The sequence below is a fragment of the Argiope bruennichi genome, chromosome 9, assembly GCF_947563725.1.
Source record: "Argiope bruennichi chromosome 9, qqArgBrue1.1, whole genome shotgun sequence".
Lineage (NCBI taxonomy): Eukaryota > Metazoa > Arthropoda > Arachnida > Araneae > Araneidae > Argiope > Argiope bruennichi.
In genome coordinates, this window is record NC_079159.1 from 113,321,610 (window position 1) to 113,393,698 (window position 72,089).

General features: G+C 29.8%; 2 protein-coding genes across 3 annotated transcripts; one reads left to right on the forward strand and one right to left on the reverse strand.

The window, feature by feature from the left end:
- Positions 1-4,823: 4,823 nt before the first annotated feature.
- Positions 4,824-22,611, forward strand: LOC129984528 (uncharacterized). 2 transcript variants are annotated; one of them, XM_056094429.1, is made up of 2 exons: positions 4,824-4,978; positions 21,378-22,611. In XM_056094429.1, exon 2 carries the CDS (start codon positions 21,533-21,535, stop codon positions 22,388-22,390), a length of 858 nt encoding a protein of 285 aa, XP_055950404.1. In that variant the 5' UTR covers positions 4,824-4,978; positions 21,378-21,532; the 3' UTR covers positions 22,391-22,611. The 2 variants fall into 2 exon arrangements, with proteins under 2 accessions (XP_055950404.1, XP_055950403.1); XM_056094428.1 differs by lacking the exon at positions 4,824-4,978 and adding an exon at positions 15,971-16,137.
- A 2,936-nt stretch (positions 22,612-25,547) lies between these two features.
- Positions 25,548-57,905, reverse strand: LOC129983846 (zinc finger protein ZPR1-like). Its single transcript, XM_056093506.1, has 13 exons — positions 57,664-57,905; positions 56,868-57,029; positions 55,877-55,967; positions 55,704-55,774; positions 53,853-53,939; positions 53,153-53,193; positions 46,327-46,408; positions 44,394-44,527; positions 42,555-42,714; positions 36,508-36,618; positions 36,194-36,283; positions 34,229-34,294; positions 25,548-25,813 (listed from the first exon to the last, which is right to left on the reverse strand). The coding sequence occupies exons 1-13, from the start codon at positions 57,760-57,762 to the stop codon at positions 25,697-25,699; spliced, it is 1,311 nt and encodes a 436-aa protein (XP_055949481.1). The 5' UTR covers positions 57,763-57,905; the 3' UTR covers positions 25,548-25,696.
- Between the last annotated feature and the right edge of the window lie 14,184 nt (positions 57,906-72,089).

Here is a 72,089-nt window from a genome sequence, read left to right on the forward strand (position 1 = left end):
ATCTTCTCGACTTAAAATAATAATAATCCAAATTGCATTTAAACATTAAAACAAATACGCAGCGACTTAGAAGAATGAGATTAAGGAGGACAGTAGTACCAAAACTTTAGATTTCCAAGCCATAAATCATGATGCGCGGGAATTATAAATTAAAGTGAGGTCTAGATATCGTGGTGAAAGCTTATAAGCCAGTTAACAGCTACGCTATACGGGCAGTTGCTTTTGTATCGTGGTCATATTACTGGGTTGCGAACCACAAGGGCCCGGGTTTTATCCTCGTCCATCCTAATTCGTCACAATATAATAGATATTAACAAATTTCATAAACATTCATGTTGAATTAAGCAATAATTGGAGACAAAAAGGCCTAAAATAAAGCAGTGGGGGAAGTCTCCCCAAAACTTTCTTGCACATTCTCTAATAAAGGTGAATTTGAATTTCAGGCGCATTTTTCACACTCGATTGAAATCAAAATTTGACAAAGAACTACAACAGATGTCACAAAAACACATACCAAATATGATATGTTTAAGATATTGTGTTTTTGATTTATCGCGTTTACATTTTTCCGAAATTACAGCCGGCAGATAATCAACCTCTTGTTGAATATAGCTAAAAGTTTGTTAGGAGCCTGCACTAAATATGTTAAATCTGGGCACCAAATTTTATCCATGTTATCCTCTTTAGTCGTAATAGTGTTTTCTTATAATCGAACTGCTAGATATGCAGACTTCCTCTGATTAAAGTTTGCTCAAAATTTGACAGAAAAGTAGAAATTTCGGGCAAAGATCAAATAAAAAGTTTCATTCGTCCAGTTCAAAGCGTTTTTGAGTTATCTATGTTACAATCAGACAGACAGGCGGCAAGAAGCGTAATGCCAAAAATGTGTTTTTCGTAAAAGGAAAGTCTAAAACGAGGTGATTCATCAAAATCTCGAGTTCGATCTTTTTTTTTAACTATTACTATATTTTTTTCTATACTTCGTATACGATAAAGTAAAATAGATATTTTTGTTCTAATATGAGCCTTTTTCTGTTTCATTCTGCTTTTTTTATGTTATGAAATGCCCGCCACCACAATTCAACGTTCTTATGGCCATACCTCCGAAACGATCCACGCATATATAATTTAACTGAACTTAACTGATGAGGGCCGATGAGTTCTTAATCTAAAATAAAACTAACTAGTTACTTCAAGAGGTTTGGAGTATGAAGCTAGTTAAGTAGTGAAAACTTCTGGCCGGATGCCCGACTTCTCAGACGTCGGCAAACGTTCCTTTTTTTACTTCGTCTGACATTTGTTTGTTCCACCTGTCTATATATACATAAAATTATGTCACTCATGATTTCTGTAGAATGCTTCATTGTGAAGAATTGATCAGACAGAAAAATAAAACCTCACTCAACCTATATAAGAAACATCCCATTTACTAATGTCTAAGTGGAACTTTGCATAATGTATGTCTAGTGTTGTCTTACATTTGTATGTCTAAGTGAAATTTTGCATAAATCCAAAAAACACAATATTTTCTGAAAATATGCTTTTTGTCCTTGATACCAAAAGTGAAAGTTATAAGAAAGAATTTAATCATTCATCCGAAAAAATTTTATTTAAAGTGCCTTACTTTTAAATTCTGTATCATAATAAACGGAAACTGGTGTCTCTGGTGTGGTCGCCGAGGCCACGTGCGAATATCACGAACACCAGCAACGTGCAGGCTGCCGGAACTTTCTCTTCCGTCTATCTTCTTTTGTCCTCTTGCTACTGACAGTGGCTCGTGCATTGTTGCCTTGAAGATGCTTCAATTTATTTTCATTGCACAGTTTAACATAACTTACATTTTACTTTTAATTTCGAAAAATCAAATTATTAATTAAATGTACAGTTTGAGCTAAAAATTTAATGCTAATTTTTAATTCATTTTTATCATGAATTAAGTTGAAAATGTATTTTTTTTTAATTCTTCAGTCATTACCCTTGTTTATAAAAGTTTAGGCAACAGCGATGAGCAAAATAAAACATGGAAGTATAAATTTGAAGTATATGTACATTCGGTATGTAATTTTTTTATTCATATAGGAGAATATTTTTAAATAGAGCAATTTTTTAATAAAATTTTATTTATCCTTAATTATTTTCCATTATTTTTTTATTTATATGCAAATTTTCGGCCAATGAAAAAATCAAAAAAAAAATTAAAATCTTCTCTAGCACTGCATTATCGATATCATCCTCTCTTCATTAAACGTGGGGTGGAAGAAAATAGGCTTTGTTACTGAGCATGCAAAGTAATTGGAAAAGAAAATCATTTTAAAAAGCAGCAGGAGTCTTCCGAAAATTTTCTGTCATATTCTGTAATGAAAATATTATGCTCCGCCTCCAACCAGCAGAAAATTGTAAGCCTTGAATACGGCAGAAAACGACTTGTCCGATTGGCGTACAATAGTTATGTAATATTAATCTTTGGCTTTAATTTATATTTTTACAGAATCTGTTGTGTGATCCTTAGCAAGTTTTTTTTTTTTTTTCAATTTTTTGGCGTTTTCCAGATTGATTGAAACCAAAATTTGACGAAGAGCTACAATTTTAGTCACAAAATCACATTACGCTTAGAGGTGATTAAACAGCAAAATACCTTTAATATTTCGACTAAAAATGGAATTTTTATAAATTTTGTGAACATTAAATTTGAAGAGTTGATTAAAATTAGAGAGAGAGAGTCATTAGAGAAGTAATAAAAATTAGAGGAAAGGCGATTAGAGAAATGTTTGACTGAAAATGCAATTTTTTAAATTATCTTTTCGGTAAATTTGAATGCAGATGATGTAAATATTATTTTTGTGCTATGATATATTCCGAAGTTATGACAGAGAAGCGTAAAATATCCCCCCCCCCTTTTCCCTTTCTTTGTATGGATTTAGAGTGTAGTAAAAATATGGAAAAATATTCTCAAAGTTGCACCTTGAAAACCATTGATTTAATAGTTTTATAAAGAGTCTTCTTAAACATAACGATTATAAGAGCTGTAGAGCTGGTTGTGTGTATTTAAGCCAAGGAAAGATGCCTTCTTGTCTCTTTTCTTATTTATTTTGCACACACACACATATAACAACACATGGACGATGACTTCACATATGTAAGGTAACACATAATACTATATACAATTAAAGTAGAGAATGCCGCTAACAAAGAGCGAACGTATAACCTTTTGCCGCTAACAAGAGAGCGAGCGGTGCCTACTTGCACCAGTTTCACACCAACTCTCAGTGCGCCTCCCCCACATTCCAAACATACATATGGGTTAGCGCATACTGCGCCATCTATGTTCAGTATTAATCTTTACTGTATGAATAAATATACAAAGAATAAAAAATACAAATAAAGTAATTAAATAAAAACAAAATATTATAAATAATAAAATCACATAAACAAGAGCTATATAAAAGATTAGTAGAAAACAATATATACAAAATGGAAATGAAATAATTGGTGTGTTTAGAAGTCTGCCTTAAACAAATACCTTCATGTATAGTTATCAAACAAGAAAGGCAGAATTTTTTTTAAAAAAAATTAATTATTTTTAATGTTTTTAATGCTTGTTACTTTCTCTTATATGTAGTATAGAAAAAATATAGTAATCGTCAAAAAATTCGAATTCGAGATTTTTGACGAATTTCCACATTTTAGAACTTCCTGAGTTCGAAAAACAAATTTGTGGAAAATATCCGGCTTTCTGTTCTGTGACAAACATAATTCAAAAACACTTTGCGTTAGACAATCGAAATTTGGTATAGGGTCCTTTTGAGTAAAATCTGTTCGGATATAAGTTAATACGATAATTACAAAACGAAGAGAACAAGATAGACATAATTCGGCACATAGATTAAACATCTATAACATAGACATTTGAAACATTTTGACCCAAATCCAACAACGGGTTGACAGCACGTCGGGCTCTACTTTCAGAAACAAGTAAAAGTGATTCAAAAACGCAGATATTAATATATGTATGGGGTTTTATGATTACAAGTGAAGTTTTGTGTCAAATTTTTGTTCTAATCGGTTGCGAAAAACGTATCTAAAATACAAATTCGACTTTTGGTACTATTAATGCATGTCAGGGATTAATTGCAAAATAACTCGCCAAGTATGACACAATAGATTCAGTAAAAAGGCTAAATTCAAGCCCAAAGTTAATATTTCGTAACTATTGTACACCAATACCATGTAAGGCATTCTCTGAAATGTTAGAGAGTATGCGAGAAAGTACACCCACTCGTTGATAGATGGCAATTTGTTGGGGGGGGGGGGGTATTATCAGATGAATGTGCATGGCATGATAATCAATAGTATATACAAAATTCATGTTCACGCTGTTGACCAAGTTTTAGCCTTTTCCAATTTCCATTTTAATAGCTTTTGAGTGTAACTGATAGTAGGCTTGAATGCAACATTATAAAATAAGCTGTCAGTTATGCCTTACTTAGATGGAATTGAATTGGTAACTATCTTTTATAAAATACCTTCGACGTGTTTTGACTTCTTTTCTGCACAAAAACAGTCCTGTCAACTTATTTTCACTTCATATTTGATATAAACATTTCCCAACTCATCCAGATGCAATACGCTCCAAAGCAAGATGCGTTGCATCCACTCGAACACCGTAAACACATCTGCGGTTGCCAAGCGCGACGCAAATAGCACCGCGCGGCAGGTGGGTTTTGTTTTGTTTAGAACGACGCTGAAGTGCCTTTTGACGCCGTGAATATGATTCGTTATTCATAAACAAATAAGTTGTTTGTAAAATGGGATTTGTTCCATCTAAATCTTGACCCCTTCTCCTGCTGAGTTGAACCCTGCTTTGTTCATTGTTTGCATAGTAACGCGAGAAAATTCTTTTGAGTTTGTTTAAGAACTGGGGTGAATGAAGGGTGCTTTCAGGATTTCGTGCAATGTCAGTGACTCATGGAATAGATGTGTAAGATTACTTTGATTTTTTTTTCGTTGTTTCCCTTTTTAAGTCAGTGTTCATTTATTATATATAATTTCGTTATATTAATAATGTGCTTACTGATTAACTCGGCTTGTTTAGGATGAAAAAATTCATGTACTTTATTTGTAAAAATTAACTATTTAATTAAATGGTAGGAAACTTTCACCCAAACCTTCTTTATACTTTAATATGTTTCTCTTAAGAAATTACTTCATATATGGGAATGAGTCGTCGGAATGCAACCGGGTTCTAGCTCCCTTGAGTTGTATAATAACAGTGCTATTATTTTGTTGACCACACGCTCATGGCAAGACGTATCTCCTACGGGAAGAATTGATGCATGGTCGATCCGATTTGGTTTATGCTAGCTGGATGTCTCTTTAATCGTTACATTTTACAATTTTCTTGCAGAATTGGAAGTATTTATAACAAATATTACAATGATCAAAAATCAAATAGATTGTTTGTGTTATGCAGTATAAGTGTCATATGGAAAATAGTAAAAAATGCATAGCATATTAACCTACGGCGCCATTCAAGTATTTTTTACGTATTACGTTTACGTTTTTACGGCGTAAGTACGGCGTAAGTATTTTTTTAAATTTACCTAATAATTCTATTGTAAAAAATTATTTTATGTAAAAAAATTATAACACTGAAAATTTTCTTCCCATTTACAACTTCGTTTATTTTTAAAATAATAATATCAGTTGTTCAACATAATTTTTAAATTTTGTAACTACTGGAAAAATAACAAACTACAATAATTATTTTACAACCATCGGAAGTTAAATTTTCCAGAAATTATTCATAATTTTTAAAAAATTTTATAAAATTTAATGGAATATATTTAGTAGCAAGTTGGTGACAAATAAATAAAAGGATTTAAAATAATTATAATATTTTATTCAATAGGAACTAGTGACAAATAACTATTGCGATAGTAAATAAATAAATAACTATCGTGATAATAATTCACTATCGCGAAATCTCCCTTGCGCTTTATAGTATTTATAGAAAAAATTATATTTTAAAAAAGCTTGTAAAACAAATTTATATTTTTACAGGATACAAATTGTCTATAAAGATTTCTCTTTTTTTTATATAAATAATAATGAAATGAAAAACTAAACGCAACATTGTTGGTTTTTTATTTAGAACTTCTTCTGTATACTGCATGGTTGCATATTTAATGATAGTTAAAATATAAATATTGGCCAAAACAGCAGACGATCCTGGCGGTTTTCGGTTAATAAGGTTTCATCAAGATTTCTTTTTCTTTAAAACCCTCGGAGGCGATATCCTAGGAAACCAGCGGGAATGGTCTTCATGAAACTTTCTCGCCTAACTCTTCAATAAATGTATTGCTGTATTATGAACAATATGTCATTAGCAAACAATAATTACAAAAGAGTTGGCGCAGTATGGCCAAAGATGGCTCTTGCGCCATAAAACAAAACAAAAGAGTTTATTAAAGAGCTCTATTAAACAATTAATCGCTGGGATTCAGGCAATACACAAGTACTGGAAAGCCGAATGTGTATTTTGAGCTCTTTTTTACCGGACAATTAAAATCAAAATGTGACCCTAGAATTAAAATTGTACTCACAAAAATCACATACCAAATTTCGAATATTTAAAATTCAAATATATATTCTTCCCATTTTTGAATTATCGCTTTTACATATTTGTGAAAATATAAACCGACAGACGATCAAAACCTTGATGGATATAATTCAATTTTGATATGTATCTGCCTTTTAGATGATTAACTAGTGTACTAAATTTTATCTATCTCTTCTACGTTTTATGGAGTTCACTTGCAATCAAACAACTGGACACATAGATTTCCTCTAAATGTATTTCGTTCAAAACTTGATAGAAATCTATAAATTTGATATAATGGCAAAATACCAAATTTCATCCTTCTCTCTGATAGCGTTTCTGAATTGTCGTGTTCACGTACAGACAGGCATAATTTTCAAAACTTATTTTTCGGTCTCTGGAAATTTTTGAATCTTAAAGATTCGCAAAATCGCTAGTCTAGATTTTCGAGCTTAGAAGATTACAATACTTTATCTTTGTATATTTGAAATAACAAAAACAAAACGGCGGGACTGGTCTCTCCCAACCTTTCTCTCAATGTTATCTCCCAGCCTCAGCTAAAAATTATGGACCTTGAGTAAGGCAGAAAGCAGGTAGCATGTCACTGATGCACAATATTTGCAAAATATTAACCGTTGGCGTGAATTTAGCATTTTTCTGAATCCATCGTGTTATCTTTGGCGAGTGTTTTGGCGATTAATCCCTGGCATAAAATTAATAGTATCCGAAAATCGAAAAACAATCAAACGATTAAAAGCAAAATTTTGATACAGATTGTAGTCACAAAATCATATACCAAATTTGATACATTTTAGCCATTATGTTTTTGAGTTATTGTTATTACATACTTCTGAAAGTACACACAGACAGACATTCAACCGTTCGTTGGATTTAGTTCAAGATCTGATGAGTGTCTACAATATAGATATTAAATCTGAGTGCCGAATTTTATTCATCTAACTCTCTTCATTTTGTAGTTATCGTGTTAACTAATATTCAATTAGATTATCTTGCTGTCTAATTATCGAATAATTAGAAAGCAAGATAGATAGATGTCTTCAACAGATTTTGCTCACATTCTCATAGAAATCTACAAATTTAGTGCAAAGACCATATGCCAAATTTCATCCGATTAGCTGAAAAAATGTCCTATCTTTGTCAAAGATATTCCAGAAATCCATTTTCCAGACCCTGGGAGGTCTGAAACGTGGAGATTCATCAAACTCTAGATTTCAAATTTTTTTAAGATTAGCTTAGAAGCTTACCTTCTCCATATTTAGTTACGAAAAGGCAAAAAGTCACAAATTCGTGAGTGAAGAGACTTACTGGCATTCAGACTTGATGATCCTTCATTCTAATTTTGTGAATAACGAGCCCTTATGATATCCTGTTGGCAAGATCTTGCATATTATCACAAAGTATTTCATGCACTGTCTGATCACGACTCAAATTAATCAGGTCCTTCTTCAATAGACCTCGTACAGCTGCAGAATTTGTTATTATTCCAACATATTGATCTGTCACTGAAAATAATTCTCTCTGTAATGAGATTTCATAAGGGTGGAGGTACTCCAAATTTTCGTTCAAAGCAAATAATTCCTCCAATGGCATCTTACAATTCAAGATATAAGGCGTTACTATTTATACCTTTATCGCACAGAATTGTAACTTTTGCTTTAAGCTCAAGCTCGGCATCGTTAGAAGTGCTACAAGTAAAATCAGTAGGAGTGGCATCGCTAAAACTTACTAACATACTATCTAATAAAGGTATCAACCCAGAGAAACCTTTTCGATGGCATTGGCGTGCAATAGTTACGAAAAATTAGTCTCTGGCTTGAATTTAGCATTTTTACTACATTTATCGTGGGATCCTTGGCAAGTTTTTTGGCGATTAAGTACTGGGATGTCAATAATACATATCTACCAAAACACCGAAAAAATATTTTGGATGCCTTTTGTACCAGCAATTGGAAATAAAATTTGTGACAGAATAACAAATACAGTCACAAAATTACATACTAAATTTGATATATTTAAGTCATCGCATTTTTTGAGCTGTCACGTTTGCTTGCATCTGAAAGTGTAAGTAGATAAATCCTCAATCCTTACTTGGATTTGGCTCAAAATGTGGTAGATGTCTGCACTATAGATGTTAAATCTATGTATCGAATTTATCCATCTAGATATCTTCGTTGTGTAGTTAACGTGTTAACGTATATTTCAATAGATTGACAGACAAGTTTCCTGCGAACAGATTTTGGTGAAAACTTGAAAGGAATCTGAAAATTTTATGTTAAAACCGTATACAAAATTTCATTCGTCTAGCTTAAAGCGTTTTTGCGTTATCTTTGTCACAGACAAACAAACATTTTCCAAGAATGTGTTTTTCGAATTCGGGTAGATCGAAAACGTGGAGATACGCTAAAAGCTAGCGCACGAATTTTTTGACGATTACAATACTTTCACTACACTTAAAATATGAGAATGTAAAAATGAGAAAAATTATACACTTATATAAGAAAAACTATAAAAAAACTATGGGTAGTCGAGGAATAAGAAAAAGAAAATTTAATTGTGATATCCTGTCAAACTGAAGCCCACATTTAGGAATAAAATGTTAACTGCTAGTTCAAAAACAATTCCTTTAGAGATGAACCTTTATTTAATAACAGGAAATAACCAATATCATTTCAAATTCCTCAACTATTACAGTTTCCGAATATAATTGCTTACTGAACTGTTTTCCAGTAGTTACTAGAGTTTCTGGTGCTAAAGGTCAGGAAGTTGCAGATTGTTAGGCAGGAACTGTTGCCAAAATTGGATACAATGACCAAAACTCTCTCATTTGCATAGCGCAACTCTTTTTGAGACCCCTGCAATTGCCTTGTAATTATTATGGTATAAATTATTATAATTCAAAAGTAATTTATTAAAAATAAATATTTTGCTTTTATTTTTAAAATGGTAATGTAATTAACGCTTGACAGAAATACACCATAAAATGAATTTTGATATTCTTGTGCAAATTTAACAGGCGTTTGAGAGCAGCTTTGGGTCCAAAAAGGTTCAAATAAGAAATTTATTTTAAGAATTAGATGCATGGATCACAGAACCTCTGGTAATGAAATAGAATATGTGACATAGTTTCTTCTGTGTAAACTTGAAGTACGCAATTTCAGAAATGTTGTGTATTGAATCTATGAAATCGCTCATTAATAGAAATCATATTATGTAGAAATGTATAGGAGGAAATCAGACAACGCTGTTAAAAATGACAGTAGAATGCAATGAGTAATTGAGTGTTTATTTCACTTTTTTTGTTATTATTTATTTTATTTATTTATTGCTTTCATTATTTTGGCATCATTTATAACCATGAATGCAAACAAAATATATAACTGTTGGTTTAGACAAATTTTAAAAAGCGAAGAGTATCACTAGGATAAATATATCTTAAATAAATAATTGGAAAAGCGACATTTAGGGCTCTTAGAAAAACAAACGGAACCACGCCATTTATCATGGATGATGCAACCGATTTCTAGGGGAGAAAGAAACAGGTCGTTGAGGGAGTGCATCCGGCTAGTTAATAAAAGGGTTAAATCAAATATCGTAGGCAGCAAAGTAAATATGTCCTTCTAATTTTATCGTTTTGACATTTCCGTCTCAAAACGTAAGCAACGTGTCACCCCTTTTGGCTGCGCAAAAGACGGATCTTCAACCCAGGTTTCGAGCAGCATACTATTGGACGGCGTCCAGCGTCGACGTGGCAATGGGGATAACGCAATTTCGAAGCGTCTGCTGGCACCAAGCCACGCTGCGGGGTGTTTCTCTTGGCAGCGCCCTCTCGCTGCCGTTGTGTAACCCTCTCTCTACCGTTTAATACCCTCCTTTGGGTTGATAGATAAGGGCAAAGAACTGTCGGATTGGACATCACCTTTTTTTTCACACAACTTCCCCGCGAACAGGGCGTTGATCCTGGCAACCCGCGCTGGGGGATAATCTTTACTGAGAACTGCAAAGATAAGAAACCTCTTTGCTAAAGCACTTTTTAATAGTTTGTCCTCTTTAGATGAAAACCACACTGAATTCCTAGGAAATACTTTCCAGGGCAGAGAATTGTGCAACAAAACAGTGATTTTTTTATTATTTTTATTGTATTAAATATTTTGGTTGTATTTTTATATTATTGATTATTTTGTTTTCGGTAGTTAAGCCATACATGTTGGTCTTGAATCATTCAGCCTCTTTCAGAGCTGGAAAAAGGAGGAACGAGTTAATACCGTAGCAATATTCTTTTATTTTAAATGAAAGAATATTTAGAACAGTAATCTTATCGAGAATGAGCACTTTTCTCTATTTTTCTTCTTCCAAAATTTCAGAAAGATGGATTGTCTGAGATTGCAGATCCGTGGTCCGCACGATTCCACGACATTAGCCACTTCTGTCTTGTTTTATAACATGGTTCATCAGAGATCGGGAGAATACAATAAAAGTCTGTTATATTAGTGACCTAAAACAAAGAATCCCTGTATTCCTTGTAGAATAACATTTAAAAAGCTCCTCAATATTCTGTTTTATTACTTTGCGTGTGATCAGTAGATTTCATATCAAAATTATATTCACCCAAAATCTTAGAGCCATGCTTAAATCTGGATTGCTTCTCCTGATATACTATTATCCTGAATTACATTCAATAATTTATGATAACTTTGAATTATTGTCTTATTTTGAAGTAACTAAAGGATTATTGAAAATGTTTAAAAAGATAAGAAATTTCGAATACATATGAACTGAATGTTTACGGAGAGGAAGTTTGCGTATATGGCATAAAAAATAAAAACTTAAATACATTTCAATCTAGGGTAGTATCAAAGTGTGCATATAATAATATATTTCACTTCTAGAAGTCAGTTCAGAAATATTTTATTTATTTAACCCTCTTCAACTTCATATAACTATCCAAAACATATAACAGTACAGAAAAATATTTAACTTTTTAAATCATGCAAAAATATAATAATGTAAGCAATACTCCGACCTAGCCAGAGGCCATGTGGGACACTTGAGGGGGATACCGAAAAGCAATTCCATCTAGCTGGAAGGTGCAAATGATATTTGATGATATTGGACACTTGCAAACAACAAAGGGCCCTCTAGAGAGACCACATATTGGTTCAGAAAAAAGAAAACATTTTTACATTACATATTAAATTATGTAACATTAAGAATGCCTTATATACATTAAATGTATGTTAACTTTTTACATTAGGAAAAGATTAAAGAGTTTTGTGAAATGTCCTTAATAGAAGAGTTCTCCGACGTCAAGAGACATCCAGTTTCTTGGCCATCATAGTCTGTGTTCTCGCCATAGTGCACATGCTTTGATTCGCGTTATTTATAAAGCCTTCTTCGGTGCCACACTGAAGTCGAACTTTTGTCAAAGAAGCGGCTTTGATATACAGAAAATACACCATGTCCAGTATATACTTGAAAAAAATAAAAATCGCCTTCAATTTGGTTAGCAGAAACATTTTTAAAATGATGATAGGTAGTTATACCCTTGATGAAATTATTCTCTCTCTCCTGCCAATCTTTAATAATTAATTCTTTAGTTCCATTTCTGAGTTGGACATGCAAAAATATATCAACTTTTTTTTATTAAATGCCTGTGATATTTATTTCAAAATTAAAAAGAAATGATGATTATTGCACATTAGAATTCAAATTTCAGTTGATATTAGGAGAGGATGACGGGATGTTGCTGTATTGAATTTTAATTCGAAAACCGGTTCTCACTATATAAAAAATGCAATGATGATCATAACAGTTTAAACATTTATCGTAATGCAGGACTTTTGTCTTCTGATAATTAATCTATTCTATAAAGAACCTTTTCTTATATTTGTGCTTTTATTAAACTAAACCATTATTAAGTCAAACCAAAAAACATTCTAGGTTATTCATATTTATTCATCCAGTGACTAGAACGAATTATTGGTGCATGTAGAGAGTACTTTTTCATTTTTATTTACACCGAATTTTTCCATTTTCTTTGTTACTTTTAAGCCAGATTCCTTCCCCCCCCCCCCGAAAGCGTTTTAGCGCGAAGAGTTTCACTTGTTTTGCTCTCCCCCCTTCATTACTTTTTACTCAGCACCCCTAAATAACTTGACAAGTAAACCCATTCCTGTTAATGGGAGCGCGTTCGTACGGTGGCGTAATCATATCTAGAAATCTCTTTGAACCTACCAACCGTACTTCCATGAAAATAAAATCTGGCATGTTTTTCAGATTCTTGAAGTGAAAATTCCACCTAAAAGTAAATACCACATAAAAGGATGTATTTGGCCCGTCATATGCAGCATATTATAGACACCTTAGGTTATTAATTACTGACCTAATATAATTAGGTTATAAATAGGTTAATAATGATAAAATAAATTAATAAATAATATAACTATATCAATATTAATACTACGCTCCTCTATACTATTGTCGGACATCAAAAATTAAAATAAATGAATTATACAAATTAAGAAAAATAATACTAAGCTAAGTATAGAAGTGCGCTTAGTAATGTCGACATTATATATGGAAGAACAATACTAATGTCGGAATTATAGTTTGAAACAACTATAACATTTCAAACCATAATTCCAACATTAGGAGTGATGAATGCTTTTCAGAAAAAAAAGCTACGTTTGAATGAGTGATTAGTGTTTTCGTTATATTTGGAAAATCAAAATGTATAGTTAGTGAAAAGTCAATAAGCTTTACATAAAATGGAAATAATTGATAAAACTCAAAAATTGTTGAAATATTATCGAAAATGGCTATCAATTATTTCCCTCAAGTATTCTTTAAGATGTAATTTTCCGTTTTTGTTATGATTTATGAAGTTTTTATTTTTGTTAGGAAAATATTGGGGTAGGCCGAAGGAAACTATATTCAGCTATTTCTTTCTTTTTATTTTTTGTCCAATTTATTTTAGTAAATTACTTAACAAAAACTTTAAGAAGAGAGATCTCTCACGTAAATTTAGATGTGAATTAAAATAAAATCGTAATTGGTTTAAACGTTGGCATGTTTGCGAAATGGGGAACAATTCGTTTATTGATATACTGCAGAGTTATTTTTATTGCATTTACTATTTCGAAATCTAAAATCTCTCATAAATATGTTTCTGAAATATATTAATAAATTCAAGTATAATAATTGTGAGCATGGTTCGCAATTATTTCACTTTATATAGTTACGATAAAAGTATAAGTGAAGATATTTCAGTCTTAACTTATTTCTAAATGAAAAAAAATGAAATATTTTACAGGTCTTTAAACTGAGCATTCAAATAAATAAGGATTCCACTCATTTATGAAACTAGAAAAGAATTTGAATAAGAATACTTAATGGTTTGCTCAAAAACTAAACTCTGCTACACTAACGCTAAATGTAAAAGTGCTCTTTTTTTTCAAAACCCTGATTGGGTTCCTTTAAATAAAATGAATTGAACTTAATGAGCGACACTCAAAAAACTTTTTCTTCTATGGGGCTAATCTCCAATAATAGTGATGAAAGCGGTTACGTCAGCGATTGACTAGGTTAAAAATAACTTTAGCTGTTAAAGGTTAAAGAAGTTCAAATACGTAAAAGATTCTTTTCGTTACTTCCGAATATTTTAGTGTTTTGTTCTTTTTATTTTTTTCTTTGGTTCCTGGATAACCAAGGAATTTTAAGAGCGTTAGATGGTGAAGGTACAATACGGCTTTCGAGCCAAAGACGCCTCATAGTGTGTTTCATATTGCCAAACAAAACTTCATAGCTTGTTCTTTATACTATAGTAAAAGTATACTATTTTTGATTTTCGGGCTGCTTTCTCTATTTCAAACAAATAAAGGTTTTTTGCATTTTTGATTATAGCATTCATATGTATAAACATACCAATAAATAATCAAACTTTGCAACTGATTTATTCCAAAACAGGATACATACATAGAATATTAATAATAAAGCTATGTGACAAACTGCATTCACATTTATAAACATAAGAATGGACATCTCTTAATTTGTTTTCTATAAAATTTAATTGAAATCTATGATTTTGATGGCAAGACAATGTATCACTTTTCATAAATATACCTATTTGTATTTTTGTGTTATCGTTTTCATTTTTAACATAATTTCGAAAATGTGTTTTTCGAACTCAGGAAAAAATTTTATGTAAATTTAATTTTTTTACAATTATAATTTTTTTTTTTTTTTTTTTTTTTTTTTTTTTTTGCTTATGAGAAAGTAAGTTTTTGGATGAGAAAGTAAAGATATGAAAAAGATTGAGAGTCGTAAGTGTCATCTTTTAAGTTTTGTTTCAGTTGATTGTTCGTATGTAACTTTATAAAATCATCATTTATCTCTTTGTTATTGCTTTCTCCATATGACGTGCGGAGTTCAATCGGAGCCGACGAAAGTCATTCAAATAATCTCACAATTTACTGAAATTGGTTCTTTCCTGTTCTGACGGCGTTTCATAAAACCTTTTTTAATGCAATCAATTCAAAACTAGAGAAAGATAAAATTGTATATTTTTGTGTTGTTGAGAGATTCAGAAATTTGCTTTTTTAATTATGAGTCCTGTCCCCCAAATGGGATCCTGAAAACAATGCATTTAGAAAATTCTTCGTTTTTGCAAATCTAAAAATGATTAAGAAACCTATTTTTTGATAGTCAGAAGTACTAGTTAATAAGCAATTATATTGTTAGGAATGTGCGATATTGCTTCCCTGTGCAGTAAGTGTCTTTACAAGGAAGACAGTTTTACGGATGTCGAATTTGATCCACTTTATTCTTGTTTGAGTTAATATGTTCACATATACAGGGGGATTTGATGATTTGATGAAATATTCTTTCAGATTCTGAGAAGTGGGGTTTCATCAAAATCAAGCCAATTTGTTAACGATTACGAAACTTTTTCTGAATATAAGTAATGATTCCAGAAAATTAGGATTTGGGTTGCCAGTCAGAGTAGTTCCATAAAATGTATGTCAGAATCGTAGATATCCCCTTTTGGTCCCTGAAATTATGCAGATTATATTTTTTGATCGTCGGAAAAGATAAAAACTCAATTGCCTGTGAAATTTTCTACCTACGCTTTATACAACTGACTTGGCTTAAATGGCAAGATGATTTGGAGTATATATTTTTGTTGTAGTGGGTGGCAAAGTCTAAATAAGTCTTCCTGGAAACGAATGGATCGTTTCAACTGTGTCTTTTCCATTGATGCTTTTTCCACGTGAATCGTGGTGACGTGGGCTCGTCGTTTATTTCGGGCGAGAGGGAAGGGTGTGTCGGGTCTGCCTAAAGTACAACACTCTCAGAAATAAACTACGTTTGACGAGTGACGCTTTCGTGTGGCTTGGCGTGGTGATGCAATCAGCCAAACTTAGGTGCGTAACTCGGGGGATTTTTCTCCAATTTCTAGACTTCCGTCGAAGTGAGTGGTAGCGAAAAACTTATGCTTCCTATTTGTGGATACGTCTTTGTTGGTAAGTCGCAGTTATTTTCACGCTGAATAAATATTGGTGACATTGCAGGAGGTTTCTAGCACATACTTGAAGATTCCTTTTCTATTATCCTGGCTTTCTTTATTTTCGAATTAATTTAATTGACTCTCCTTTTGTATAAGTTTTTTTTTAATAAATCACAATTATTCCCGAGCAAATAATGATGATCAAGTATAAAGTATTCATTCAATTAACCTTACATCAATTACTAAGGCACCATTTTTTCATTTCAGTTGTGAAAATAAATAAGATTTTCTGTAGCCAACATGTATTCGATTATTTGCATCCTGTTTAATCGTAAGATTCCCATAATTTAAATTATCTTTATTTCTGTTATTTATGAAGGTATCATGATGGATATTGTTGTGTGCTGTATATTTCTGCTTTTATTCAGCCTTCTTCTTTCTCTGATTACCAAATTATCCATTTATCTTCATATTAAAGTAGATAATAAAATCGTTTCGTAAAATGTTCCTGAATAGATTGGATTATCTGTTCCTTGATCAAATGTAATTCTTATTTAAATTGCTTTAACTTTTTCCTCAAAAAAATAAAAATGCTATAATTGAACAAAAAGGAATTGAAAATATCATTTGAAAGGGGGAAAAAATAATGAATTGTCCTTGACATCTAATATTACTTTTCCACAAAGATTTATTTGATTTTAATGGAACGTGTTTAAGGGAGAAGTTTCATTAATTCTATAACTGATACCAATTCATTTTGATGTTGTTACTGTTGTCTAATTTATTCTTTTTGTCATCCCTCTAATCTTTTTACATACTTTAATTGAATATGATTTCTTAAATTACGTAAAAAGGAAATTTTGTAATCAATATTTCATACTCGATCCATTTTACAAATTTATTTTCATAATTTTGTAATTAACTTTTCACTTGCTCGATCCATTTTACAAGTTTATTTTCACAATTTTGTAATCAATTTTTCACATACTCGGTCAGCTTCACAAGTTTATTTTTGCAATTTTATAATCAATTTTTCATGCGGATTTTCAAATTTTATACACTTGTATTTTCGTTCACAATGCACGGTATTAATATTTTAATAACTTAATTTTCAGACAGTAGATTAATTTAAAATTCATTTTTATTCCATTCAAGTTTCATCAGCAAGTATGGAATTTGCGAAAAAAAACTGATCACGAGATTCCATAACATTTGTAATAATATTTATAAAATCTATTAAACATTAAAATATAAAAAAAACTGATCACGAGATTCCACAATATTTGTCATAATATTTATGAAATCTATTAAACATTAAAATATAAGAAATAATAATAATAACAAGGCTTTAAATGCTTCATTAAAAGGCTTTTATTGTTTCATTAAAATACAAAAATGAATTTTTTTTATCAAATATTTGTGTATCATAACAAAAACTTAGAAGTATGAAACACCAAAATATGAAAATAAACTGCAGTGAGAAAAAAGAAAAGCTCTTCATAAAGAAGAAAAAATCCTATATGCTCATTAAAATATATCTATTATATTCAAATATTCAGTAGAAATTAAATATATTCGTAAAAAATGAATTTCATTCATTAAAAAGTAACACTATTTACAACAGATGTGTAATATTTAAATATTCTTGAGAACTAAAATCGGTCATGCAGTAGAGTTTATGAGAAATAAGATAAATAATAATCTCTTGTTTAACTGTTAAAAAATTCTGTCGCAGCCAATATATTAAATACAATGCAAATTGACAAAACTATATTAGGATTTTATTCCTACTGAATATTTGTTATTTCACAGTTGCAATAATTCCGTAACAGTCATAAACTATATTCGTTCGAGTAAGGTAAATTTAATTGAACTTTACGATCGTAGTTAATGCATGATGTAGCAATATCTGGCGGAAAAATTTATCGATATTTATTTTTTAGAATTTATTAATTTATAAAAAAACAACCGCAAATTTCAAATTTCAAAAAGTCTCGAGAAAAGATTTGTGTAAATTGTCTCCAAGACAATTCATATAAATATTTTAGAAATTGCGTGTTATTAAACTCAATGAGTAAAAAAAAAAAAAATCTCTAAAGAAGTCATAGAAAATTCGTTAATTAGCATTTAATATGCATTTTATTCCTTTATTAAATTTAAATGATATATCCTTTTCAATGAGCTCCTTTGATAATTATCGAATTTTAGTTGGAACCAACAATCTATTTCTTATATTACATGATACTGGATATGGGAATTTTAAAAAATTTTTAATATAAAATCAAAATAATTTTTCAAGATACCGACAAAGTATGAAAATAATACAACATTGAACTTTTAAAATTATTTATGATTTTACAAACAATGTTAAATTATTACTTCTAAAATTATTTATTTTCATTAGACAATTTTGAATAATTATTTATTCAAACCATGTAAGTTTTTAAAGAAATATCTTGTTTTTAAGAGATTTGTAAAATTCTTATACAAATATTTACAGAAATTACGTTTCTAAATATTGATGATTTATGATGCTCATGTTATATCTCAACATAAAAAAAAACTGTAAAATCATAATTTATCATTTATGAGATTTTATAGGTGATATAATCAATTACTTTTCTTTTTTCACATGCTTCTTCGAAATCTTTTTGAAGAAAAGATTTAATTTAATTAATCATCAATAGCTATAGTCGTAAATGCCTTTCTAATTGCTTTTCTTTTCATAAAAAAAATAGTTCCTTTTGTAGCGCTCTTCAATATGAACGCAAAATAAGCATATTTTTGGCATTTTAAATGGCGACTAGTAAGCAAATTGTATTTAGATGGAGCGCAACTAACTCTACTTTTCTGCCAACTTTTCGAAACATTAAGGAATGCAGTTTCTAAAGGATTCACTAATTGCGAAAGATCGTTCGCGTCTCAACAGCCATTGAGAAATTCATTCCAAATGTGACATTGTACACTGAAGAAATTTTCACCTCTTGCATGCAACATTCTTGAAATAAAGAATGTGAAACAAAAAGAAAATCTATTTTCTCCAAGGATTACGTGAATTTTCAAGAAGTTGAATGACTTAACTTGCAATAATTTCACCAGTAAATAAATCGCGTAAAAAAAAATACAAATTAATAATCAATCAAAAGAGGTTACATTAAACAACTCAAAACAAAAAAAAAGTGCTCTTTTCAGCTTATTCCAAAAAAGATTAGGTGCAATAATATCTTTCGTACATTCTATGCTTTAAATTGTTTCTATTAATTTACGATAAAAAAAAACTCTTTGTTTTTAAAATACCTTCTTTCACTTTGCGTTAAATTAAATTGATAACATTGAAATGAATTCTTCGTCCACAGCTGGAACAATTCTTTTTTAAGAAATCACCCTTTTCTCTTTTTAAAAAAGGCCACTCTTTTAAAAAAAATTAAAAATAAATTAAGACGCATTTTTTATTTTTGTTCATTTATAACATGTTAAGTAAATAATACTTAACATTTCATCTTTGATTTAATTTATGTTAATTTTTTAGATAAATTTCTCATGGTAACCTATATTGTTAATTGAATTTCTCTTATAATCGTTAATGACTCTGCTTTTTCAAAAAAAAAAAAAAAAAAAAAAAAAAAAACATTCTAAACCTAAGACCAGTGCTCTCACAAAAGAACGCAAGATAACGTCTCTGCATTGAACTTGTTACGGAGAAAAGATTCGTTCAGTGAACCCAGTCCGGATGGTTCTATTCTTCCTCATGACTCTTTGGAACCTTTTAAAATGTCTGACGATGAAAAGAACAGTTTCGAAAGGCAACAGTCAAGAATGCACACAGAAGTGAAGTGCCATGGTTTGATGCCAAACGAAACACATAAAAAATAATGTCGCTGATGAGTTGGAAGAACATCCATCACCGGGCTTTTCAAATTAAAAGAATGCTTTGTTTGTCTTGGAATTCTTTGATTCTGTTCGAAATTGTTCAACTAGACTTATCGTATTAAAAGATCCCTACTCGATAAATAACGATATATATATATATATATATATATATATATATATATATACAGAGAGAGAGAATGTCAGTACTCCAATTTTTCCCATATTTATTGCCTTTAAAATCGTATTTGTTATTCATTCTTAAATTTCCACAGCCTATTTTGGTATAACTTAATTAATTTTCAATGATAAAGAATGTTTCATTTTGAAAAAAATTTATAATTTAAATCTGATAAATACAATTAGTTTATTTTACATAATTATAAATTAAATTTAATATACATAGCCCAGCTTTCGGTTATTAAAAAGTCGGTAAAAATTTGGTTCCAATTCAAAGATCAGGTTATTTTACTTATTTAGGTTCATTTTACCATTTTGAAATCTTATTTATTTTGTCACTTATCATTACCTTTGACATAATATGTTGAAAGAAAAATCTTCTGATTTGATTTGAGAATTTTTGACAATTAAGAAACAGCATATGAATTTTTAATGTCATTTGTTTAATTTGGCTTATTTTATTTTATCATTTAATGCTATTAATTACATGTTCGGTAATCCTCAGTGGCACAAGTTCTCTTCAATATTTTTTATAATATTGCAATAATTGAGAACCATCATAAAAATTTTGTGCAATATCTTTATCATATCAGGAATAATAGTTGGAATTCATTGAAATGATTTCAAAATAAAAGCAACTGGACAACAATTTTTTCCGTCGTGCAAAAAAATAAGTATTTGTAAAGAGAGAGAAAAAAAAAACTGAAACGGAATAACAAATCAGTTATAGAATACTTCATTGAATGCAATTATTGAGGTGAAGGGCAAGTTAAATTACAATGAATAAAAAACGTTAAAATGGATTGCAATATTTAATTATATAATTGCAATATCGTTGAAACACAATATCGTTGATGACACGCAAATAAAGCAAATAATCCCTTCAATTCTTTTATGTTCTCTGGCAATATAAACAAACATTACTGTTCATATAACTCAACATAATGCAAATTGTCACTTTGTGGCGTCACATCTTTTTTTGTCCTCCAAAATACAGACTGAATTTGAATATTAAATAAGGACGGTGAATTTGACATATAACATGTTTGACTAGTTAACTTATAAGTTTATTTAAATTTGAATTTCTTAGAAAAAAATAAGTGACTGCAATTCTTGGTCATACAAAAAATTTCACTAAATAAATTACCCATATTTTCATACAATTGTATAAACTAAATTGAAAATAATATATTTTCATTTTCTTTGCAGGTATCACGATGAAAGTTTTTCTTTTGCTTAATCTAGTGGACAACAAGCAGTTTCGTTCTTGACATAGAAGAATCCTTGCGACATTTTTCTCCGATATAAAAATCAGACACAATTTCATCAATTTGTTGTTGCCAGTGTGAGCTTTTTGCCTAAATATGAATCGGGAAAGGAGAAATAGAACAGAGACTCTTCAGAGATCAGAGGCCATAGCTAGTCTTATCAATCAGATAATGTTTTTCATGCTCTGTGATCGCTGGTTTTGCCCAGAAGAGAAACTGACTGGCTTGTACGCACTTCTTTTTTATAATGTCATCTGCTATCTCCTCATATACACTCAAAGACTGGTTTATCTGCAGGACATGACGCCAGTAGTGTTTATCTCTGAGCATTCCAACGTACGCCATCTTGCCATGACAGCCACCAAAGTCATGTTAGAATTCACGAGGGCAGTCACTTTTGTGGTGACTGGTGTGTTTATGCTGTTAGTGTTTGGACTCGAACAAGGTCTAGAGCACTTCAATCCTACTTGGCTGTATATTTTCATAACAGGTCTTTACTTCACGCTCACAGAAAGAACTTGTCAAGAAAAGATACCCTCCTTACTAACTTACCTAAAGTGCGACTTCTTTGAAAGCTTGGAAAGCCTCTGGACACCTGTTCTGGTACGGATCTGTTCTTCGATCGCTTCTGGTTTGATGATTCTTCTGGTATTTATATGTTCTCATGAAAACTGGATTCTGTTGACATCAGCAAGCTTCATTAACGTCTACATGTGCATTAAAGATATGGATCATTATTGGCAAGCTCTGATGAAGGAAAAATCGAGCATTGATAAGTACAGATATGCCACAGCGCAAGAGTTGAGTGACAATGATGATGTCTGCGCCATTTGCCTACAATCGATGGTATGGGCACGAGTCACACCTTGTCATCATTTTTTTCATGGAGATTGCTTAAGAAGATGCCTAAAAGAGCGTCCTTTCTGCCCCATGTGCAAATATGGTCTCGAGTGATTTGCTGAAGTTCAAGTTTTGTCAATATTTCATTTTTATACTACTTGTTAATTTAATTTATTATTTATTTCTAGTCGAAACACGATCGATAAAACGAACTGATCCAGTTGATCTGGAAAAGCCAGTAGAATGAATATTTTTGCGTTTATTGCGGCATTCTTGGCAAGTGTATGTTTTATATAATGAACCTGTTTATATACTTAAAATATTTGTTCTATTGACATTATTCTTCCTTAAATTCTACGAAATAGTAATTCCCTAAGAATGAAATCGTTAGAAAAATTGCAATCTGAAACAAAATTATAAAGCTTTTGTTCACTTCTTTTTGAAGTTTGCTAGCATTTTCATGCATGGTCATCTATTCATACCACTTATACTTTGTTTCAAAATATAATGGAGTCACTTCATGTTCAAGAGATCGATAATTTGGTTAATTTTAAGTCTGCCGAATGTTTTTTTCGGGAGGAATATTGATGTACGATCGTGGCACAATGCAAGTGTTACTATAGATTATTTGTATTTAAGACGAATGTTTGCCTTTCATCCACTTTGTTTCAAAAGTTACTATTGTATAATGTGTACACAATATTACATACCACAATGTTGTATAATATATAACAATACATCCAAGAAACTAAATTTTCAAAAATGTAATTTAAAAAAAAAAAAAGAAGAAGAAAAAGAAGAAAAGAATACATCTTATTAATTAATAATACAAGATATTATTTTAAATAATGCCCTGAAATATTTTTTTTTTCAAATGCTGAATATCATATAATACAGTGAAAAAAATAATTTATGCTCTTTGTTTTATAATGTTCTGCAACATGTTGAAATCAATATTGTAAATTCCATATTGTATAATATTATGCAACATTTGCAAATTTATTTTATTTTACGACAATATTTATTAAGCGACTAAATATCGCACGAATTGACCCCATTTTAATTTTTTGCAAGAACTTAGAGTTAAGATTTCACTGATTTGTTACAGAAATGTTGAATACAATAAGCTCCTACGGTTTGTTTTCTTTAAATGCATTGAAATCCTACCCATTAATAATACAAATTTGCTTTCATTTCACTTAAGCAGTTATGTGTACTTATGTAAAACGAAAGCAATGATCACATTAGCTCAGTTTTTTGCAATTATATGATTTTTATAATCTAAAATGATATGCAAAAAAAAAAAAAGGATATTTCCTGCTCTACTTTTCATAAGCTACTTGCATGCATTTTTTTAATACAAAGAACACTACATTGATAGAGTTACAACTTCTTCACAATTAAAATTTTGTACATGTAAAAGAAATAACTATTCATTAATACATTGTCTAAACCTTCACTAAGATCAGCTTTGCAAAATAGTCTGTAAAAATTATGCTTGATGCATGTTTGCATTTATTATACCATATATTATAATTGCATTTTATATGCTTTGGATGTGAAAATATCTATAATGAATTTTCAGTGAAAATAAATCATTTCTATTTTTAAAATATTTAAAGCAGTTTTCTGCTTTTAAGAAATTAATCTTAATTTATTCAAATAAATAAATAAACTGATTATATGTTAAAATTCTAAACTATTAAACAGAATTTCAATAAATTTTCTCTTTATTACTATGAGGTATAAAGTAGATAATTAATTAAATATTTTTAATAAAATACATATTATATATTTTCATCTAGAGTAACCCTAAAATAACCTATCCAAGCAATCAACATACAATTAATTCTATTCAAAATAAATTTACATTCATTTCATGCCTGCTGTTGATTGTAATGTAAAGTAGAAAGGCTGATCTCATGTGTTATTTATTTATTTATTTATTTAAGTGCTTGTAGATTAGAATTTTTAAATATATTTGTTACATTTGTAATTAAAAGGCTTTCATGTCATTGGTTTGAAATTATTTAATCAATAAAAGCACACATTTATAAAATCACATGTTTAACTATTACATTAACATTCAAGTAATTATGACCAATATGTGATATTTCTTTTTATTTTATTATTTATTGAAATTGTTCGTCACAAACTGCAACCAAAATAAAATAGAAGAGGGCAATATTTTAAAATTAAGATTAATGTAATCAAAATATATTAACATTGTTAAAATTAAAGAGGGAAAGAATAGAATTTTCCTATGAGATTATTCACAGAAGAGTTTTGTTAATGAAAAGTAAATGAGTTTATATATTAAGAATTATTATTTTCTTTCTCACATACAATATATACATATAGAATAAGTAATGCAGACATCGAAATTTCAATATAAATATTCAGATGAATCTTCATATTTTTTACTTCTCCCAGAATCAAGAAAAACAATCTGTAGAATTATATCTCTCAAACTAGAAGAGTGAAATTTGTTATATGGCAATTCAGTCAAAATTAGAGACTTCTAACAAATTTTGGACGAACTTAGAATACAGGAAATCTTCCTATTGGCCAATATAAATATGACAGTTCAAAAATTTCAACAAACTTTTAAATTGACGTTTGGCACACATTTTTACCACTAAAATTGTAGACATTAATCATATTTTAATGTAGATATGAATCAAATTATTCATGAGTTTATAAATATAATACATCAAAAATGCAACAAATTAGATAAATAATATTTGGTATGTAGCCTTGGCATTATTCTAGTAAATTAGAACCAAATTTTGGATCCAATCAGCCACAGATGAGAGATTGCCCTCACTATATTATGAAGTTTAACACAAATATCACACTGTGAATCACTACTAAAAGTTGAAAGAAAAGCACTCCAGCTAGCATGGTCTGAAATTCCATATACAATGACTATTCTAGCAACAAATAATAAGTAGATCTTTGAATGAGTCTGAAAATGTAACACAATTTTAAACAAAATAAAAAATACTGAAAGCAAAATTTTATTATAAAATTTGAAATTGGTTACAAAATGTTATGAATGCATTATGCATTAATCTTTATTTCCTATCTAAAAATTTTGTTAACTCCATCAAAATATCAATATAATACTTGACAACAAATAAAATTCCTTTAAATAAATAATCAACAAATAAAAATTTATTTAACTAAATTAATTTAGCTTAAATATTTAGATTGTTTCAATAATTTATATGTTGTAATGATGCCAAATAAGTTTAAATGAAATTACAAATGAAATAAAGAACAAAATTCATTTTTAAAAGTTACAACATTAAAAATGCCACCAAGATTTCTTGACACTTCAACTCATAATAAGTTATGCAGTGTTTGCAAAGAAATAACAATACAAAGTAAATGCACTGCCACTTAGAATATTTGTGGTTAAGATTCTTCTTCATAGTTTTCTACTTTCATATCCAATAAGCCAAGTTCGTCGTCTTGTTCTTGACTTCGTGTGTATTTTTCGATTGTCAGATTTTCATCAGGAGGTTCAAAGCTCTTAAAAAAATGAAAGAAAAATTAGGAAATATTTCTTTATTCAAGACTTGCATCATAACTATTTTACATCATTTTAGAAGAAATAAGCTGAATGAAGACATACTTTTATTAATAAACTAAAAAAGTGAAAAAATTTTTATTTCAATATTTTCTCATTTTTAGAACTTCACTTATAATTCACCATTATAAATATAAGGAAATTATAAACTCATTCAAATAATATTCTAAAATTAGAATATAATTTAATCAATCGATTAACTAATTACCATATCTTAAAGTATTAAAATAGTGTATTTTCATCAAGAACAAACCAGTGTAGAAAATTTATAAATTCCACCATATTAAAAAGTGAGTGAAAAACTGATAGCAAACTTAAATTGAAAAGTTAATGTTACTAAAGTATAAATCATATTTTTACTTTGAAAAAATGAATGTATAGCAAAAAAGTATTCTATTATTCAAGAAAAAAATTTGTAACTATGTGTTTGTGTAACTATTTAAATATCCGTGAAGACTATCATTTATGCAACTTAATTTTTCCAGATATTCCCAGGTTTTAAAAAAATGCCTGATATATATATATATATATATGTAGTGTACGGAGCGTCCCCCTAGCGGCGTTAGCGGTACGGAGCGTCATCCTAGCGGCGTTCGCGGTACGGAGTGTCATCCTAACGGCGCTCGCGTCGTCTCTCAACAGCCAATAAGAAGCTATCTGATTCCCGCTCTAAGAACTGTGTTCGGTACTGTACTAGCGTCCCTCGATGTAAAGCGGCCCAGCCGTTCGTCCAGTTCATTAAATTTGTTTATGTTAAATTAGTGTGTGATTCTCTTAATATGAGCCATCTCCACGCATTAATCTCAACCGGGCTTTCCCCTAGGGCCCGTGAGAGATATTTAATCCGATTAGTAGAGGCATGTTTTTCGAGCCAGAGTTAACATACCTCTACATGTGGGGGCTCGGTCCGGAGTGCAATGACCTCGGAAATAGAAAAATAATCTTCGATCCTGTAAGAAGCTGGGAATTTCGCCATTAGTTTTCGTCGAATTATCTTCGGATCGGCAGTGGCCGACAAAATATTTCAAGAAAAGTCTTCGGATCGGCAGTGGCCGACAAAATATTTCAAGAAAATCTTCGGCTCGGCAGTGGTCGACAAAAATTTTCAAGAAAATCTTCGGTTCGGCAGTGGTCGACAAATTTTTCAAGCAAATCTTCGCTTCGGCAGTGGCCAACAAATTGTGAAGTTCCTGCATATTATCTCAACGGATATAATTGAAGAAGAACAGGTAGGAGAATTTTCTATATCATTTTGATTAAAGAATCTTGCAAGCATTTATTTTAAGATTTGTATACTTGTGAATGACTTTTTCAAGAAAAAGAAACTGTTTGAATGTGTTTATTTTAGAAATTTCTGTTTTGAAGAAATATTAGCATTATTATTATTATCGTTATTATATTAGCATTTGTTATTAGGAAAAATAAAGGCATATTCAAAATGTTTAAAAATACAAAAAAGAAAGATTTAATTATTGTCGCTGAAGCAATAGGTGAGGTAGTTCCGGAAAAAACAAATATTGTGAAGCTTAAACAAATTATAGAAAATAGCCAAGCGGCTAAAGATGATTTGGAATTTGTTAAAGACATTATCATTTCAACTGTAAAGGAACGCGAAAAAATAGAAGCAGAGGAACGCGGAAAAATAGAGGCCGAACGAGCGCGTGAAGAGGCAGAAAGAGCGCGTGAAGAGGCAGAAAAAGCGCGTGAAAAGGAAAGACAGTTTGAATTAGAAAAATTAAAACTAACTTTAGCTCATGAAGAAAGTATGAGAAACGTTCAAGCGACCGGAATAAGTAGTCCTAACGGACCTCCTCAAGAAAATCATGCGGAGTCCATCGAACAAATAATTAAAAGCATCCGCATATTAACAATGCCAATACCAACTAAATCAGAAAATTTCAATTTGTTTTTCAATATTTTGGAACGTGCTTTCGAAACAAAACAGGTTAAAACTGAATACAAAGCCGAAGTCCTTCTAAATTTGTTGGGTGAGAAATGCCGACATGTTTTGTTATACGCGAACGAAAGCGAAATAAAAGATTATGACGAAATCAAAAGAATAGTGTTAAGAGAATTCCAACCATCTGCTAAAGAATGTTGGGATAACTTTCAAGCCGCCAAAAGATTTAAAGGGGAAAATCACGTGCAATTCGTCTCAAGATTAAAAGCAAATTTAGAATATTATTTGGAACTAAGAAAAGTGAAAGATTTCGCGACCCTTTGTGAACTAATTGTAACCGATAAATTAACCAGCACTCTTGACAAGGACACATCCGAGCACATTTTGATCAAACAAGGCTCCGACTGGTTAAAACCGCTGATGTTAGCAAAAGAAATAGACATTTACTTTCGCGCAAGAAATAAAAGTTTGTTTTGGGAAGAGAGTAGATATACACATGACTACAGCTCAAGGCCGCGCGTCAATAATTCCCGCCAAAATAATGATCATGTACACGGTGGAAATATTGATAGGAAAACTTGTTTTAAATGTAATTCTACATCGCATTTAATAAAATTCTGTCCACAAAATGTTGATGCTAGACAACATAACAATCAGGGAAGATCCCATAACTCAAATCCTGTAAACTCCATGTTAAAATCAAATGAAATTCCACAAGAATTAATAATCGCTGAGTTGGAATACGCAGATATTATTGTAAACGACGTTCCTATTAAAGCTTTGGTTGATAGCGGAAGCGTATTAATGATTATTAATCCTAATTATGTAAAGAAATTAAATTATGTAGGCCGTAGCACAAAAATTAAATTAGCGAACAGTTCAATTGTCAGTCTTCCGTTAGTGGCGATAGATATTAGTCATGTTAATAAAAAGTCAGAAGTGAAAAGAGTTTTAGCAGCTGCTGATACTAATATTTCTTTTGAATGCATTTTACCATCTAATAGTTATTTAGATCTTAAAAATACTTTTCCCAATAAAAATGATAATAATTCAACTTCTCTCCTAAATGAAAATAAAAGTATTACTACTGGTTCGAAGATAAATGCTGACTCTGAATTTTATTTACAGAGTGATGATATATCTTTGAATAAAGATAAATCTGTTGATGTTAATTTAATAACTGATACTTGTTTTGAACAGAGTTTTTCTGATGTGAATTCTGAATGGTTAGTGAAGGAAGTATGCACAAATGTTTTAAATGTTTATTCTGAAAATGATTTTGATATAGGGTATTTATCTGATAAAAAATTGAAACATCATGTAATTAATTTAATTTCAAATTACTCTCCAAATAAAATACGAACTACAGATTTGCAAATGTCAATTATTTTAACTGATGACATCCCTGTGACTTCACCGGTTCGTAGACTTGCTCCCATAGAAAAACAACAAGTTACAAAACAAATCGAGGAATGGCTTGCCCAGGGTATCATCGAAAAAAGCTATTCTGATTATGCGTCTCCAATTGTCTTAGTGAAACGTAAAAATCGCGAACCCAGACTGTGTATTGATTTCCGTTCTTTGAACAAAAAAACAATCAAAGATAAATTTCCTCTACCAAATATAGAAGATATTTTTGATAAGTTACACTCAGGCAAAATTTTCTCCACATTGGATCTCAAAAATGCTTACTTTCATATTGATTTGACTCCTGGCAGCAGAAAGTACACGGCTTTTATTAGCCACGAAGGATTATTCCAGTTTAAAAAATGTTGTTTCGGACTTACGAATGCACCTGCTATGTTTCAACGTTACATTCAAGTAATTTTTCAAGAATTAATACATGACGGAACTTTAATTGTTTACTTGGATGATATTATTATCCCCTCTCAAACCATTTCTGAAGGTATTCAAAAATTGGAACGCGTTTTACACTTAGCCTCTGAATTTGGCCTACAGTTAAATCTAAAAAAGTGTCAGTTTCTGAAAGAAAAAATTAACTTTCTTGGTCAAGTAATCGAAAATGGACAAATTAGGCCATCAACTGAAAAAACTTCAGCCGTACTAAATTTTCCACAACCACGTAATGAAAAACAAATCCAAAGTTTCTTGGGTTTAACGGGATATTTTCGGAAGTACATTAAAGATTATGCTTTAATAGCTAGACCTCTAAGCGATTTACTTAGAAATGGTGTAAAATTTGAATTCGGTCCCTCTCAAATAAAAGCGTTTGAGACCCTTAAAAGAGCATTATCGCAAGATCCAGTTTTACATCTGTACAAACCAGGTTCCAAACTGGAACTCCATACAGATGCTTCCAAATTAGGTTACGGTGGAATCCTTCTTCAAGCTGACGACGATGATAATTTACATCCCATAGCTTATATGAGTAAAAAAACAACACCTCAGGAAGAAAATCTATCGAGCTATGAACTAGAAGTTTTAGCTGTTATTAAAGCATTAACGAAATTCCGTACTTACATTTTAGGAACTAAAATTAAAATTGTCACTGACTGCTCTGCGTTCAAACAGACTATTACTAAAAAAGAATTAATTCCTAAAATAGCGCGTTGGGTTTTATTTCTCGAAGATTTTGATTATGAGATAGTACATCGCTCAGGTAGTCAAATGCGTCACGTTGATTCACTTAGTAGATACCCAACAGTCATGACTGCACTTTGTGATGATTTAACAGCGCGAGTGCAAGTGGCACAGATGTCAGATGAATATATAAAAAAATTGAAAGAATTATGTAAAGATAACAGTCAAATTGATTTCGTGGTACAAAATAACATTCTGTATAAATGTCAGGACAACCATCGTTTGCTCGTAATACCTGAACTAATGAAACACGAAATAATTAAGAACGCGCATTCAAAAGGGCACTTCGCCGTGGAGAAAACTAAAAACATTATCGAACGTGACTATTTTTTCCCGAATATGCAAAAAAGTATTGAATCGGTAATACAGAACTGTGTCGAATGCATCCTAGTCAACCGGAAGCGTGGTAAACCTGAAGGGTTCTTACATCCAATTCCGAAGGAAAACTTTCCTCTAAGTACTTACCATGTTGACTTTATTGGACCCTTAGTGTCAACCAATAAAAATTATAATCATATTCTTACTATAATAGATGCATTCTCAAAGTTTGTTTGGTTATATCCTGTTAAAGGTGTAACTGCAAATGATGCAATTACGAAACTGCAATTGCAGGAAGCAGTGTTCGGAAATCCTATGCGCATCATCACGGATAAAGGTTCCGCATTTACCTCCAAGGAATTTACAAACTATTGCGCGAATCAAAATATTAATCACATTCAAATCACCACAGGAATACCACGAGGAAATGGACAAGTGGAAAGGGTTCATGGAACTCTTATCCCCCTGCTTGCCAAACTTTCCATCAATGATCCCACGAAATGGTACACTCATGTTCAAGCAGCACAACGTGTATTTAACTCTACTGCTCCACGGAGTACAAAATTTACTCCTTTCGAACTCATGATCGGTGTGCAAATGAGGCATAAAAATGACCAGAAAATTCTCGATATCCTACAGGAAGAATATGAGCAAATGGTCATCGACAGCCGCGAGGACATCCGCGAAGAAGCGCGACAGAATATCTTGCGCCTTCAAGAAGAGAATAAAAGAGCTTACAACAAGCGCAGGAAGAAAGCTACTCAATATAATCCAGGTGACTTAGTGGCCATACAGAGGACCCAATTCGGGAGTGGTTTGAAGCTTCGCCCGAAGTTCCATGGTCCCTATCGCATTACAGCGAAGAAGCCACACGAGAGGTACCTAGTGGAGAAAGTGGGAATCCACGAAGGCCCCAACCATACCTCTACAGCAGTAGATTATATGAAGCCTTGGTCTACAACTGCATAAACCATCTACTTTACAAAATCTAAAATGTTTGCAAAAATCTAAAATTTTCTTTTTTGAGTTTTTTCCAGATTCTTTCTCAGATTGACGAGGACGTCAAGATCATCAGGACGGCCGATTGTAGTGTACGGAGCGTCCCCCTAGCGGCGTTAGCGGTACGGAGCGTCATCCTAGCGGCGTTCGCGGTACGGAGTGTCATCCTAACGGCGCTCGCGTCGTCTCTCAACAGCCAATAAGAAGCTATCTGATTCCCGCTCTAAGAACTGTGTTCGGTACTGTACTAGCGTCCCTCGATGTAAAGCGGCCCAGCCGTTCGTCCAGTTCATTAAATTTGTTTATGTTAAATTAGTGTGTGATTCTCTTAATATGAGCCATCTCCACGCATTAATCTCAACCGGGCTTTCCCCTAGGGCCCGTGAGAGATATTTAATCCGATTAGTAGAGGCATGTTTTTCGAGCCAGAGTTAACATACCTCTACATATATATATATATATATATATATATATATATATATATATATAAACCTGGGCAAATAAATTTCAACAGTCAGTAAACAATTCAATAAGCAATAACATTTTTCACTTTTTAGGTTCAGATAAGCTTCAATTTTAACAATATTTCCCTCTTCTTTTTTTTTAAAACTAAATTATATATGCAACTTCAAAAGAGGTTTTTAGCCATCTAATTGTATCTCAGAATTGTTTGACATAAATTCATACATTAACAATATAATACAAAATTGCAAGTACATTGGTTGACTGCTTAAGAATTAAATAAAATGTTTCCTTTTAGTGTAATTTTCCCTATTCATACATTTATCAACAACTAATCAAAATTGAACAATAATTCCACTAACAGAAAAACAATAGTTTATAAACACAAGAAAGCAATTTAAGAAAAACATTAGCAATAGTGAAATTTAAAAAAGAGTAATGTATCAAAATAAAAAAAGTTAAACAATTTCAATGGCAGCAAATTTGCATTGACTTACAACTCAGCAATATTAATAAGAAGTCATCAACATATTGTATCACACAGAAAAAAGCGGAAAACCAGTCTTTACCACCAAATGTTTTTCTTTATAGCACAAAAATAAAAATGCTTTAGAAGTATAAATTTTTAAAAAAAGAAAGAAAAAAAATCAAAGGAAAGAATTTTGCAAATTTCTGTGACAATCAGTTTCAAAACATCAAAATGCATAAGAGAAATGTTATACTTTCTTTTTATTTATAAATTATTGAGAAAATAACAAGAGAAATGTGTACCGATAATGAATTAAATGAAAAATTTTAATTAATTTAGTATTTCTTTAACATTTGGAAACATTTTGTTTATTGTATGAGAATGTCAGAAATGCATACAATAAAGAAAATAAAATGTTGAAAGAAAATATTAACAATCGTATTCATCCAATACTTCAAAGATTTCATAATTTAGCAAACATTCTGTAATGACAATGCTTCACCCAAAATTAAGAGAAAAAAATAAGCATGCACAAAAAAAAAGAAAAGAAAGAAGAAAAAAAGAAAAAGAAGAAAAAAAAGAATTGAAGAAGAAAAAAAGTTCTTACAGACAATATTAATATTTTATAATTCATTTATTCTGATATAAATTTATTTACATCAAATTAGTTCTGGTTTATAATACTGGACACACTATTTTAATGTTAACAACAACATTAAAGATTTCTCTTCCTAAGTTTCCTTTCTCTAACTGCAGTTTAAGAAAAACGATCCAGAAGCAAGAATTCCTGTTATCTGAATCAATAAAAAATCGACTAGCAAATATTATGAAACTGGATAAAACTTTGAAAACAGTTCTTCCAATATCAGCTGAAGCTGAGAGGGCATTTTCCACTGGTTATTTATAAAAAGCTAAGAACTGATGTCCAATTATATTTTCCTAAACCATACATTAAAAAATGAATTATTAATATATTTTATTTGTTTTTTACTACCTAATATATGAAGTAAAATTTTGGAATTTATGAACATCCTTATTTTGTGTAATTATTGTTGATTAATAATGCTTATTATTGATTGGCAAATTAAAAATAACCAATTCTAAGATTTTTCCTGGAAATGACTCTTATGTTCCTAGATTGTAAAAAGGGCAGTAAATCAAACACCTTACTGATCAGTTGATTAAAAAAAATCTGAACAATGTGAAGCAGAATGCATCCTAAACTAGATGTATGACAGCTATATTTTTGAATGGAAGGAACTTCTCAGACATGGTGCTGACAATCCTACATTGTCACAATTCTAATACTGCAGAAATTAAAATATCAATATCTCACTGCCTGATATGTATCCAGAAAGGTGAATAGTCTCCACTGCTGATTATCAGTAAATGATTGATTTTCCCTGTTTGCTGACAATGTTCCATCTAACTTAAGACCAGCAAACTATCAAATCTGATATGAATTATCAAAATAAAAATATCCTTATTTTAGAATAAATTTCCTAAACTTTTTCTGATAAATGACTTGTATCTCTATCACCTTAATCGACCACAATATTACAAAACAAATATTGGTAAGTTAAATAAAAAAGCATACAAAAAAATTACCTGGAGATAACTATTTCCACAAGGGTCATCCATGATAAATGTAACTTTTCGTTTACCTTCAATAATCTAGATAAAAATAGAAATATTAATTGTACAATTTTTTTATAAATTTCAAAGTGCAGTTAATTCTGAAAAGATCATGATGTTTAATTTATGAGCAAAGTATGAAATTCAAAATAGTTTCCTCTTTTGGTTTTTAAAAAATATGGCTTATTCTTTTGTATTTCTTATATATTCTAATTTTTTCAATAAAATCTTTTGTTATACATATTGCTGACAAAAAATTTCATTCTGCATAAAGCTTTACACTATAGAATATCTTGAAAAATTACATTAATTGTTTTTGTTTCTTTTTAAATTCCTACACATCAAATTTAATAAATCTGCATATCCACTATTGATCAGCTTTCTTTATCATGAATATCCCAGTTTATATCTGGCACTTGCTTATCATTATTGGTGAATTTAAAATGATAAACAAATAACCTTTGCTTCCACAATTCTTTCCTTTTCCATTTTAAGATCAATGATGAGTGATATGCCCAGATTTCATCCATCTTAAGGCATTATTCCAAATTCGTATCTAATGCAAATACTCCATCTAAAAATGTGGTTATTCAAATGAATTTTGAAATAAGATAAACATTTTGTGTTTTATGGAAATGATATACATACTCTTCATATTAAATACCAAATCTATTAGCCGAAAGAAATTATTCGAATTACTATTTATTAAAAGAAAAATTCTAAAAAAAATGAATATTTGTATTTAAATATGAAAATATTTACAACATATAAGAATTAATTTGGTTTGTGAGAAAACAATTATTTCATTTTCAGCCTGTCAGCATCACATTAGCTGATTATTCAACTGACAAATACTCCAAAAATTGCAACTTTGAACAGTAGCATTGGCTTAAATGAACAATACTTTTGTAAATTCTTCATTCTTTTGACTTTTTAAATTATTAAAGTTCAGACCATATCTATGCACAATGCTTTATTGAATACAATTTCCAGAACTAACATATCATTGATTTCAAAACATATCTAATTATGATTTGCATTTATAAAACAGATATAAAATTTTTCACAAGCATAACATTTATAGCTAAATAGTAAATGGAAAGTAATGAATTACAAATTGCATAAAATTTTGAAACTTTTCTTAAAGTTTGGACAGCTAAATTTTCTTTTCACAAAAATTAAAACAAAAATGTCAAATACTTGGATACAATTACTATACAAAATCCTGTAATATAAAGATGCATCCATTCTAATCATAGTTCAATGGCTAATTATTTTAACTGTTAGGAGTAGGCAAAAAGTTTCAGATGGAAAAAAAAATGCTCTAAATGATTTAACAATTATAATTTATGTTATTTCTGTCAGTAAATGTTCTGAAGAAAAAGTTACACTGTACTCTTCACAGAATTTACATAATTCTCTCATCCCATTAGTCATATTAAGTAATATATTTTTGGTATAATAATATTTTAAACAAAAAGTCTAAATTATTTGAAACTAAACTCTGATTTTTATCATTAGAATGATGCTATCTTGGACAAACACCATGCCCTAATTGGTGAGTTTTCCTTGTGATGACCATTGAAATAATCTATCTAAAATAGTGATTTTCAAAATTTCATAACTCAGTCAGTTATGATTGTAGATGAATGGAACTCTTTTAAATAAATGTCAGTGGGTCAACTGATACGGCTGAAGAACTACAGAAAAATTTAGATTCAGTAATATTTTTGATAGTACATTTATAGATTCTACGAGATGAAATTTTTCCAATCCAAATTTTTCCAAAAGTATACGCTTATCTGCAAAAGTTTCGAAATCCGAAAATAAAAATGGTATGATTATGCATACTCCTTGCAGAAACAAAGACAATAAGTCCAGTTATTTCAGTTCAAAATTATATGTTAGGCATCACGCAAAATATAATTCATACATTACCTCATCTATTTTCGTCAAAAACTGCTCTAATTTTTCTTTACGGATTAAATCAGCACTATCGCCAGTAATGAAAGGATTGCTTTCTATAAGCTGAAAATACATAAATGAAATACTGAAACTGTTAATCTAGAAAATTACAAAAATAAATAGACGGATAAAGCCATCATAAACCAAATAATATATTTTTAACTAAAAATTGCTCATTAAGTAAGATAAAACTACAGACATTTACATTCTAAGATTTATTTATAAAATAAATTTATATCAACAATTCATAGCATTTTGCAGAAAATATATTGAAAATACTTTAATACCTGTTCCTTAATTATTGCAAGTATTCCTTCAACAGTTGTATATCGACTACCAAACGCACAGGGTCCCACTTCTAATTCTATTTCTTTTACTGAAATCTTACATGTATCAGACTAAAAAAAAATATGCATGCAAAATATTATAATAAACATCATTACATATTTTTAAAATTATAAAACACCAAATAGGAAAAATTTGGTCTTCTACAATTCTTTAACCATGAATGTTTCAAATTACAAACATAATTATTACATAACAAATCATAAAAATAAAGAAATTTTAAAAATATAAGGTCTAAAAAAGTATTTAATATAATGCATCTAAAAATATAAAGTCATAAATGGAAAAATGCATTTTAAATTTAAATCCGTTATACAGGAAAACATAAAAATGAGGAGAATTTTTTTTTTTTTTTTTTTTTTTTTTGTATTTTTCTGTTAGTTGGGTGCAAGTGAAAAATCGCCAATTAATGTAGAATTAAGCCAAATTTCTTATACCAAATTCGCGTTTGGTTCACAGGTGGCGACATCTGCGCCTGCCTAACGGAAAAATACCATTTTTTTATATTTGTAAGTGTGTCTGCATATAACAATTTCAATTTATCTGCATCCTAAAAAAAACTATTTTCTAATCATTTAAACTACAGCTTCACTTTAATTTCTGAGCTACAATAGTTTTTATTTTTCAACAATGATTCTAACATACTAAGCCAAAATGCTGTATTAGCAGAATCCTTTCTGGAATTATGTCAGTTAAAATATTTTTCCATAAAATGTTTTCACTGCTTTCTGACTTCCTTTTTGAACTGTATGACTCTTGTCTGTGCATGTGTCATACAAAGCAATCTTGACAATGGATAAAATTCGAATTCCTCCCTAACCTTAAGAGGAATAAAAATTATTGTTAAAGAATGCCTTATCTGCTTCTCCTTGAAGAGAATGTTTTCCATATACTTATAAATATATGCATTATTTTTAGTAAATTAAGCAGGAGATGAATTCTTTAAATGATAATTTTTTCAATATGAGGAAAATTCTCCTTTATTAAACACATTTAAAAGTGGGTTTTTTTTGTTGTTGTTGTTGTTAAATTCATGACCAGTCCAAAAAGAAAAGCAGAAAAAAGAAGATGGAAGCTATTTAACCTGATCGGATATTATATAGCTTCAAAAGAATATTATCTGAAATTTTGATAAGATAGCACTTATTTTAACCATATGTAGACTCAGAAGCACGGCAAAAATGTTTACAATCCAAAAATTAAAGTAAATTTTAAATTCAAGTGATTAAAAAAATATTAATTTTAATCAATTATTAATTAATTATAAAATATTAATTTTAAACACAACAAATTCTTTCAAATAAATTATCCCAGTTAAAGCTATTTTTTGCTTGGTACATATAAAATATTAGGTAGATGTTAAAATAAACTAGAAATGTAGCCTTGCATATGAACGATATCTTTCCTTTTGTACTTGAACATATCCATATCTTTTTTCCTCTAATCTAATTCTTTTGAGTGTTAGAAGTTGTGGATAACTCCACTTTAATAGGGGGGGCGGTAGCAGGGGGGGCAATTGCCCCCCTGTCGGCAGCCTCTTGCCCCCCCCTCCCCCGTCGGCGAGAAATTCAGAGTTTCGTCGGCAAAAGTGTTCACCATTTCATAATAGTTGTAGAGAGTTGAGCATTATCGATTATGATTATTTAAAATCCACCTTAAAGTTAATATATTGTAAACAATCGAAATATCCAAGTAATGGTTAAAGTGTTTTGGCTATATTTGGCAAAATCGATTGGGGGTAGGTCAATAATCGATAGGGCGGTAGGTCAATAATATGCCGTATTTTGCGTACAATTTTTGATAGACCAAACTAAGAACTGAATGCAATGGATGTCGAAAACGTTAAGTTCGCAGATTTTCATACATCTGATTGAAATGTCTTTTATTAAGCTTATAATTTGTATTACTTTAGACAATATAACCGAAAAGGTAACAAGTGAATAAGATATTGGCAAGGTGATATTCTCATTTTGCTTGCAATTTTTGGTCGGTCGACTAAACTCAATGCAGTGAGTGCCGAAGATGTTAAATCTGCAGATTTTCAGACATTTGATTGAAATGTTGTTCACTTATCTTATAATTTGCATTAGATTTGGCAATATATCCGAAAAGTGAATAAGAGACCGTATTCTGCCGATAACTTTTGGGCGGCCCGCTATGAACTAAATATGATGAATGTCGAAAAATATGTCCACAGATTTTGAGACATTTGATTCAAATGTCGTTCATCAAGCTTTTAATTTGCACTACTTTTGGCAATATAACCAACAAGATGACATGTGTATAAAACATAAGACATGTCGCATTTTGTCAAAAAATTTTGATCGGTTGACTAAGAATTCAATGCGAAGGGATGTCGACGAGTCCAAATTCTCAGTCATTTTATTTAAATGTCATAATTTTCATTCAGCATATAATTTATACTATGTTTAGATGAATAGTCAATAATCTGGCAAATGAATAAGACGTCACATTTTTTCCGACTGACCTTTATCCTTCGGCTAAAATTTTATCATAGATTATGAAAAAAAAAAAAAAAATTGTTTTCATCGAGCACTTCGATTACCTGCCAGTGTAATTATTAGAGAAATTGAAGCTTTTATATTGTTCATGAATAGGACGATAGAGTTGTTTTCCATAATTCATAATTCAAATCCAAGTTCTAAAATTTAATCATCTTATTCATATAATTGTTACTTCTTCGGTAACGAATTGATAAATTTATTTTATTCATTTCACTATGAGAATCGTCTGACTAAAATCTAGTTAATGGTTAAACTAAATTTAAAAAAAAAAAACGCTGTTTTCTTTTGACATTATTGTGAGTACGCATGCTAAGAGTTATTTTGCTGAAACCAAATTATGTGAATTCATTATAAATCACTGGAGTAAGTAAATTGTATCTGTTTTCTTTGATAAAAATATGATTAAAATGGTTATTCTTAGAATATTCATAAATAACACATTAACCCCTTGATATACGAATTTACTTAATTTCCTAATTAAATAGCAGATCTTATTTGGGGCAATTATCGTTATCTTAATCCCCAGAAAAATATACGGGCATTTGAGGTAATGATGCGTTTTCAAGTGATTTTAGCGTTTTAAATTACTTAATACTTTCACTTAATTACAGATTAAAAACTAAATAATTCCATTCGCGAGTTAGACTCGCCATTGTATATGAAGGGTTAAAAAAAGCCTATGCGTGCAACTGACGGGATAAAACTCCCCTTTTGATAGGAATATTAGCTTGTAATAACTTCGAATTAAGAAAGTACTTAATAGTACATAAAATAGTCAGAAAGTGCATAGATAAAAATGAAGATAGGTGAATTCATATTCAAGATCTATTTTTTTTTTTTCAAATAAAATGTATTGGTCTTTGTAAGCTTAAATATATATAGAAAAATAAATACAAGGGGGATCTAACGTTTAAGCAGTCTATTATTCATAAGAATATTTTTCCTATCTTACATAAAATAGTAAGTTTGTACATATATTTACAAAATATTATCTCTGGCCTTCGTAAAAAATAATATATTGTATCTTTTCTGCATTCTATATTGTTGGTGTCCGAACTATAGTAAATTTTTGTTGAGCACGCGCACTTATTTTCCTCGGATTCGAAACACATCTTAATTCTTGCTGGTTGTTGCAATCCTTATTTAACAAATATTTTAGGTAGGGGACTAACAAAAAAAAATCCGTTTTTGGAGAAAACATCGAATATTTTTTATTCATTATTCTGTATTTTTAAAACCGTTACTTTTATAAAACTTTTTGTTTCAACATTCATTTTATATAGCTTCTGATGTAAAATAGTAAGAGTATGCATTTGTCCATTTAGCATGACACGTCATTCTGGTACAATCCGTGTTTCTATCTATATATTACAATCTAGAATGGAATATGACTATATTTTTTAAAAAATTAGATTGCAGAGAAATTAAATCTCAAATGTCTCATTAAAAAATAGACTCAAATATTGACAATCTTTTTATGGTCAGTAAAAGAAACTGAGAACACTTTTTTACAAGTGTCTGAGAAGTAACAGAGATCTCAAGAAACTGAGAACCTGTTTTCTTACAAATATCTTTATAAAGTTTTAACAATGAAAAAAAGGATCAGCATATGAATAAAAAAGAATTAAATAATACTTGATTTTCTTTAACTAAATGTAAAATTAATTATTATGAGTTATTTTGAAGACAAGTTAGAGATATCGTGCTTGCCCCCCTGTCGGATTTGTCTTGCCCCACCCCCGTCGGCAAATGTCTGCTGCCACCTCTGTGGAATCCATTAAAAATAGTAAACTTTAATGGAAATAAAAAGAATCAAAAAGCAAATGCAATCCAAAATTACCCTGGGAATCAAATAGATTCCTTCTCTAATGTGAGAATGGACAAAATCTTTATCTTCTACTAGAGTAGAAAATTAAGTGACTATGGGTATTAAATAAAAAATTTTAAAAAATTCATTTTTTCCATAAGAATAATCTTTTGATCCAGAAGAATGTTGCAAATAGTTTACTAACATAACATAATTTTACATAAGAAAGAATGTGCAAAAATTTTTTCGTGTCATTCAGCTTAGTTGGACTCTAGTAAAAACGCTGCTGATAGAGATTTGGCCATCGCAAGATGAAATGCTCCATTCAACAGTCAACGAACAAAATAAACAAAATTATTACCTATTCCATAACTACAGCCATAATTTGAATATACATGCACTTTTCCCAATAAAAAACAAGGAATTAATTACAAAGGAACAAAAAGATTTGAGGAAACACAAAGTGTGCCTTTTAAAAATAATAATAATAATCTTCAGATAAATTATTTTTTTTAATCAGTTGTCTTAAAATTTACTTTGCCAGAAATAAAGAATTAGAGTTTTTCTAATTAGTATTTTGCCTATCAAAAATGTAAACTCTTTGGAACAACCAAACTTTATGAATAGCTGATTTTGAATAGAGGAGGACATTTGGAGAAGTTTTATTCTAAGATCAAATTAGTTCAGCACGAATTCCTAAATATCGTCAAGAGGAAACTAATTTGATAATGAACAAGAAATAAAGCTTTATTAATTATATATAATGTAATATTGCTTTCAATTAAAATCTAATTATATTTCATCAAAATATATGCAGATTTATTTTTTTTATTTAATTTCATTACTTTTGAAGTAAAAATCTGTCTTTTCAGTTTCATTGACTAATAAGGCTTACTTTACATAATAATTAGAGCTTCAAATTTATATTATTTTCAAAATAAAAGAAATAGGCATAAGAAATTATACATAGATCTTTAAACATTAAAAAAGTTTGAATGGGAAACAATTATTCAATTAGCAAAGAAAACTCTAGGAAATAAAAGATTAACGAAGATGCAAGCAATTATTTTACAGAATATAAATTAGTTTATTAATGAAATAACAAAACAAAATTACACATTTGTGCACCAGATAAAATTCACAAAAAGATTTCATTTCTTACATGAATACCATTTTTATTGGAAAAATTGGGACACATCATAACTATGTAGTTTAAATTTCTTACACAAAGAATAAGGGACGAAGAGAAGTAAAACATTAAAATCCTAGCAGTAAAAAAAATTAAAACTTAATTTATAATTTAAATATTTTTTCATAATAATAATACTTTACCCTTTCCTGCATGAATTTATAAAAATGATAAATTATGAAAATTAAGCAGATTTTTAGGGGCTAATTTTACTGTTTAAAAATATACTTTAATTTTGTGCCCAATACAGAGTACAATATAAATAAAAGAATTAGAAATTAATAAAAATCATATTCGAATAATCATATCATCCAAAAACAAGTCACTAATGACACTGAATGTTATTAAAACATAAGCAGAATAAAAATTTAAAAATAATTTTTTATGATTTTGTCAATTAGATAAAAACAAGCAGTAATTCAAAAAGAATATCATTTTGAAGAGTATCAAAAGCATTATCAAAATTACCTTTAAAAGATCACGAGTCAAATCCTTTAAATTTTCTATTTTAAGTATAGCTCGCATACCATGAGGTTCAATCCCAGATCCACTTTTGACTTCATTTGTTTTATGCCCACATGTTTCACAATATGTGGACATTATAACTACATCTTTAAAATGTGGTATTTTTGAAAAGGTGTTAAGAAAATAAAATATTAAAAATTAGAAACATACAGAAACTAAATTTTTAAATTTTAATTATTACATCAATATTGATAAAATAGTCCAAATTCAAATAGGTTTAATATTAATTTTTAAAATAACATACAAATAACTATAAAAATTGTAAATACAGCATAAAAAAACTATTAAATGGAATGTTTTCTGAATTTTAACAGCATATCTGGATTTCAGGATAAATCTTCAAAAAAAAATCATGTGTGCAATAAATAAAATATTAGTATTTATATTTTTGACCTTTACTAGCTCTCTTAAGCAACAAGTATCAATATGTAAATAATTTATCATTTTTGAAATGAAACTTATTACAAAAATTTAATATCAAATTACAAGGAAATGCACAGTATTTTTCTATGTATATAAATATTCTTGAAAATACCATTCATTATGGAGTGAAAAGTATAGTATAAGCAATAAATTGATATAAATTCAACAATATTCTTCAATTTCAATGATCAAATCTCATTGTATGATATCAAATGCAGAACTACAGTGGAAGTCAATCATTAATATAAGAGCAAAAAAGGTTGTTGAAGTGAACAATAAGATCCATGGTGACAAATGATTGAAGTCGAGAAGAGCATCACAAATTTTGAATTTGAAGCTAGAATCAATGAATAGAAAGTTCAAAGACTAAAGTGAGAACAACTGGAAAAGGAAAATTAGATGATTTGCACAAATGTATTAAAAATAGAAAACAAAGTTGATTGGTTTTACAAATTTTGCAAAAGAAAATGGATTTAAAAATAAAATACACAGACATTTAATTAGGTAACTGTTTAATCTTTATGCCAGAACTTATGTTCAAAAAGCTTGCTGGTCAATATTATATATATATATATATATATATATATATATATATATATATATATATATATATATATATATATATAGACTAATAAACTTTCCAAAATCCAACAAAAATAGGATAACTGTTCAAATGCTTCCAATTTAAGATAAATTTTTTTGAAAGCAAGCGTTTCTGAATGAAAAAGGAAATCTTAAACAATATTAAATGCAAAATAATTAAATATGTTGAAAAAAAATTTTGGTAGAAAACTTTAAAAAGTTAGAATTATATAACTTTAAAAAAAAAGGTAAAGCTGAGAAATTTTTTGATAAAATAGACCTAAAGAAATTAAAAGGTGACTTTTATCTTAATCTGATTGTCCCTTAATATGGAATTTTCAAAGAAAAATTTTTTTTGGTAAAAAAAAAAAAAAAAAGAATACAAATGGATTCTTGAAGTAAGAATGCTAAACATCTTGCAGAATGTGAGATATGGAAACATGACCAAGCAAATATTCTTGACAAGAGTTAATAAAAAATTTGCAAAAACATGATATATTATAATCTATATAAACAATCTTTTTTTATTAGATGAAGAGTATCTGATTTCTTTTAAATCTCTTTTTCTGACAATGTTGATATATTCATATCCAAAGAACTTTGAGCTGAAATGCAATAAAAGCTCATATCATTTTCATTATGCAGAGAATGATTACCTATTAATATATAAAGTCTACACTTTATATAATATTGTTTGTTAAAATATCCATTAAGTCCTCAAGACAGAATTCTAAAGAATTTCTTTCACACAAACTCAATTTATTGAATAAAAGGATATGAGTAACTTTCATATTAGTCATGCAAGGTGCGCTGCAGGAATAGCAATTTGTTGGCAATCCCAATACTTCCTCTCTAAGGTCACTTTCATCTGCTTGGTCAGCAGAATTTTCATTTTCTGTATCATCAGGAGCCTGTTGAAAAAGAATGAATTACTAAATTCTATAAATTTAATTTTTGTTTCAAATAAACTTATTTTAAAATATATCTTTTAAATATAACTTATAACAAACTTATCTTAAAACTCTTTTCTACACATTCAGTGTAGATAGTCAAAAGAAGTATTTGCAATATTTTATGTTTTTGTTTTTTTCCTTTAAAAAAAAGAGAAGATATGCAGGTAGATTTAAAAATTCCAGAGCTAGCAATTTTGACCGTTAAGTAAAATTATAAGAGACAACCAGCAACAATAAATACTGATCTCGCTCACTGAAAATTTGTGACTTACTATGTGCAAGATAGCAGATGTCAGGACAATAATCATACATAACCATCTGACCAAGAAGGGATATATCATTCGATATGATATTTGGATTCCCCACATACTGATGGAAACTAGTATTATGAACCACATATCTATATGCAATTTGCTTCTCTGGGAACATTAAAAAGATCCTGTCTTCAAGAGGCTTGCCATTAGACAATTAAATTTTATAACAAAATATCATGGAAAATGCGTTTGATTTAAGGACAACAAACTTCCCCCTTACATAAAACCTGGATCTCATCCAAAGAAAAATCTTTCGCCTATTTGGAAAGAATCAAGATATAGTTTACTATGAATTCCCTCCTCAAATTGAAACCAACAATTTTGGCAAATACTAATATCAGCTAGATAAACTGAAAGCTACCATAGCAAAAAAATAGACAGAAATGTTGAATCAATAAAATGCTGTTTTTCCTCATGGTAATACCAAAATTTTACATTCCATTAACTGTCACAAAAACGCTATTACAATTTCATTGAGATCCTCCTTCCATTTATATTATTATCTTGCAATTTCAACAATTAACAATCCATAACAAAATCATATGATTTTTATACAACAAAATCTAAAACTAAATTTAACGAGACTATATATATTAAGCAACAATTAAGCAATATATATTATATTCAGCTACTTTAAATTGACTTCAAACTTTGAAAAATTATTTTTTACAATATCCCAGGCTATTGTAATAATAAATGGACATGCAGTGCAACTTTTAAAAAATACTTCATTTTTTTATTTGAGTATATTTTGATACCCTTTTTCAGTCTTTAGCAATTTAAAAAATAATATCTATGGCATTTGAGATGCTCTAATAAATGAAATTGTATGGTAAGTAATATATTAAGCAGATGACTTAGATTCAGATATTACCGTTTATTTATAGTTTACAGTCCATAAACATAATATGTCTATATAATTGCCTTTGAAGCTCATTTTCACAATGACTTTTGATCTTGCGAGTTTTAATGGTAATCGTAATGGTAATGTTTTGGAATAGCACACATATCATTATGATAACATCCAAATAGTGAAGAATTTTATTTTTGATTAAATCTGATTTTTATGGACTATTTAAATTGACATTTATGCTATAAAGACATAAAATAAATAAAATTTTATTGATAAAACTGAACTGATTTTGTTATTCTAACCTTAAAATAAATCATATTTACTTTTGTTACGCGAAAGTAAGGTGAAAATACACATAAATTAATTGGAATGACTTTAACTTGATTCTTAATGAATGAATTTTTTTCAGAGTTTATAAGAAATTTAAGAGTTTCCATTTACCTCTAAAAAAATATTTAAAGTTTGGATAGAATAAAAAATGAGAGATGGCTTCCAGCTTTCTGAAAAGTTATTTCTCAATTAATCTAAAAATGACATTTTCAGAAAAATTAATTTCAAACACAATACATAGTTGAATCAAAGGAAATTACATATATTCCAAGCATTAGAGCTTCTTCTCTAGATCTCTCAAAATGGGACACTTCTAGCTGAGGATCTGGCAATGGAGCATTTCTAATATTTAATTAAAGAAATATAAATAGATTTTTTTTAATTCTAAATGCTTACTTTTTTTTAACTGTAACTTAACTAATTATAATGATTAACAATTCAAAACTATATAAATCATATTAAAAAAAACTACAATTTTAATTAAAGGAATACTAAAAGAAATATCTAATTCCTCTATAGAGCTTTTTTTTCAACAACAAAATTATAAAAAATATCATACAAATATCCATGATAAGCTAAAATCTATGCTAAAGTAATTAATTCATTACAAGATAAAATTAGTTGTATTATGACAAAGGATAAAAAAACTGAAAACCTGAAAAAAATCTAAATTGGATAAATTAACACAATAACACTTTAATATCAATAAAACAAAAAAAAAAGTTCTTTGAAGTCTCAATTAGATAAAATTGATAATGTCAAGTATAGTCACTTATATATATATATATATATATATATATATATATATATATATAGCTAGTGGCATATATAGAGAGTGGCAATAGTTTTTATAATTTAAGTTGTTGTTGTTTCTGATCCCAGACTGCGCTATACCACCTCCATGAAACCAAAAATCTCTGAAAAGTCCTAAAACAATAGCAGATCCCTTAAAATCTCAAAAATCGTAAAATTTAAACATTTAAAAATATGATTGGAGGTGGCTTGATCTACCTTGCACCAAGGACATTAAGCAAAGATCCTCCATCCGTGTTGAAAAGTGAGGGATTTGGACCACTCAAAAAACGAGAGAGCTGTTTGTTGTTTTCTAGCTATTCAGATGGTGACACCAACCAGGATTCTTACCAAAGTACCAAGAATGAGCAGGTGGGACTCTCCAAAGTGCACTCGACTCCATCTTTTTGATAGAGGAGATTTCAAAATAAGTGAGTGTTGCATCACCATGAAATATGTCAGCTGTGAATCCGCTATCTCATTACCATTTAAACCAACATGTGAAGGAACCCACTGAAAGTGTACAGAGTGTTCAGTGGAGAGCCTGGCAATAAGGTCTAACATATTCATGCTAATTTTGTCCCCCACTTTCGACCAATAAGAAAGGTGCTGTATAGAGGCACGACTGTCCATTAAAATCTAAAAAAATAATACTTTAAGTGGCAAAAGTTTATAATTGGGTGGCCCTCAAATTTTTGGCGATTTTTTTGACGCCAAGATCGGCGCCAAGGGGATTTTCAGTCAGTACCCAACAGTAAAGTCGTTGAAAACAAAACATTATGAAAACCAGAAATAGTGCTCCATCACTGAAATTTGTGGCCAATCGAAGGGGCACACAAATCAACACTAGAACCATTTAAGTTTGTTTTAGTTTTGTTTATTAAGCTTGCTAAAAATTATTAAGTAAAATAAAGAAAATAAATGGACAAAATGGTAAAATGATTACTGTCGTATCTAACATTTGGTGACCACTAAAAATGATTAAAACATAAGAAAGGTCGGTACTTTATCTAAAGAATACTTAATTGAATATTAAATTGTGGTTTACAATGGAGCATCTTGTCAGGAGGCACTGTACGAGCATCCTTTACTAATACATATAAATGTTTAATGTCTCTGTTTGATGATGAAAATATAGAAATAAATGATGTTAAGATTAAATTAGCTACTTTAGAACGCATTAGTGCTGATTTAATGACTCTTGATAACGAAATTTTAGAACTTGCATTAAGTGGTGACGATAACGGTAAAAGTTATTCCGACGAATTTGAATAATCTATAGAAGAATATAAAGTCAAATACGATGAAGCTCTAGTTTACATCAATTCTTTCATAGAAAGTAAATCACAACCAAACGTAAATGTATTAAATAATGAGAAATCGAAAATGAAACTTCTCAAACTTAAGTTAATGAAATTTAAAGTTAAGTTAAAGAATGGTTATGTTTTTGGAGTCAGTTTAAACGAATTCATGAGCATAAACAGATTGAATTAGAAGATAAATTCCAATATTTAGTACAGTGTATGTCGCCAGGTATAAGAGATCATCGATAGTTATCCACCTATAGCAGAGAATTATTCAAAAGCGATTGAAAGCCTCAAAGCAAGATTTAGTCGTGAGAAACTGTTAGTGGAATATTATGTTCGTGAACTATTAACTTTAGTTGTTAAAGATGCAACCAAATCGAAACTAAGCATCACTCAATTATATGATAAACTTGAATCCCACCTCAGATCATAAGAGTCAATCGGAATGACTTCCGATAAATTTTCTGCGAAGGTCTTTCCACTTGTAGAAACGTGCATTTCAGAAGACATTTTAAAAGTTTGGCTGAGGAATTCTGTAAATGAAGAAAAATCCAACAGTGCAAGACTGTAGGATTTTTCTTCCTACAGTCTTGCACTGGAGGATTTAAAACTTTTTAAGGGCTGAGGTAGAAGGGGAAGAACGAATAACTCTTGCAAAGACAGGTATGAGGCAATGTGATTCCTACAGAAAAATTCATAAAGATAGGGAAGATATTATTATACCTACTGCTTGCAACTTGTTTTCGGGAGCAATAGAAAGGAACAGCGATAATGTAATAAACTGTATATTCTGTGAAAAATCCCATCAAAGTAAAGATTGTTACAGAGCACAAAATGTAAGTCACGATGAAAAATTGAACATTAGGAAAGAGAAAAATTGTTGCTTTACCTGTTTGAAAACAAACCATCGAGCTAAAAATCGTAAAAGCAAAGTTCAATGCGTGCTTTGTGGTAGGAAGCATTACATTGTTTGTTGTTCAGAATTTAAACAGAAATCGAAAGTTACTGTCGAGTGCAAATAAGAAAATTTCGAAAGTAGCACTCTTTCATCAACATGTACTTCAGCAAGGATTTTGTTTCAAACTTTGGTGGTTGCCATTCAACATGAAGAAAAGAAACTTCATCTGCGAGCTTTGATCGATAAAGAATCGATCTGAATATCCCAATGTTTTAAAATCAACTGTAGAATCCTTAGGACTAAAAACAGAAGCTCATAGAAAATTAACACATGTTGTGTTTGGAGGAAAAACATCGGATATGAATCATAAATGTTATAAAATCAATGTTGAGTATCTGCTTACCGGTTATAGCTGCAAAATTCCTGTTTTAGATCAACTTACAATCTGTGGATATATACCTAGTCAACAGAAAGAACTTTGGATATCAGAATTAGCTCAAAAGGGAATTCATATCAAATATTGATTATGTCAACTCGCAGTCTGATAGGCTCAGGTGTCTGATAGGCTCAGACTTTGCGGGAAATATTTATACTGGAAAAATACAGAAATTAAGAGCAGGCATTTTTACTATGGAAACATTGCTCGGATGGATTTTGATGGGAAAATCGCAAACAACTGGAGGTGAAGATTCTATTGCTGCTGTATTTAGCTCCCTCTTAATTCACTAATCAATAAATCAAAAACCTCAGGGAATTAGAAGCCATTGGCATTAGAGATCCCTTTGAATGGAAGTCGAGAAATGAAATTGATAAGGGCATAAACGATCATTTTATGGCAAATTTGAGAAAAGATGATAAGGGAAGATATGAAGTGAAATTACCATGGGTACATGACAAAATTCTTCCTGAGTATAGAGATATAGTTGACAGAAGACTAGAAAGAACAACAACTAAGTAAAATTAGAAGGAAAATATGATGCATATAATATAGTGTTCGAGGAGTGATTAAAAGAAGATGTAATTGAAAAGGTACCACTTGAAGAATTGTCTAAACCTGGTTGCTACTTGCCACATAGAGGGATTTTTAAGGAAAATTCAACAACTAAGGTCGACCAATTTCAACAAGAAAGAAAGGCTTTCCTTCACTCAATGATTGCCTTGAAAAAGGACCTAACACCTTAGAATTGATACAATCATTGTAAGTAAGATTTAAAGAAAAAAAAAATTGGTATTATATTTGACATAAAAAGGGCTTTTTTACAGATAAGCATTGCCAATGAAGATCGGGATTATCTCCGATTTCTGTGGTGGAAAGATTGTGAAAGTAAGGAAATTCTAGTTTTTAGAGTATTTTTCGGAGTTAACTACAGTCCGTTTATTCTTGGAGCAGTCATTCGGCATCATCTGGAAAACACATGTACAGAACGCAAAAAAATCGCAGAAAAGTTATTGAGATTGTTTTATGTGGATAACTGCGTCCCTTGATTAGACACAGAAAGTGAAACTGGGCATTTTATAGAAGTTTCCAAATAGCTCATGGCAAATGCTAAATTAATTGAGAGACTGGGAGTTTATAAATTTCAATGCCTCAACTCCAGAACCAGAACTATCTCATGTCTTAGGAATGTTGTGGAATCATAAAAAAAGACACTTTATCTTTTGAAGTTGATTTCAGTATTGAAATGACTGAACCATTTACTCTAATAAAGTTACTTCTGATTGCTCAAAGAATTTTTGATCTAATTGCGTTTTGTTGTCCTGTAACATTGTATCCAAAATTTCTTCCTCAAGAAAGCTGGAAGTCAAAACTCCTTTGGGATGATGAGCTATCAAAAGATGTAACTGAAAAGTTTAATAAGTGGCTCAAGGATCTTCATCTTTCGAAATTGGTAGAAATTCCAAGATATATGTCAATGGACAACTGCGTATCAATCAGCCTTCATACATTTTGCGATGCATCTAAATTGTCTTATTCAACAGTCATTTTCTTGAGTGTGAAAGTGAAAATCAAGTTTCAGTGCAACTGGTGCTTGCAAAATCAATAATCTCGTCTCTGAAAGCAATGTCAATTCCTAAACTAGAATTAATGGCACACATACAATAGGGGTACTTCTTACTGATATGGTAAAAAAGGCTCTAAGTATCAAAGACACTGAAAAATATTATTGGACAGACTCAACTTCAGTGTTGTATTGGATAAGTTACGACGATACATGGACTGTGTTTGTAAAAAATCAAATTAAAGAAATAAGAAATCTTATAGACCGAACAAGGTGGCAACATGCATCAGGCACTGAGATCCTTGCCATCAAGAGGCTGTTCAGCGAAAAAACAAATAGAATCTCGTTGGTGGGATGGTCCTCAGTGGCTGAAGTTGTCGGAAAAAGAATGGCCTCATTCTAACCCAATTGATGACAAAGAGAATGTTGATTCTGAAAGGCGTAAGGTAGTAATAATGGCATTAAATAATGTCAACGACTTGTCTCCAAGAATTTTCAGTTACTTTTCAAAGTACACCAAAATTTTAAGATTGATCGGATGGATGTACAGGTTCCTAGAAAATTCACGAAAGAAAAGAGAAGAAAGAGAACATGGAGAGCTTAAAGTTCGTGAGCTAGAAAGAGCAGAAAATTTAATAGTAAAGCTGATACAACTAAACTCGTTTCATCTGAGGATATCAAAAAGTTAAAGTTCATCAGTGTATTTAAAGATGAAAGAGAAATTTTGCGAGACAAGACAAAATTGACAGAGAGGAAAGATTTAGAAAATTTTAAGTATCCAATTTTATTGCCAAGTACACATAAATTAGTTAAACTACTCACACTAGAACATCATCTGATTTTACATCATGTTGGACTTCATCCATTCTTAACCAATCTATGAGAGACATTTTGGATCATAAACGGAAGAAAAACAATAAGATAAGATATTTTTAGATGCATTGTTTGTAGAAGATGCAGTGTGAAAGCAATGAGAACAATTTCTGTGCCACTCTCAGAAGACAGAATTAGAGAGGCATCAATTTTTGAAGTCGTAAGACTTAGCAGGCCCTCTTCTTCTTAGAGATGGGATAAAGGTGTGATTTATTTTGTATATTATTCAAAGCTATTCATCTGGAACTGATAACTTCTCTATCTACGAATTGCTTTCTCTTAAGTTTACGAAGAATCATTGCCAGAAGTGGTCAAGCTATAAAGTTGCCTTCTAGATTCAGGGACTTTGAACTTTAAAAAATAGACCATTAAGTGAACATTAAAATTGACTTTTAGGTTACATTTTAGTTTAGTTAAAAAATTGTTTTGATAAAATTTATATCATCAAAAGGTGGGAGTATGTCAAGTATAGCCACTTATATATATTTAGCCAGTGGCATATATATAGAGTGGCAAAAGCATTTATAATTTAAGTTTGTTTTGGTTTTGTTTATTAAGTTTGCTGAGAATGATTAAGTAAAATAAAGAAAAAGAAAGGACAAAATAGTAAACATTTACTGTCGTATTTAACAGATAGAAAAAAATGTTAATGACAAAATGTAATTAAGGTTACAAACTTCTTTAATCACTTTTCTTTTAATGAATATGAATTTCAATCTTTAATAGAGCATTATTGCTAAGATTTCTTTTGAAATTTTAAAGTATAATTTTCTGCATAATCATTCTGTTAAGTATACGCAATCTATTGTAATTTAGTTTAAAGTCAAATAGAAAAATAAACACATAACCAATGGCACTAATTACATTAAGATGCATTTTTGTTAACACAAAATGATATAATAAAAAATTATATTGCTTCAATCAATATAAATATTAAGAGAAATGAAATATTCTTATACTGATTACTGACAAGATATTATACTTTAGAAAGACTGTTAAATTGTAAATTATATTTTAAAAGTGAAAATCCAATTTTAAAATTTGTGAAAATAATGTTCATAAAAAAGTAATTTTTATTTTACATTAATAGAATAAATTCATATCTATAAAAAAATTTCTTTTCCACATTTTTTTGGTAATTTTAGCATTTTAATATTTGTTTCACATAAATAAAATATTTAATAAGATTTTAGTTATCAAGATCTTCAAAGGATACAAATTTTCCAAAAAGCTATTTCCGGAACAGTCACGTAGAATCTAAAAAAAAAAAAAAAAAAGTTATAGTTAAATTCTTTATTCTCTTTATAACCACAACAAATAAAAATAAAAAAAATTTACATAAAAAAACTTTTCTGGTACAAGTAGAAAATAAGTGAACGAAAATATCTATCCCAAAATTCAACTATATAAAAAAAATCTTGATGGGGGGGGGGGGGGGAGTTTGCCTGTATTTTCAATATATGAAAAAACATCTATTGTTCAGAAATACTTTTCAGTTATTTCATGGGTCTCTTGTGAAAGTTTCATACAAAAAGAAACGAAAAAAAATACAAGGAAATTATTTTTAAGTATATTTCTGAAAGTTCTTAATGTTAATTATTTATTGACAATCCATAATAATTTTTGATCAACAAAAGCATTTAAATTTAAAAAACTTTTTATTTACAGATTGGATTAACTCAAAGTTATTAATTTAGAAAATAATTTCCATTAAAAGAATATTTTTAACCCAAAAAACCAGCACATAACTGTAATAATTTGAATCATATTTGTGAAACTATTGAATTCATTCAAGAAAACTGTAAAAGGAAATTAATCACAAGATTATAATAAAGATCTACTATAGTTTATTGAATTTGACCTTAAACAAAATAAACACTACTAAGCCTTCACACAAAATCAATTAGAATACTAACAAAAGTAAAAGGTGTATCGCCATTTTTTAGCTTTGTCATTTGGGCAATGAATTCTTCTAATTTCACAGCAGACTCTGGATCTTCAACCTAGAGAGAAAAAAAATTATTGTAAATGTAGAAAATGAATTGACATCATTTATATATCAATAAAATAATTAACACAAAAAATAAATAACAGAACTGGCAACTTTCAAATATGCTATGCGATTTAATTACATATCATTAAAAGTTAGTTTATTAAAGTACACAATGAAATACGTAGCAAAATTAATTTTATTTTGCAACTCAACTGTTAAAAGGACTAACCAATCCTGAATATTTAAGATACTCAAATTGTCAGAAAAGAAAAATAATAAATCCCCCATTATTCACATGCAGATATAATTTAATGCTACAAAAATGCCATGACAACATTGTTTTTTTTTTTTTTTTTTCCCATTCTTTGAGGAGGAGGGTTTTCCCAATGTGAAATGTACACTACAAATAATGAGGCTTTGCAAAATTTGTAGCTGACATTTAACAAATGAGTGTATTTTCTGAGAAGGTGACAATATGAAATAAAAATAAATCAAAGGGAAATAGTAAAGCTGTAACAAATAGGATTGTATTGAACTCAATGCAATTTTCTCTGCTTATGAGTAGATTCCATAACTTTTAGCTGTGCGCTATGAAACAGCAAAACACAATCAAATCAGACAAACTTTGATACACATCCATCCTCTAACTTAATAAAATTAGTTTATCTGTTTCACATAATTTTTATGTCATGTCCACAAACTAATAACAGTTAATCACATAAAGCTTTTTAAAATATATCTTTCCCCTTGTAAAAATGGATAACATAAGCAACACTGGAAACAGTAATTTTGGAAAAGCAATTTAAATATACATTTATATCATTTATACTAACAACCTATTTAGAAGCAACATGAGAACTAAGTTGAAAAGAACTCTATAACATTTAACTGGAATCGAATGACCCACCCTGTACCCACCTTTCAAATTTCCACATCACACTAATTAGAGAATATTCAGCACATGATCATATCCATAATGTCAGATTTTTTGTGTACCAGATCACCATAAATTCTTAGTGGTATTCGGTTTCAAATCTGAAGTTTTCTGGTACCAAGACCTTACCATTAGGCCACTATGAAATGAAATGATTTTTTTATATCCCTATAAACATATTAAAGGAACAATAGTGTCGATTATTCAATTACTTATAACTTTGCTGAGTCAAAATTCCTCATATAAAACTTAAAAATAAATCAGGCATGCATAAAACCATCATTCCTACAAAGATATATGTAGTGAAAATACAGTTTGGAACTGGAAAAGAATTGTTTGTCCGAAAAGCAATATACAGACTATACAGTTTGGGTTTGTTTAAAAAATATAGCTGTCATATATAGAGTATCAATGTGCATATATGGCAGCTATGAGCACTTGAAATCATACAAGCAACATGAGAAAATTCAGCATCAACTTTTGTGCTGGTGGAGTAGGAAATTATTTGCTTAGTCCATACCACCTGCCAACAAGGATCAGAGAAATAAAATATTGATATTTTTTGCAAAAGTTGCACAGAACAAATACTTGTCAAGCCTTCATCATAAAACAATATACTTTCCTTTTTCTATTGCTTTACCATAATGACCACTAACAATCATGTCTTGCATAAATAGCAAGATATTTTTATGTACAAATAACTGATATGTGTAAATTTGATTGACAATGTATAATGCTAGGAAAAAGGAAATGCATGTCTTCAGACTAAAATATTTACACCACAATTTCATCTTTTTAGTTATTCAAAATATTTGAAAGAACACAATACTATCTACAGACCTTCAAATAATCCAGTTTGGAGCACAGCCCAGAACACGCTCTTTCAACAATACCTTCAACTGTAGTTACAGCTGTTAAACGAAAGTAAACAATATTAAAAGAATGCATAAACTCAAAATTAAAATAACAAAAATTCTTCAAAATCAGTAACACGTTTATAATGAATTTCTTACTTCCTTCTTGACTTTGAGCAGGAATTTCAAATTCGAGTTCTGGAATAATAATGGATGCCCATTCAGTTTTTACAACTGATCTGGTTAAATCCTAAGCCCCAAAAGAAGATAATAAATTAATAATATGAAATCATTTCATTAGCTACAAGAGACATAAAAACAATCGATAAAAATAGTTCCATAATTATAAATTATCCTACAAAGGAAAGTTATATAGATTTTCCCTTAAATATCTTCAGTAGCCCAATTACATTGTATATAATAGGCAATGTTTTGGGAAATTTAGGGTAAATTTTCAAAAGCAGAAGAATACAATAGATGTATAAAGGGATATTCAGTCATTTTGAGAAGTTGCAGTACATTTTGTAAAAAAAGAAAAGAATGACAGCTAATAATTTGACTTTGCACAAGTTGTGAAATCACAAAAGATAGGAATATTTTTATTTCCATACTTTAGCTCAAAATAAATTCAAGTTATAGCATTTTTTTTAAAACTGCATACTTCTGAAGATTTTTTATTTCCTAATTATTTTATTTTACTATGCTATAATTTAAACATATTAGTTTTATGAATTCATTTTTAAAAAGATAGTTAATGGCAATTTATATAAAACTTATATAAATAAACTTACCTAAATTAATAATAACATTTGATTGATCTTAAGTACAAATAATTTGCAAATTTGCCATGCTACCACCTACTGATCAACAAACTCTAGACAGGTAGTAAGATGTTTTTATCCTACCTTTTTAAATTACAGTAATTGAAAAGTAAATTTCATTTTTGATTTTAGAATTTTTTTTAAATATAATCATTGAATCTTAAAGATTTTTATTCGATGCAATTCGATTTATTTTCTAAATATTCAATACTTCTCTCTGACTGCCATTCAAAACATTTAAGAGCACCAGAATTTTATTAAATGATCTACAATGAAAAATTGTATAATGTCAAAATAGAAATAAAAATAAATGTTTATTTCAATCTTACTTTTGAATTCTCAACTTTTAATTTAAATATAATTCCTTTTTCTTGTATCGTAGAGGCTGGTTGTAGCTCATTATTTTCCCAATGACAATGATCACATGAAAAGGACATCACTACAACTTCTTTATAAAATGGAATTTTCGTTAGCAACAACTTGGTTATACCCTAAAAAGAAAAATTATAAGTAACATATAATCTATGAAACTATAAATTCAGATAAATTTTAAGAGTGATTAATATGTCAAATTAAGAATATATATATATTCATTTTTCAGGAACAATATAAATTTTTAGCATTTTTTAAGTCTATTCTGGGCAAGATTTGTTGTCGTAATTCTATAAAGATATCAAAGAAATTTAAAGAGAACATTAGCAAAATTTTTAATTAAATTTTAATTCCTTTTATTATAAAAAAGTGAAATAACGTTTCACAAGGAGGCGAATTTAAAAGCCTTTCTATCATTTTACATAGTACTAATAGATGATCATTGAAGAATTTATCTTGAATTTTAATTTTGAAGTTTAGATTGAATTCTTTAGCAAATGCAAACTCTACTTTAGTTGCACTATTCCTAGAAAATATGAAGGCGGCGACAAGGACCAAGATAATGAATTTGTTTTAATTATTTTCCAGTTTGTTCAATTTCATAATACATCACCATATTTCTTTCAAAAAAATTTATTTTCGTCTACTAATTTATAAATTATTAATAAACGAATTTATTTATTACTACATAATAATTTAGAATTTTATTTGTTAGTAATAAATGAATTAAAATTATCAAAATTTTATGCATACATTTTTCTTGCATCGTAAACACAAGCTTTCAATTTCTGTCACTTCAGGATCATTGTCGGCATTTAAATCGCGAAACACAGGTTCATTCGTTGCAGCCATTTTAAAAGTGCGTTAACAAACAATTTATTTATTATTATTATTAATTAATACAGTTCCGAATCAAAAACCGATTTTATATCAAAACTAGTCTATTTTTGGAAAGTTACAAGCCTCACTCACAACGCAACACAAACACACATGGGCCAACTTGTAAATAAAAACAAAGTTGAAGTTATAGTTTATTAAGTTTGATTCTAGATTTCAACAATCCAATTCATTCCAGAAGTATCATTTCATTTTTAAAACAGGTTTATATAAATTTAATAAATTTGATATTCATTTTCATTAGAATATAAAATATATCACTTTCAAATATTTTTTTCATAACAGGACAAATTTAATTAAATTTCTCTCAATCATGAATATCGGAAAAAGTTTCATTCTCGTATTGCAATCCTTAAAAAATTCAATCTCAAGTGTTTGACGAAATTAATCGTTTCAAAGTTCTCTGAATTCAAAAATCACACTTGTATGTATGAGTATGTCTGTCTATCTGCCGGTTTGTGTACATGATAATTAAAAATTCCTTGAGCTAGACGTTTGAAATTTGGTATATGGAATTACATTCATATGTGTAGATTTCTATCAAATTTGAGATGAAATCCTTGTATAATCATCAGGCTCTTCGAATATAAGGGAATTTGATAGCTCTAAACGCAAAGAGATGGATAGATAAAATTTGGTACACTGGTTTAACATCTAAAATATAGATATTTATCAAAGTTTAATAAAATGTGTCGAAATAGCTGATCATCTTTCAGTCTGCACTTCCGTATGCATGAAAACGCAATACCTCATTAAAGCAATAGCTTAAATTAATATAAAATTTGGTAAGTTATCTAATAACTACAAGTGTAGTTTTGTTCAAACTGTTCTTAGTGTGTCGGCAGAAAGACAATCAAAATATATATTCTCACGATAGATTCAGTAAAAATGATATATTTGTGACAAATATCTATATTTTGTAATTATCATTTACTAATGCTATGCAAGGTATTTGATGAGGAATCTTCAATGTTGAGGAAGCATGAGGATCAATTGGATGAGGAAGCAAAGGGATAAGACCTTTATTAGAGAGTATATGAGAAAGCTTGGGGAGACAATTCCCATTAGTTTGAATAAGAAGACGCATTGTTGCTTAATACACTGGCATATTTGGTATATATTTTTGTATTTTATGAAATACTATGAGCCTAAAGTATACATATTACTTTGGCATGATAAAAAAAGAACATTTTCAAGTTTTTCGTCCTACTATATTCATGTCCTGTGGTGGCCTTCCAAAAAATTAGCCAGTTAATTGCTCATTACATTCAGAATTTCTTATAACTTTTTTCTTTTTCATGTTAAAGTCTTTTGCTCAATCTTTCAAGTATTTTTCAAATTAAATGGCAAATTATCAATTGATTGAAGTCGCGCATACAACTAATCGGAATATTCTAATTTATTAATATTTTTAAGGATTTTTATTTACAAATCAAGTTTTTCATCCTAGAAAACTCAAAAATAGGGTTTATTCTACTTATAAAAGATGACAACTGGCTTTGACACTTGCTTGCTTAAACTCAGTGATAAGAAATTAAATTTCATAATCTGATATAGTTGTAGTCAATAGTAGAATATTTTCATTACAAAGCTCTTTTGTACAATGTATAAAGTTAAGTCAAATCCTATGTAAATGCTTTTCCGATTGCAAGGCTGGATTTTTCATCGCCCAATTTTTTCCCCCATTTTATCCCTCTTCCTCAAAATGGGGTCAATTCATGTGACGTAAAAGTCACATGTCATGTACCTCTTGCGCATGGCATTTAAGTTTCATCCGCACCACTTTCGTCGAGCAGTCTGCCATTAACGTTCTCCGCCGAGTATGAAGCGGATTTTTTGTTTACATTTGAAGTTCTAATTTTTGAATCATTTTCTTTCCTCTTATTATGTGTTAACTGAGGAAATATTGGTGTGCTGATGGATGCATGCTTTAATGCGAAACACAAGAGTGACTGTCATGATAAAATGTTTTCTTATTTTCCTTTCAACAATCCTGACTTAGGTTGATAGCTTTGATATAGATTGTTTCAAGCCTTCGAAGACGGTGATATGCTCCGATCATTTTGAAGAATTCCTTCAGTTTGTGTCCATTTATTAAATAGAGCTGTTCCAGAAATTTGTTAGAAAAACTCTTCGAAGAAAAAGAAATCGGTAAGCGATTTGCCATCAAAAACAATCAAACAAAATCGTGAGTGCATTTCTAATTTACTTTATTCACATTTGTTGAAATTTCTGATAATTTTGAATATGCTTAGAAGGTTTTCAAATGTTTACATGAATATTACATTGCATTTTTCTACAAAATTTTATCTAAATTTAATTAACGTTAGTAAACAAATTCCTGTTGCAAAAATAACAACTGCTATAATGCTAAACTTAGGTGGAAGTGAATAAATTTCTTAAAGATTTATTTAGTAAGTGAATCCTTTACCAATTACTGAAAATCCAATTTTCTTATTGACTGTTATAATATATATATATATAATTGATGTATTTTATTAAAAGTGTTCTTAATTTGATAAATTGAATGCTATATATAAGAAATATATATATTTAAGTTTTGAAAACCCATGTCATTTAGTTAAGTATATAAATGCAAGAGAATTGATTACTAAGCAAAATTATATGAATTCTGATTTCAGTGGAATGTACTCTGCTTCTTTCCAGACTATTACTTTTTCTGCAATAATCGACAGGATCAGTAATTTGCAAAATGAGCTACAAGAACTTCAGGATTCTTTAAGAAAGAAAGAGATTCATTCCAGAAAATATTGGACTCTTTTTTTTTTTTTTTTTTTTTTTACTATTTTTTTAACATATCAATCTTGAATTATAAAATTCTGTAAAAGCATAAAAGTATTTCTTTCAACTACTGTTTACATCCTATTTTAATTCTCTCTCTCTCTCTCTCTCTCTCTCTCTCTATATATATATATATATATATATATATATATATATATATATTTATCATGACCTTATTCTTGTTTATTAAATTTACTGTATTATATGTTTTTGTTTTATTTTATGATATTCATTCAATGTAATTTTTATCAATGTAACTTTAGCATTAAAAAAAATTCATAAATGTTCCACTTTAAAAGTATATTGTTCAACATTATGTTTTTATTGGTGATAAAAAAAATGTTGTTCAGTATCTAGGATGTTTCTGTTGAATAAAACTGATTTCATCATTTACATTGACATTCTTGTAATACTGTGTTTATATAATTTCTAAATGTCTGGAAAAATAAATGTTGATAAATAGTAAATAGTTTTTATGAATTAGTGAGTGCATTAAAATATCCATTTGATCCTATTTTTCCATATAATTATCATATATATATACAGTGAGCCACAAAATTGAGTATACACCTCTAAAACTTTTAGACTTCTTCCAATTACAAATTAAATATTGATTTAAAATAGATAAATTTTTTTATCCTAGATACTTTAACCTCTGCTTTACCATCCTATAATAACACAATTCTATAGTTAACTTATTTATTACGAAAAAAGTTAAGCGATTCGAAGAAAAGATAGAAAACCATGCCACAAAATTGAGTATACACTTCTTATATTTGTAAATTTTGCCACCACTTTTTTTAGTTTCAAATTTTCTTTCAAGAGTTTCAGGAGTAGCTGCTGCTTATAACACGTGCTATTGCACTTCAACGCTTTTAAATAATATTTTTTTTCTTATTAAAAATTGTAAAATGAGCTCTCGTCGAGAAACTACTGAATCTGAACGTTTATTGGTTGTAAAATGGTCGAAAGAGGACAAATCTCTTCGAGAAATCGCTTCGTTGATTGGTGTAACTCATGGTTGTGTCCAAAAAATACTACAGAAGTATAAAAAAACTGGATCTGTGGCCAATATTCATGGAAGAGGATGTGAAGAAATACTGAGTACTAAAGCAAAGAGGAAGATCATTCACTCAGTAAAGAAAGATCCGAGGGTGAGTGCCTCTAAACTAGCTTTATCGATGTCCTCTACAATCGGGAAAAAGATCTCAGTTGAAACAATTCGACGTACCCTTCACCAATATGGGTTTCATGGCCGTACACCAATACGAAAGCCACTCATCAATTATGTGAATAGACAAAAGAGAATGATTTTCGCCAAAGAACATCGTTTAAAGCCTATTTCTTTATGGAACACTGTAATATTTTCTGATGAAAGTAAGTTTAATCTTTACGGAAGCGATGGACGATTTAAAATATGGAGAGAAGCTGAGAAAGCACTGGCACCTGAAAACACCATTAAGACAGTTAAGTTCGGAGGTGGATCTGTCCTCGTTTGGGGTTGTATGTCGGCTGGAGGAGTTGGAGAGCTTGCTTTTATTGATGGTATTATGGGCAAACATGTATATTTCGGGATTTTAAATGATAACTTGAAAAAACGTGCCAGTAAGTTGGGGCCTGGGTCAAGCTTCATATTCCAGCAGGACAACGACCCCAAGCATACAACGAAGATTGTGCAGTTATACTTGCTGTATCATTACAGGAAGCAATTACACAATCCAGCCCAGTCTCCAGACCTAAACGTCATCGAAAATTTGTGGTCGCAATTAGAGAAAGCTGTACATGAGCACGAAATCACAAGCAAGGAAGTTCTCAAGAAGGTTCTGAGAGAAGAATGGGCTAAAATTTCTGTTGAAACCACTAAAACACTAATAGAATCTATGCCCAGAAGATTACAAGCTGTAATTCAAGCAAAAGGTTATGCAACAAAATATTAATTTGTACGTTAAAAGAAATTAATAAAGATGTATACTTATTTTTGCGATGTTGTTTTTCCTCTCGTCTCAGATCTTTCTTTTTTTTTTTTCGTAAAGAATAAATAAACGTAACAATTTTATTAGTATAATATGGTAAAGCATAGACTAAAGTATATAAGGTAATAATTTCAATCATCTTAAAGCAATATTTAATTTATAATTGCAAAAAGTCTCTAAATTTCTAAGGTGTATACTCAATTTTGTGGCCCACTGTATATAGTTTTGTAATGTGTAAATTAAAATTATGAAAATGTGATTTTGTTTGTTTTCCTTTAATGATTTCTAGAAATTAAAATGAAATAACTGATTCATAAGTTGCATAGATTTAAAAAAAAAGGTATATATGCCTTTTATATTTCATAATTTGAAATTGTAAACATAATTTATTCAATATATACTAATTTGAGTTTTATGTTCTTTCCTCTGAGCAAACTGAAAATATCAAAATCTCAATATTTATAAAAGTAATTACATAAGAAAAAAAATATAATAATTTTATTAGTAAGCTTTAAAATATTAACTTATCTAAGACTAATAATTATTTTTAAAAAGAACTAACTGGGGGAACTATATTCATAAGATTCAACATTCAATAATATTTAAATATGTAAAAAAGAACATATGTAATTTTTCAAAAAACACTGCCATAGTCATTTGACAAAATGTATCCTTTGGATAAAAAAGGAAAGAATATAGCGGCACCAAACGAATTAAAAAGTGATGTTAATTAATTATGCAAAACAATATTTCCATTGAAAATACTAATTAAAATTTTAATATAAGAAATAAAATTACATAACAACGAAAATATGGATTAAATAATTCAAAATAATATCTTTTTTTAAAAAAAATCAGAAGTTTTTAATAATTGATCGGCTAGCGTAATATTTACTAAACGATGGTTTCATCAACGTTATCGGCAGACATCATGACATGCGCAGAACAGTTGGAAAGTGAGCAGAAGTGGTTTGTTTGGTACATGACACGTGACCGTGAATTGACCCCATAAGCCATTAAGGCAACGGCCACACTAATCTTATGCTAACTATAGTTCGAGAATAATTAAGTTTAGGCGAACAATGGATAAGAAATTCGTTTACTGTTTTGAATACCGTGTTGAGAAATATTTCATTCCGAAAAAGAAATGCGCTCTTTGATATTTATTTCATGTGATAAAAAGCTCATAAAAATTAATGCAAATTTTGTCCAAAAGCAGAAACGATTTTTTTTTTTTGCATATTTCCGAGAAGGCAACTATTTTTTCAATGATTTTTGACATATCACTTCTTTTCGAGGTTGGATTTCAGCTGTACTATTAATTAAAAATAAATATATGGCATGATTGTGTATTGAATAAAAGTTCTACTGGAAATAAATGAATATATAACTCAACATATCAAAATTAGTAAAAACTAGTAGCTTCTCGTCAGCTTAAAATCTAGGATGATTGCTGCAAAAAGCAATTTATGGTCATAGAAACTCTGTCCAAGCCTAAAGGATGCTCATACCCTCAATATTCCTGTATGCTTATATAATAGGATACGTTTTGTGTTTGGATTCATTGTTTGGCGAAGAGAATCGAGCATGCATTTTAAGTCCTTTTTCCTGAATCGACTATTCTCAAAATTTACAATTTTGATATCATCCACATATCCGAATTCATATATCTTGTGCATTGTGAGTTGGAATAATTGTAATCACATAAAACACGCCTTATCTATCCATTAATGGTTATGAATAAATAAAGAGTTATAGATACAACTACAAATTTAATTTAGGAATCATGTACAAAACGTCACCTATCTAGCTTTTTATTATTTGTAGTTGTAACATTCACATATGAAGGAAAAGATAAACATTCAGTTCTTTTTGAGAGGGGATAAAATTTGATAGAGATTTAAGATTTTAGCAGTAAAAAAACATGTTCTTTATTTTATGTATTTAGCTTCCGATGTTTTAGAATTACCATGCTCATATTCATATATAACATAGTTTTGACGAATTTCGGTCAAATTTTGGAGGAATTCTGAAATTTATGTTTTAAAGTCCTATACAAAATTTGTCTACTCTATAGTAGATATGAGTTTTAATCCTTAAAGTCATACATACATATTACTAATGAAATGTTTCTTTAAGACTCGGGAAAGTTTATGAAACATATACAGTGGCTCCCAAAAGTGTTAGTACACTAAAGAAATTTGCAGAAATTGTGTTCTATACTTCTTAAACTCTTCAGACGCTCCCGGGATAAGAGACTTGGTGGCTATGTCGATAGGGTGCGCCGTTCTCTTTTGCTGGTCTTCAGTTAGAGTCTGAAATGGAAAATTATTTTTATATATATTTCTTTTTTTTAAATAATTTCTCCATTGTTCCTTCAGTTACTATAAATTATTCCCAATCATACAGTGCAAAAATAAAATTTAATCTCAAAATTCATCTATTTTTTATAGAAAATTTAAGAATCAAGTTCAAGACTATGCGCAGAAGTCATTCCTATTCTTAGCATTTTAGCATTAGCAGACCAGATTGACACCGTATTAAAAATTTTTTTGGATAGTCGTAATGAGAAACTTAGACTCTTCAGACGCTTCCGAGATAAGAGATTTGGTGGCTAGGTCGGTAGGGTGCGCCGTTCTCTTTTGCTAGTCTTCAGTTCGAGTCTGAAATCGAAAATTATTTTAAAAATATTATTATTTTTTTTATTTTTTAAAATATTTTCTCCATTGTTCCAACAGTTACTATAACCCTCTCGATTCCAGCGGGGCGGTTTGGGGCGGTTTGAGAATTTACCCTATAACATCCACGTCGGTCGGTTTGGGGCGACTGCTAGCCGTTTTAGGGGAGATGGGTATTAAAAGCGGTACTCTACTGACCACTCCAGGAGGTCCTCGTTATCTTCGACAATCGCGGCTTTTTCACAGTAGTTTCCCCTGTGCCTTAGGGCGGTAGGGGTTGAGGAGGAATTCACTAAATAGGTTGTTGGCGTATATTTTGTATTTTGAAAGGGGTTTAGTTTCTATTTTCACGTGTTGTTAGCTCAAAATTGGAAAGATTTTATGACCATTTATAAAAGAAATTTTCCACTAAAGTTCTCTGGTAACGATGAATGATATATAAGGATACCGACACGTTGTTTATTTTTCGGACAAGCATCAGAAGCCCTTTTCAGTAGTAAGACTATTGTAATGATATAAAGACAAACCATTGGCGTCCTATTCACATCGCAGTTTTCTCACAAAATGGGTAGCGACATTTGTTACTATAGAAGAAAGTCGTTTTACATTCCAAGCATCTTATTCTGTCATTAAAGGACTGTCGGAAATTCTGAGGCCGTGTACAAACTACCACTTTTAAAATAGAATTAAAAGGGAGAAAAAAAAAAGATTGGGAGTATTCTTTATCGCTCTCTTCAAAGAGTGAGATAAGTTATATAAATACTGAGTTCCTTTTTAGAATGCCATTCTGAAAATTTCTCTTCAGTTGTGAATTTCTACTCTTTATTTTATGTACTGTGAATAGGTTGTTTGGATTATCAGAGTAATTTTTGTATTGAAGCGCTTATTATTTCTTCATTATGAGTAAAAGAAATCGTGAACACACTGAAGAAGAAATTAAAGCAATTTTACTTGATTCTGAATAAAGTGACAGTGATCTATCAGCGAAGATGATGGTTGGCCAAAAAATGATACTTTAGCTGATCTCTCGTTTATTCTAAGCAAAGAAGCAGGAGATGAAACTAACGAGGGGCAGATGAACGAGAGAGATAGAGATGAGGAGTCAAAAAATGCTATATAATGTACATATTATCAAAAATTTGCAAATGATTCCCTCGTGTGTAAATTTGTGGATATTTAATATGAAGCTTTCGTTCAAAAATTTAACAATACTATAGAAAACTTCAAATAACATTTTAAAATCAGAAATTCAGCTTGAAAAATTCAACATGACAGTTCATACTAAAAAAATAATATTTATGATGAATGTAATTTTAAATGTGTTAAATCTTCATATTTAGTTTATGAAGAATGTAATGTTTTAGTAAAATGTTCAGGCTGAAAACTGAAGGAATGTATTTTCGAAATATATTTCGCCGAGTAATTTTTTCCCCGAATTTTATTTCATAAATTTTTGTATTTCAGTATTAAATGAAGTTTTAAAAATATGTTATCTCATCTATCGAAACAATTCGATAGATGAGATTTATAACGTTTGACGCATTATATTCCCTTGGTTAGAAAAAAATTTTAATAGTTATATTTTAAAAGATTAGTAAAAATGAGTGGCAAAATGAAGATATTTTTGGAATTTATATTTACCCTACATTCTTTTTCGATTATTTAATGTAAAAGCAAGAATACGTAAGGTTTTGGGAAAAAAATGTGAAAACTTCTTTAAAAATTTAATTAAAGTTTTAAAACTTTTCTCTTAGTATCACTATCGAAAATGCAAAATAATATTTTATATTTGAAAATTCAATAAAGATAACCGTTTATACTAAAAAAAATGCTAAAGACAATAAAAAAAAAATCTTAGCTGAGAGTTGAAAGAACATATTATTTTCGAAACATCTTTCAAAAAGAGCAATAACATTTTTTTTATCCAACGATTGTTTTTGTTTCGGTATTAAATGAAGATTTAAAACATTATCTTGTTTATCACTGAAAAGTATTGACATCTATACTATGAAAAAAAATGTACTAATTGCATTGATATATGTATAATGTATGTTTTACATTACTATGTAAAAATTTTTTACATGGTAATATATGGCATATTATTTAATTTTGGCAACAAAAAAAAATGTAAAAACCTATTGAGAATTAGATGAAACATAAAGATGTTTTTGAAATTGCTAGTAAAGCCAGTTTTTATTTAAATGGTTTGGAAGCCTAACATAAAACTTACATAAAAAAAAAAAAACTATTTTCTAAATTATAGAATAAATTTCAATTTTTTTGTAAAAAAATACACCACAAAGGTGATGAGCGAAACAATTCACACTAAAAAATATAAATACATTAGAATAAAACTCTTAAGCTGATGGAAAATGAATCTCATGGTCGAAAACCGCAAGGCAATTATTCAAGGTAGAGCGTCGACAGTTTTATTACTTCAGAGTGCGGGGGGGTAACTGCCCCTCAGCTAGGAAGAGTCCATGTCTTTCAGAAACACGCTGAGAAAGTCTGGATGTTAAAGGGAGTGCCACTTGAAAAGTGCTTGGATGTTAAAGAGATAAACTATTCCCAATCACACAGTGCAAAAATAAAATTTAATTTCAAAATATTTCTATTTTTAATCTAAATTTTAAGAATCGAGTTCACGCACATGCGCAGAAGTCATTCCTATTCTTAGCATTGTGCTTTTAGACCAGATTGACACCGTATTTAAAACTTTTTTGGATAGTCGTAATGAGAATCTTAGACTCTTCAGACGCTCAGGGGATAAGAGACTTGGTGGCTAGGTCGGTAGGGTGCGCCCTTCTCTTTTGCTGGTCTTCAGTTCGAGTCTGAAATCGAAAATTATTTTTATATATATTTCTTTTTTTTAAAATTTTTTTAAAATATTTTCTAATAGGTTGTTCCTACAGTTACTATAAATTATTCCCAATCATACAGTGCAAAAATAAAATTTAATCTCAAAATATTTCTTTTTCTAATCTAAATTTTAAGAATCGAGTTCACGCACATGCGCAGAAGTCATTCCTATTCTTAGCATTGTGCTTTTAGACCAGATTGACACCGTATGTAAAACTTTTTTGGATAGTCGTAATTAGAATCTTAGACTCTTTCGACGCTCCCGGGATAAGCGACTTGGTGGCTAGGTCGGTAGGGTGCACCCTTCTCCTTTGCTGGTCTTCAGTTCGAGTCTGAAATCGAAAATTAGTTTTATATATATTTCTTTTTTTTTAAATTTTTTTTAAATATTTTCTAATAGGTTGTTCCTACAGTTACTATAAATTATTCCCAATCATACAGTGCAAAAATAAAATTTAATCTCAAAATATTTCTTTTTCTAATCTAAATTTTAAGAATCGATTTCACGCACATGCGCAGAAGTCATTCCTATTCTTAGCATTGTGCTTTTAGACCAGATTGACACCGTATTTAAAACTTTTTTGGATAGTCGTAATGAGAATCTTAGACTCTTCAGACGCTCAGGGGATAAGAGATTTGGTGGCTAGGTCGGTAGGGTGCGCCCTTCTCTTTTGCTGGTCTTCAGTTCGAGTCTGAAATCGAAAATTATTTTTATATATATTTCTTTTTTTTTAAATTTTTTTAAAATATTTTCTCCATTGTTCCTACTGTTACTATAAATTATTCCCAATCATACAGTGCAAAAATAAAATTTAATCTCAAAATATTTCTTTTTCTAATTTAAATTTTAAGAATCGAGTTCACGCACATGCGCAGAAGTCATTCCTATTCTTAGCATTGTGCTTTTAGACCAGATTGACACCGTATTTAAAACTTTTTTCGATAGTCGTAATGAGAATCTTAGACTCTTCAGACGCTCAGGGGATAAGAGACTTGGTGGCTAGGTCGGTAGGGTGCGCCCTTCTCTTTTGCTGGTCTTCAGTTCGAGTCTGAAATCGAAAATTATTTTTATATATATTTCTTTTTTTTAAATTTTTTAAAAATATTTTCTTCATTGTTATTACAGTTACTATAAATTATTCCTAATCATACAGTGCAAAAATAAAATTTAATCTCAAAATATTTCTTTTTCTAATCTAAATTTTAAGAATCGAGTTCACGCACATGCGCAGAAGTCATTCCTATTTTTAGCATTGTGCTTTTAGACCAGATTGACACCGTATTTAAAACTTTTTTGGATAGTCGTAATGAGAATCTTAGACTCTTCAGACGCTCAGGGGATAACAGACCTGGTGGCTAGGTCGGTAGGGTGCGCCCTTCTCTTTTGCTGGTCTTCAGTTCGAGTCTGAAATCGAAAATTATTTTTATATATATTTCTTTTTTTAAAATTTTTTTAAAATATTTTCTCCATTGTTCCTACAGTTACTATAAATTATTCCCAATCATACAGTGCAAAAATAAAATTTAATCTCAAAATATTTCTTTTTCTAATCTAAATTTTAAGAATCGAGTTCACGCACATGCGCAGAAGTCATTCCTATTTTTAGCATTGTGCTTTTAGACCAGATTGACACCGTATTTAAAACTTTTTTGGATAGTCGTAATGAGAATCTTAGACTCTTCAGACGCTCAGGGGATAACAGACTTGGTGGCTAGGTCGGTAGGGTGCGCCCTTCTCTTTTGCTGGTCTTTAGTTCGAGTCTGAAATCGAAAATTATTTTTATATATATTTCTTTTTTTAAATTTTTTTAAAATATTTTCTCCATTGTTCCTACAGTTACTATAAATTATTCCCAATCATACAGTGCAAAAATAAAATTTAATCTCAAAATATTTCTTTTTCTAATCTAAATTTTAAGAATCGAGTTCACGCACATGCGCAGAAGTCATTCCTATTCTTAGCATTGTGCTTTTAGACCAGATTGACACCGTATTTAAAACTGTTTTGGATAGTCGTAATGAGAATCTTAGACTCTTCAGACGCTCTGGGGATAAGAGACTTGGTGGCTAGGTCGGTAGGGTGCGCCCTTCTCTTTTGCTGGTCTTCAGTTCGAGTCTGAAATCGAAAATGATTTTTATATATATTTCTTTTTTTAAAATTTTTTTAAAATATTTTCTCCATTGTTCCTACAGTTACTATAAATTATTCCCAATCATACAGTGCAAAAATAAAATTTAATCTCAAAATATTTCTATTTTTAATCTAAATTTTAAGAATCGAGTTCACGCACATGCGCAGAAGTCATTCCTATTCTTAGCATTGTGCTTTTAGACCAGATTGACACCGTATTTAAAACTTTTTTGGATAGTCGTAATGAGAATCTTAGACTCTTCAGACGCTCAGGGGATAAGAGATTTGGTGGGCAGGTCGGTAGGGTGGGCCTTTCTGTTTTGCTGATCTTCAGTTCGAGTCTGAAATAGAAAATTATTTATATAAATAAATATATATATATATTTGAATTTTTTAAAATATTTTCTGCATTGTTCCAACAGTTACTATAAATTATTCCTATCATACAGTTCAAAAATAAAATTTAATCTCAAAATATATCTATTTTTAATCGAAATTTTAAGAATCACGTTCAAGGCTATGCGCAGAAGTCATTCCTATTCTTAGCATTGTGCTTTTAGACCAGATTGACACCGTATTTAAAACTTTTTTGGATAGTCGTAATGAGAATCTTAGACTCTTCAGACGCTCCCGGGATAAGAGACTTGGTGGCTAGGTCGTTAGGGTGCGCCGTTCTATTTTGCTGGTCTTCAGTTCGAGTCTGAAATCGAAAATTATTTTTATATATATTTCTTTTTTTGAATTTTTTTTTAAATATTTTCTTCATTGTTATTACAGTTACTATAAATTATTCCCAATCATACTGTACAAAAATAGAATTTAATCTCAAAATATTTCTATTTTTAATCTAAATTTTAAGAATCGAGTTCACGCACATGCGCAGAAGTCATTCCTATTCTTAGCATTGTCTTTGTAGACCAGATTGACACCGTATTTAAAACCTTTTTGGATAGTCGTAATGAGAATCTTAGACTCTTCAGACGCTGCCAGGATAAGAGACTTGGTGGCTAGGTCGGTAGGGTGCGCCGTGCTATTTTGCTGGTCTTTAGTTCGAGTCTGAAATCGAAAATTAGTTTTATATATATTTCTTTTTTTTTAAATTTTTTTTAAATATTTTCTAATAGGTTGTTCCTACAGTTACTATAAATTATTCCCAATCATACAGTGCAAAAATAAAATTTAATCTCAAAATATTTCTCTTTCTAATCTAAATTTTAAGACTCGAGTTCACGCACATGCGCAGAAGTCATTCCTATTCTTAGCATTGGGCTTTTAGACCAGATTGACACCGTATTTAAAACTTTTTCGGATAGTCGTAATGAGAAACTTAGACTCTTCAGACGCTCCCGAGATAAGAGATTTGGTGGCTAGGTCAGTAGGGTGGGCCGTTCTCTTTTGCTGGTCTTCAGTTCGAGTCTGAAATCGAAAATTATTTTAAAAATATTATTTTTTTTTATTTTTTTAAATATTTTCTCCATTGTTCCAACAGTTACTATAAACTATTCCCAATCATACAGTGCAAAAATAAAATTTAATATCAATATATATCTATTTTTAATCGAAATTTTAAGAATCAAGTTCACGGCTATGCCCAGAAGTCATTCCTATTCTTAGCATTGTGCTTTTAGACAAGATTGACACCGTATTTAAAACTTTTTTGGATAGTCGTAATGAGAAACTTAGACTCTTCAGACACTCCCGAGATAAGAGATTTGGTGGCTAGGTCGGTAGGGTGCGCCGTTCTTTTTTGCTGGTCTTCAGTTCGAGTCTGAAATCGAAAATTATTTTAAAAATATTATTATTTTTTTATTTTTTAAAATATTTTCGCCATTGTTCCAA

Excerpts from the sequence above, each read along its gene's own strand:
- LOC129983846 (XM_056093506.1), bottom strand. The coding sequence starts at position 57,762 with ATGGCTGCAACGAATGAACCTGTGTTTCGCGATTTAAATGCCGACAAT. Across the intron at positions 53,194-53,852 it reads GCGATACACCTTTTACTTTT|ATTCTACGTGACTGTTCCGG; the intron begins GTTAGTATTCTA and ends TTTTTTTTTTAG. Across the intron at positions 44,528-46,326 it reads CTCTAATGCTTGGAATATAT|GCTCCTGATGATACAGAAAA; the intron begins GTAATTTCCTTT and ends CTTTTTCAACAG.
- LOC129984528 (XM_056094429.1), top strand. The coding sequence starts at position 21,533 with ATGAATCGGGAAAGGAGAAATAGAACAGAGACTCTTCAGAGATCAGAG.